This window comes from Fringilla coelebs (genome assembly GCF_963513975.1).
Source record: "Fringilla coelebs genome assembly, chromosome: 5".
NCBI classification, from domain to species: domain Eukaryota; kingdom Metazoa; phylum Chordata; class Aves; order Passeriformes; family Fringillidae; genus Fringilla; species Fringilla coelebs.
In genome coordinates this window covers 61338042-61398764 of record NC_140033.1, presented here as the reverse complement: position 1 = coordinate 61398764, position 60723 = coordinate 61338042, and the positions used below count along the sequence as shown (strand labels likewise).

Below are 60723 nucleotides of genomic sequence, written 5' to 3'. Positions count from 1 at the left end.
CTAACAGTTTGACAGGCAATGTTTGACCTTGAGCAGGACAGGTGCTTAGGAAAAACAATCTTTCCTTTACATTGCTGTAGGATATTTAATGCATTATGATCACTCTTGCTTGCCTGTGAAAAACCCCTATGGTCATGACCCACCACTATAAAAAAGGAAACAAAAAGAAGGGGAGGCTACAGCTGGTTTACGTCATGTGAGGTGAGAGGTACTGGAGTGTTGCCAAACCTTGTATTAGAAAAGAAATTAAACGCTTAACCTTAAGCAAATGTTATTTTTACGAGTAATTTCGTAGAGTTTATTTGCTCTCTGTTTTGGAAAACTTTATTCCCCATCATGCAAGCCATCCACTTTTTTTAGTGACTATTACAATGCTCTTTCTACTGATGCCAAGAGCTGAGGCTCTAAGGAGAGCACGAAATATTACGCAGGAGTCAGCAACATTCTGTCGGGCTGCAGTTTTGCGAGCAAGCAGCTCAGTGATCCAGGGGAGAGTTGCTGCCAGGAGGCTGCCAGGTCCCTTCCTGGAGCTCTTGGGCTCACCCAGGAGCCAGCTCAGCCAGCTCAGCTCGCTCCCACTGCACAAACCCTGGTGTAAAAGCCGCGTCCGCTCGCCCGGGAGCTGTGCGGGCTTACCCTGACCTGGAGAGAAACCCAGCTGGGGTGGGTAAGGAGGGAGCAGTGGGAATTACAGGGATGGGGAGGGATGGTGAAGGATGGGACTTCTCATCCTGGTAGGGGCTGCTCACTCTGGGCTAGCTGCAGTTTGGGTGGGAATGGCCTTTTTAGGTCTGTCCTGGGGCCTTTGAACATTTGCGTTCTGAAACGTTTGCGAAGGGAAAGGTTGCACATCCTGGAGGTGTTTTGGACAAAACTTCAGCCTTTTCAAAATTATTTCTCTTCTTGAAGTCTAGTTGTGTTTAACGTATTTTTTACATTACATTACTTTTTTCTTTAAGTGCCATTTTCTATCCATTTGCACACTCAAAGATAAATATTCATAGGAATATTAAGCTTTTTGGAGCAGTATGATAAATTTTCAAGTTTGCATAGAAACAAGATATTTGAATTCTCCAGCTTTTTATAAGTTTTAAGAAATGACATTCAAAATTCATCATACAGTTGCTGTTTTTCTAATATTTTTTTAACATTTAAGATTTTAAATGGAGGTCTGGAAAAGAGAGGAGAGAGAACTAAGCAATAGATTACTTTTGAATTTTAATCTCTCAGCCTGCTCAGAGCATGAAGTGGAAGGCTGTTTCAGTCTGTGTAATGTTCAAGAGGCAAATGCATTCAAGTGCAGGTCTGTTAACCTGGAGTGAATTCTGTACAAAGAGTGGTCATCTCTGGCAATTAGGGGCTAAGGGATTTTTTTCCCCATTTGGATTTCAGGCAACTTGTATTTGGCTTCCTTACATAAGGATGATCATGAGCCAGTGGGTTGATGTGAAATGGTGATTGGTTTCTTGTTCCTTACGGAAAGGAGGCGATGTAAAAGCTGGCATAATTGTGATAGGCTTTCAAGAGACTGGACAAGGAAGGTCCTTCCTGAATGATTACACAGGAAGGCTCTAAATGCACTTAAACGAGGCTTTTTGTGGCTATTCTTCACTTTTTTTTCCTCAACCAGGTCAAAAGCAGGAAGCACTTGAATTCTTGTGAAGTGTCCAGCTTCGGGTTCTTTATGTTTCTGGTTTGGTGCAGCGAGCATTCCCTGGGAGCTGCTTGTTTGGAAGCTGATGGTTGCTAATGACTTGGCAGGGAGGCTGGAGCTCCTGGGAGCCTGGGAGAGCCGGGCTTGGGGGGAAGGCAGCGGCCCTGGTGCTGCACTGCTGGGGCCGCAGGGCTTCTCTGCATCCCCACCTCCCTCTTTATCATAAAGTTCACGGGTTTACATTGACTTGTAACCTTTCATGTAACAGGAAGCAGGGCCTGGTAGCCTGTTGTAATGCTATTGTGCAGTTAATACCCTGCTGCCTGTTCTATAATTAGAGCATATTTCAAGCCATCCGTTTTTAGATAATGTTTGTTTTTGTTATTTTTTCCCCCTTTCTGTCCTTAGTGTTTTCTCCAATCACAGTGAGATATGATTCAATAAAATCAACATTACCTATTGGCAACTTGCTTCTGGAAAGAGAGTCTTGTATTCCTTTCCCTATCAATAAATTTGCATCTTTGCCCAAGCCCCAGTGCATCTAAGGTGAATGAATGCATGGAACTGGCTGCTTTATTTTTTGGGCAGGGTTACATTTCTGATGGCTTAACTTTCCCAGACCACATCCTGAGGCTAGATGGGTGCCAGCACTGGTGCACACAGAGTGGTGGGAGCGGGCAGCCAGGAGGAGGGAGGGGAGTGGGTGGAAGGACTTGTGTCCGTGACAGCTGGCTGCTGGATGAGCCCGGGGTTGTCAGATGCTGCCAGGACACATGGACTGCCTCAGCAGCTGGATCAGGGAAACAGTTTCCATCTATCAGTGATAATTTTATTGACTTGTGTTGAGTAATTGACTTCTTTCTGGATCTTTGGCTCTTCTGCATTTTGGATGTACTGTATTATGTATTTATTTCTTTAAATTACTTGAATGTGCCGGTATTTTACAACTTCTGCCCAGATCTTCTGCAAGAATACATCAGTTACAGTTTCAACTTTCTGTAATTTGATACTTTATTTTTTTCCCCTTTGGGTCTGTGGGGGCTTTTTGCTTTGGGTTATTTAGCATCCTGTTTCTAAATATGCTTTCTTTTAGTCCTTTTATCTACAGAAATAGCTGATTTCATGTCTCAAAGCATATGGATAGTTTCCAAAACAGCTCTGAGTTGAGATGAAATAACTTCTCAGATAACTGGGCAGAGAACAAGATTGAAGTGGCAGTGGCTTTTAGAGAAGTTCAGAAGCAATGAATACTGTGCAAAATTATGAAATTTCTAGTTATCTCAAATTTCTCCAAGCACACTGATGTTTTATAATGGCTTATGAATTGTAGAAGGGTAGGTCTTTCTGTCATTGTCTGAGTAATCCCTGCACTTGCCTGGTAAGTATATTGTAATAAATCCTCTTCAGTTATTCCAGTCATTTGTATAAGATAGTCAGATGCATTTTCTTTTCAGCTGACCTCAGTATTGCAAGTGCTTTCCTTAATATGAAGTCAAATTGGGCTGCCCAACATGGTGTCATACTGTTTATCTGATATATAATAAAAGAAAGAAGAAAATAAATAATCCTAAAACTCGACAAATAAAGTGAAAAAATCCACCAGGCTCAATGTAACAACCCCTGCCCAGACAAGTGATTCTTCTGTGATCAGTAAATCTGTTTTTACAAATGGGGTGTCTTGTTTAGTAAATAGGAGCTTGGGGCACATAGTAAACAATGATTGCCATCTGTGCAGAGTATGCTGGTGACAATTAAAAGCTGAGTGAAAATTTTCATTGTTGCATAAAATAATAATTGAGGGGACATTGCTCACCTCATGCAGCTCTGTGGAGAAAACAAAAATGAAAAAATAAGTCTGGGAAAACGTGGAGGAAATGTATCCTGTCAATCTTTTCTTGTGGTAGGGTTCATAATCAAAATGAATATTAATGCAGTAGGAACTCCAGAAAGCCACACAAAACTTGCTCAAGCCCTTCCTCATCAAACACGAAGGAAGCTGTGAAGAGAGCACGGGATAGGGAAGAGAGCATGGGATAGGAAGGGGAGGAAGTGCCCCCCAGATACAGAACTCAGCCGTGCTCCCATTACCACCATGGGGAAGAGGGTGACAGATGTAGTCAGGATGCTGCTGCAACTTTGTGCAATGCAGTCATGTGAGAAGCAGCTCTCCAGCTGAAAGTTGCCATCCTGAGTTATGGCACTGGCAAAAGGCAGTGCTGGCAAGGAGGGAGGAATTACCTGAAGTTTCCTGGTGCAGAAATGAGACAGTAACAGCAGGGCAGCTGACTTAGGCTACACGGTCAACTTGCCCTGCCTGTTCCTGGAGTGATGGAGCTGATGCTTCTCATTGCACCCATTTTCTTTCTTGGTGTTTCTTATTTTGTACCTTTGGATCCTGTGGTTCTACATGAAGTTCATGGTACATGGCTGTAGGGTCAGGAGCTGTATTCACTTGTAAGTCTTGTAGTCGTAATAAAAGCAAAGAAAAAATATTGTCCAAATCTACTGAAAGATTTTGACATTATTTCATGAAACACAAACCATGGAAAGTCTCTACAAGTAAAAGAATACTATTGCATATTTTCTCTCTAGACTTTGTGCTTGATAATATGTGTTCAAAGGCTAAAGAGAAAACGAGGCTTTGAGGGAACATATTGTAATACAGGAACTAAGTATGTGGAAGAGGAGTAATTTATTCCTCTGAACAGAACTCCTTGCACTCGGAGCTCTCCCTTCAGTCATGTGCTTCTGGAGATGTGGTTTGAACACTTATTTTCTCTGTGTACTTAAGAAACCCCCATTATTCATTAAATAGCTGATGAACTATTCCACCATCAGCAAAACCATCGTCACAGTGTGTACAGGCGTAGGTGAATAATAAAAACCTCAGTGAAGAAATGGTGTGGTTTGGCAGAGGACCTCAGTCATATAAGCTTCTACTTTCAAACTACAATAATTTGAAGTTCTGTACAGTTCTTTTTTCTTTTATTGGAACAGCATCAGCAGTGCATGTTATATTATTGTGCTAATCAGAAATTGACACAAATGTTGAAAGATAATCCCATTAATTGTTGACTCATTTTAATAAGACTCCCAGCAGATGCGCAGGTTTGCCTGCAAGGAAATGATTATCAGAGCCAAAAGAACAAAGATTGCAGCCAGACAGGACAACAGGGTGAAGCACACTGAGTCTGCCTCCTGTAGCCAGCATTGGCAGGACATTTGTAGTGGCTGTGGAATTCACCCTTCAGTTCCTTGCTTTGTGTGATTCACTGTATGCTGAGGCTGAGATCAGGGGATTACTGATAAATCTGATTTAGTTAATATTTTGGTCCTTCATCTTAAAGCTTGGACTTTATAATCTTGAATTTGTTACTTTAAATATGTATTCTGCTTAAAGTGATGGCATCCATAGCAGCTCCACCTTTTTGGTAGAAATTACTGAAAGTTCTATTTCAGTCTACAAGTGAAAGTTACCATCAGAAAGATGCATGATTTCTTCCAACCAAAACAACTGCAATGCTTGGCAAAACATGGGAAAAGCAGCATGGAATGAGCAAGTCTCCTAAATACCTGCAAATCAAACCAATGCAGTAATGTCTCATCTTAGACCAAGCAGATATGGGAACAATTGGTGTTGGGTTCTGTCACTGATGCTCTGTATAACCCTCCTCAGTTTATTAAAAATGAAACTATTTCAGAAGTCATTTCTTCTTTTAAAATCATTAGGGTGTTGTGCACAGTTAAACTTGCTGAAGTTTCTTTCACTTTTCCTTCTGTATTGCTGCTCTGTGTGTTTGTTGCCAGTGGTTCACACACTGTTGTGCATACCACAGTCTGGAAACCTTTGCTCTCTGTTACTAAGTAAGGTACCATATCTACCAAGAAGTTAAATATTTTCTGGTTCTTGGCAAGTATCACATAGCAAGTATTTGATCTGACAGTTTGAAATTCAGTAAGGTTTCCTGTTTAACATCACTGTCACATGTTATGAGTGCATTCACAGGGGTCATTAAACCAAAAGAGCAGTATTTATAAACTTTTTGCAATCTACAATTTATATCTATCATATTCACTTGAAGATTTATTTACTCCATCCAGAAAATACTATGAGAGGCAGTTAATATTGGTTTGGTAGTTCTATTAATGTTTGTATGCAGTGAGAAATAATAGTTTTATATGGTTTAAATCTTTTTTACTCCCAGGAAATGGTCTACCTTCTTCTGTTGAATTTAGAATATTTTTGCCTGTGTCTGGGGAATTGCTCTGCAAGAAAAAAAGCCCTACATTTTTGTATTTTGTCAGCATAGGTATCTGAACTAATCCTTTAAAAGAACCTGATCTGCCCCCTATACTTTGCCAAGATTCCATTTTTCAAAGATAATTCTAAACCCTCTGTTATTTGCTATTTATTTTTTCTGGCCAGCACCTTCTTGCAGGAAGAAAACTAATTTATTTGGTGAGACAGCCCTCCTGACTTCAGCAAAAGCTATTTTTTTCTCTTTTTGCAGTGTTTAGTTGTCAGCTATTTACAGTGTTTCAGCAATGGCTTGCCACAGTAAAGCCTGGCCTGATGTTTAGCCTTTATAGCTCATCTGCACAGAACAGAATATCAGTGTGGAGTTTCTGCACTATTCTGCAGCTGAAAACATTCACAATTCTATCACCACTGCAGGGGGAGAGGTGAGGATGCCTCGAAGCACAAGTGTCATTAAGTTGGAATGGTAGCTTTTAATAGGAATTGGAGGAAGGAAGATTTTTTTTTTTATGAGAGAAATGTTGACTTCCAGACTTCCTACTCTCCTCCTTCCCACTCCTAATTCTCAGATAATTTCAGCTTAGTCCAGGTGTTATTGACATTGGGTATGCTTCAGCAGTATAAACCTCTCAGGAGCATGTCAGCTCCCCTCACAGAAAGGATAAATCTGTGAAGGGGAAGTAGCAGGTTACTTGAGACTTGGGTTTGAGGGCAGGTTTGGACACAGCTGTGTGCACAACCTGTGACCTCAGGTGCTGGATGTCCGCCTCAGCCTCAACATGTGGTGCTGTAAGCGAGAAGCTGCTGTGTGCCTTGCTCGTGACCAGGGAGCTGCTGCTCACTCCTGCTCTGCCTTGCCAGCTCCTGTAGTGTTTGGTGAGTAGTGGGTGGGTTGGAGTCGTCTCTGGTAGTGTCAGTGTCACTTAGCACCCTCTGAGCTGGTCAGGAGAATGCCTGGTTTGGTTGCTGTGCCTGAGCCAGTGCCTTGGCAGGGTCTGTTTGCTGAACACCCACTTCTGTCCAAGGCTGGCAGGAAGTGTGAGGCTCTGCATTGATGTTACATGAAAAGATCCAGCAGTAGAACAGCCACAGCCACTGGGGTAGGTGCTCTTGGGACTTAACACACAGGGCATGCATAGCTATATAATTTAACAGAAGTAATTTTGATCCTTTAATTTTCCCTCTTGTCATAAGAGATTAATACTTCCTCCACTGATTTTGTTTTTACATCCAGATCCACTGCATTTCTTTCATTCAGAATGCATGAACAAGAGTGGGATCACAGTGACAGTAAAAATTAGACAGTGCTGCAGCAGTAGAGAAGCACTATGTGCTTGTAGGTGGGAATGAAAATAAATACAACAGAGGAGTTAATGCTGTTGAGATTGGCTTATGGAACTGCTGATGGAGGACCCATCAAATACTAAGACATTAGTGTAATCTTCCTGAATATAAATAGGCCATTTTTTAATCTTACTGGCACTTCAAGCTGGCTGATTGTTTGTCTAAATGTTCATGGACCCCAGTTATTTCTAATTAAAATGCCCTGAAAAAAATATATAATGCATCACCTAGCTTCAAACATACTTGCAGATGCAAGCATGTTTGCAAGCATTCTAGCTTCTCATTTCCTTGCAGATGATAAGCAAAGTAATTAAGTGCTTATCAAATTTGCACTGTTTATTTCTCTTTTCTATTAGCTATTATTACCTTTTTCTCCCTTACACTTCTTAAATCTTTCCCCACCTTTCTCTCCTCTGCAGTGTGTTTAATTATTCCTGATTATGAGAGGGGGGGTTTAATCATGTACCAGTCAACGCAGCAAGTGGCTGGTAGTAATTTGGTGTGCATGGCATTTCTGGCTTCAGGTAAAATTTCTCAGTTTTTATAATTCATGAGAGCAGCAGAAGTGCACAAGTGTTTCTTTAATCAGGTCAGAAATAATCATGATGGGGTTCTACTTCAGCCCAGTAAAAGGTGCAGGCTTTTGCAGCATGTCTGCATTTTTGCATATCTAATGGGATTTTACCTTGTATTTACAGGGCAACAACTGTATTTTGAAAAGGCAAACTGTGCTACTGCTTACTTAAGCCTTGAGAATTGAGCAGCCCTACTGAAATGCATGCTCTTGATCGTGGAGCAAGTATTTGGGCTGAATATTGCATGTTTTGGGCTTTTGCTGGAACAAAATGTATTATTATATTACAATTCACTTGAATGCAATACACTAGATACAGGAATTTTCACCATGAGTTTGTGTTTCTGCCACAATTTTATTGTCTGCATCACCTGGAAGGTGATATTGTTCATTGCCTAGGAACTCAGGCTCAGATTTCCCTGGGTGTTAAAGAATGCACTTTGCCCAGAGAATTTTCAGTTTTGTACAGAAATATGCCGTGGCTAGATCTGTTACCTTTTACCATTCCAGCTTTACAAGGCTTGAGGATGTAACTCAATTAACAAAATCACTAGTTTGAAATTTGGGTTAAATGTCTGCAGCATGTCCATCTTGAGCAAACACGGCTCCCAGGGTGGAGGGAGGATTTGTTGAATGGCTTGTACAACAGTGACAAATTTGAAGTCGCTCTCTTTCCCCACAGCCCCTTGTGCTGAGTTGGTGGTGTGAAGCCAGAGCACATCTTGAATCAGAACACTTCTTGTAGCTTTTGTTTCCTGTAAGCAGTTGCAAAAATCCCATTCTAGAGAAGCACTCCTTTCTGTAGCTTGTGTTACCGTTTTGTCTTAGTGTGGACGAGCTTTACAAAATGGCTTTTGCCCACTGAATGCAACTAATGTTTGCCAGTCTAGTGGGGACCACGTGATGCTGACAACAAAATTGATTCTTAAGGCCACCTAATATTTTTTCATTAAAGATTTGTTTTCAGCTGTTGCTGGTTTTGCCGGACTTTGTATTAAGGCTGTGCGCGTGCATGTGTAAACCAAGTAGAATGAAATTCTGAACAGCTGCTTGAGGAACTGGGGTTGTGTTGAAAAGATCTTATCAGGCAGGTCTAAGGAAGGGCTGCTGCTGCTGAGAGGAGCTGTCCTGTCCCCTTCCAGCCATATTCCCAGCTGTTCCCTTGTGCAAGCAGCAGTGCTGGGGCGGCTGTGGGGTCAAACCCACCCAAAATGCACTCCAGCTTCCATCTGCCCCATTTCTGCTGCTCATCTCACTGTGCTGTGCAACAAGGGCTGGTGCTGGCCCAGGGGAAGGAGTAGCCAGAAGCAGAAGCTGGAGCAGAAGGTGACAAGGAGGGGGGACCGTGGCTGACCACAGAGCAGCTCTATTCTCAGCAGCAGCTCTGTTTGGCTGGGCGTTACGTGATTGTGAGTGATAACCTTCAACAGGTGTGAATGGCCTGATAAAGCTGTGCCTGCAAAATAAGTTCCTGCTCTGGCCACAGCAGAACCTCATTTTCTTAGGAAATCCTTACAATAAATCAGGTAGTATTTTGATGGAGATTTTTGGCCTGAGCAGTTGACACAGCAGCGCCCCTTACTGAGCTGCACTCTGGGAGCTGTGGATTTTGCAGCATGTTGGCTGACAAATCTGCAAACCAATTAGTTTTCAGTAAAGTCTAAGCCTTCACACTTTGACCCTCATTGCAAACTTATAAGTGATCTGAATATAGATTTATAAATTGTGTGCAATTGCCTATCCAATTTGTGCAACCTACTGATCCCACAGGAGTTACTCTTCTTAAATTTGTTTCTGAATTTAGAATTGCCCATTTAGAGTGCAAACTGCTTCATTTGCAGCAGTATTTGTATGGGATTCTGTAGGAGAGGGAAATCCAGCCTGTCAGCTCTTAGGTGGAGACAAGGAAAACTTGGTGGTCCAACTCCCTGTACCATCAGCTTGGTCCTTCTAAGAGCTTTCAGAACTCCCACCCCCAGGAGAGACAGATATGGCAAGATTACCTTGTTGGGATTTGAGGAATGCTGTGGGTCAGAACTCTCGCTGCTGTAGTACAACACAACTTTTTGTGGGTGGGAGTGATACCAAAGGAAACAGAGTCAAGGAATCTCTGCCTGCAGTTGCAGGCATCTGAGTGGGGGCCCTGCTAGATTACCATCATCCCTCTGGAACAGCCACCTTCATGTTCTGGGGAGATCCCTTGCTGCTTGGATGAACTAGAAGAGGGGAGGATGCTGTGCTGCTGCTGTGGGTGTTGTGCCTGCGTTGTCACCTGGGGCTTTGGTGGCACAGATTGTTGATCTCACCTTGGACCTCTGCAGGAATCTGTGTCGGTAGAGGCAGCCTCTGGGTGTGAGGCTCAGTGTTCAACAGGAAAAACAGGCTTCCAGGAAATAAAGAATAAATGCTTGAAAGTGTTGTTGGAATCCAGGAAATGCTGAGGGACCACTGAAGAGGTTGACCATGGAGCAGTAGTTGTAGCCTCCCCTTTCCATTGCAGTTCTAAGAGCAGGCTTGCCTGTAGCTAGGGGTGGGTGGGCTTTGCAGTGGGAGAGGGAGTTGGATGGGACCAGAGGGTCCAAACTCTGCAGACCACCTGTTGTTCAGAAGATATAGGAAGATCACCTTATGAAATGGTTGAGTGGGTTTTGGACTTGCTTTTCATGGAAACATGCAAAGAAAAACCCAGCAAAGGCAAGCAAATGGAAAAGGTGGTAAACAACAACAATAAACAGAGGTGCAGAAACTCTACCCTAATATTTTTTAATGAAAATAATTATGACAACACCACAATAAATTATAAATGGACTTTCCTCCTTTTCCTTGCTCCTCCCACAGAGTTCTTTTGATTCAGAGGTAAATTAATGTTGACCTAAGTGACATCTCAAAGTCCTTCATACTATTCTTTCATATTTTTCATGGTGTTCTGAGAACCAATTGCTTTTAAGCCCCAAAACTAGAGTGCATGGGTTTGGCTTCTGTTAATCACATTCTAAGAAGTGCTTTTATTACAGTTTCCATTGTTTGAATATGTTTTACTTTATATTTTCTTCCACACTTCTTATCAAAACCAGCATATTGATCCTGTGAATGAGAATAAATTCCATTCTGCTAAGAAAGAATGCTAAGAAAGAAGTTATTTCTGGCTTTGTGCTGTGCTGATTTTTTTTAATACTTATGATAGGGTGCTTTCCTACCAAAAAAGACACAATTAGTTTAGCTGACTTTTGGATCCTTCCATCAAGTAATTAAATAAGTGTTCTGAATATATAGCATTTTGTACACATTTTGAATACAAAAATAGAATAGATGAACAAAAATGCTGGTTCTGTTGAACTAGCTGGTCCGGTTCTGTTGAACAAGCAACAATTCAAATGTTAGAAATGTCTGTTGGATATTGTCATGTTCCTATAGAGGAACTTAGGCTAGTCATGGTGGAAGTATATTCTTCATATCCAACCTTTCAAGGTTTAAACAACATAACGTATTTCAGTGGAAGTCAAAGAGTGTTTTTAGGATGAGACACTCTTAAATATTTCCATATTCTCTGTAGGGAGTTGTTAGCACTTTAATGAATGTTCTTGTAGCCATTCTACCCTATACTCAATCCCGTTTCTTACTTTTGTGTCTATTTATACTTTTATTCATTTATACTTATTTTCTATATAAATACTTGTGCATATTTATTTTCCAGGCAGCAGCATCTGTCCAAAGCCCTTGATACTGTCTAGAGCTTGTGCAGCAGGTGCCCCAGCCAGGCTTGTGGAGCAGAATGTACGCTACGAAGCGGCTCAGGGAATAAATGGAAGTGTGCCACTCAAACAGTCCCCACGCTCAGCTGCAAGTCCAAAGCCACAAGGTAAGTGCTCTCCAGTAGTTTTGTTAGGGAAGTTGTTCTCTCAGACTTCTGAGAGCAGCAGAGAGAATTGTATTTGAATGAGAGAAAACCAAGGGGCATAAGCTTGCAAATGTTCTGTAAATGCCTTGTGACTCTGTAATTTCTGACTTATTTTTTAAAAGTATTGCTGTATTTGAGCTGGGAGGTTTGAACATTGTTTTTGAGCTGGGAGGTTTGGACATTATTTTTAAACTGGAGTGTTTGACAGTCTGGCTTCAAGGTAGGGGTGGTGGGAAGATATTCAGGGTCTTTGGAGTTCTAGCAGAGATTGAGAGGAGCCTTCCTGCAGGAGTACGTGGAAAAATGGGAACTTCATGTTTGTGCACCAAAAGCTGACAGTAATGTACACAGACTAGAATTAGATCTCCTTTGTCTCTGTTTCTGTCCATAAATATATTTACTTTTAAAAGTGAAATAGTAGATAGTAAATAGTGTGTATATCTATATCTATATATAGATATATATGGTATAATAGTGTATATATATACCTGTATATATAGATATATGTGTGTGTGTGTATATATACATACTTTATATATACACACTTTATGTGCATATATGTATAACCATACATACATAAAATCACTATTTATATTGACTCAAACATCTTTTTATGTGGTCTTCTCAGTAATATTGTTGATTCTGCTGTGGCTGATCACAGCTAAGAGTCACTAAGTCAGATTCCAGAAATCTTGAATTCAAATCAAAATGATATCTTTTAGAGGTGGCATGCAACAGGAACTTTGATTATTTTAAAAGTTTTTAAAAAGTGAGTTTTGAAGACATAAATCACAATGCTGCTCAGTGTATTGGATTTTGAGACAGTGCTGATAAGACAGAAATGAGAATTACATACAGAAAACTAGATGTGGAGGGCTGACCCTGGCTGAATGCCAGGTACCCACCAAAGCTGTTCTATCACTCCCTTCTTCAAATGTACAGGGGAGAGAAAATATAACAAAAGACTCCTGAGTTGAGGTAAGGACAGGGGGAGATCCCAAACTAATTAGTCATGGGAAAAGCATTGAATTTATTATTAACCAAAATCAGAACAGTAGAACAGTAAGTGAAACAAATCTTTAAAACATCTCCCCCCTGCCCATGCCAGCCTCATCACCAGGTTCTGTGTCCTTTCCCAGTGGCAGAGGGAGATGGGAATGGGGATTATGGCCAGCTCAGCACAGGTTGTTTCTGCCACTGCTCAGGCATAGGAGTCCTTACCCTGCTCCAGCTCAGGGAGCCCCCATGGGAGACAGCTCTCCATGAGCTTCTCCTGTGTGTCCTTCTGTGTGCTACAGTTCTTCATGAGCTGCTCCAGCATGAGTGGAGGGTGCTGGAGCAGCTCATGCTGGAGCACCTCCACTCATGGAGGGTGCTGGAGCACAGCCTGCTCCAGCACAGGCACCCCACTGGGTCACAAACCCAGGCAGGAAAACCTGCTCCAGAGTGGGCTTCTCTCTCTCTGAGTCTGCAGGTCCCTGCCTGGAGCCTGTTCCAGTGTGGGCTTCCCACGGGCTCACAGCCTCCTCTCAGGCATCCACATGCTCCTCCACGGGCTGCAGGTGGATCTCTGCAACCCATGGACCTCCATGGGCTGCAGGGGCACAGCTGCCTCACCGTGGGCTGGGGGGGAATCCCAGCTCCAGCACCTGGAGCACCTCCTGCCCCCCTTCTGCACTGACCTTGGTGTTTGCAAAGTTGTTCCTCTCACATATTGTCATTCCTCTCTTCTCTGAGCACAATCATATCTGTACAATAACTTTTTTCCCCTCTCAAAAGTGTTATCAGAGAGTTGTTACTCCCTTCTCTGATGGCTCAGCCTTGGCCAGTGGTGGGTCCATCCTGGAGCTGGCTGGCATTGGCTCTGTTGGCCAAGGAGGAAGCTTCTGGCAGCTTCTCACAGCAGCCACTCCTGTAGTCCCCCCAGCTACCAAAAGCTGGTCACACAAACCCAGTAGTAGAGCACGTCTAAATCAAGTACAGAAACCAGAGTCACACAGAGTCATCGTGTAGTGGAGTCAAAAATATCTGTATCACTCAATGGGAAAATGCACCTTGAAGAATTTTGCATCAGTCCTGAGTTTGTCTTAGACTTAAGGGCAGGAAGAAATTTTTTGAGGTGTCAAGAAAGTTTTGTTTACTTCAGGAGAATGAGAGCAAAATAAAGCTGGTTTTTTGTGTGTAATTTGTTTTTACAGAACATTTGCCAGTATTGTTAACTAAACTAAGATGTTTTTGCCAGTCATTACTTATCATACTTATCACCATTTCCTAGGTCGCTGGAATTAATTCTCTACAGCAAAGGGATCATGTGTTCTTCCTAAGAAAAATATTTTAGAAGTCATAAATGGGTAAATAGAAATGTGCTATCAATAAAAAGATTTAAGGCCTTTCAAAAACAAAGCCAACGCACTGTTATAAAATTTTAGCTATTAGATAAATTAGCAGTTGTATATTATTGGACCCCATTCATTCAAGTTACACAGCTGTTGTTGCTCTTTCCTAGCCATGTTTCCTTTTGTTTGTCAATATTTTGTACTCCAAAATGTGCCACAGCCAGGAATAGTGTTGTAGTCTAGGAAATGCAGCTGTGTAGATGAAATTCAATAATACTGTTGTAAATAGTATTTTGTGTCTCCTTTGTTCATGGCTCGCCCTCCATTTATTAATATTAAATATGTGCATCAGATGGAAATTTTATACTATATCTTTTGTTTGGCTTTTTATTGAATTGAAGCAAAAGAAACCAGAATTAATGAGAGAGGCATTTGGGAGACTAAATGTTCTAAGCAAACTAGGCTGCTCTGGTTTATTGGTTTAAAAGTGGCCACTATTTTTTTAAAGAGCTTTCATGCAGAAGTACAAAAATGTTTTTGGTTTATAGCAGCAGGAAACATTTTTCCATATGATTGTTCTAGTCATGCAAATACTAAGTGGCCTTTAATAGTGAAAGGAAACAAGATGACAGACCTGAATTGTAATGCCAATGTATTTGGTTGTGGAGGAGCTAACTGCAAAATGACCTTCATCTAACCTACCAAAATGATTATTAAAATGAAAGATATAAACATGACTTTGAGGTTGTGTTGTAAGTGTGGTACAGCCATTTTCAGTAAAATTTGCTTTATTAAGGGAAATAGAGCTTTAACATTGAGGAAAAATCTTGCACTTCAAGTGAACCTTGTACTTTCGTCTGTACTTGGTCTCAGAAGTAGTTAAAGTATTTGGAAACAGTTCACACAGGGCAGCTAGGTCAAGTGAATAAATTTTTGCATGCCATCCAAGATAAAATTCTTTATTTTCATTTTAATTTTTTCCCCCTGGCATTTCAAGGAGTAAATAACCTGTCTGATACACTGTCAGTAATAGCAGAAATTTTGTTCTCCAATAATTCCTTCCATCAATTTTTGTTCCCCAGTAATTCCTTCCATCAACAAGTCAGCAATTCATGTGTCAGATTTCTGTCTGGAGCAGAGTTTGATTCAGGAAAATCTATGGAACAAATTTGGAGCAAAGCCTGAAACTGGCTGAAAAGCCAATGAGGGAGTTGAGCAAAGGAGTTAGGGCTGCAGAGTCTGCATGTCTGTACCAGCTGTGAGATGTGCTGCTTTGCCTTTGCACCAGTGCAGTGCATTCCTGATAAAGGGGACTAATCCAGACTGGAGGCAGTCAGTGGAAATAGCAAAATGTGCTACCACCTGCTGTGGATATGAATCCACAAGAGAGGAAGCAAATTGTTAAATAATTTGAAATTTGCCTTTATTTACAAATGTTTGGGTAGTAGATCTGAACCTTGCGATAGCAGAGTTCATGTAGAGTGACATGTAAAAATTGACTTTTTTTCCCCTAATTCCTTCTATTCCTTGCCCTTTGATCCTCTTGCATGAGTTCTTTTATGATGTCAAATTGCTAAATACTGGGCACTGAAACTGCTGTCTGTATCAGGCAGTTTTATTGTAGGATGCAAAATATGTGGAAATGCCAACACTTCTTCAAAGCAGTGAAGTGCCTTGTCAGTTCAAGACTGTGCATCAGTTGCTCATTTAAATTTTCCTAATGAGAGCCTAGGAGTACTTATGAATCTCCTGCTGAGGCTGAAGAGGCATTTTTGTTTGGGTTGGAGGTAAATTTCCACTCCGAAAGTTGGCCTGGTTTGTGCTAATGTGAAATGATAAAGATGCAATAGATTCAACATTTAAACTTTGGCAGTCAATTTTAGTTGCCTATCTGCTGTGTGGTAGGAATCCTGCCTTCCTTTCTCAGCTATTATATAGTCTGTGGTAAAAAGTTGACTGTTGCCTGGGCTTAAAAAAGCTGAGAGACCTCTTAAAGGTCTGCCATGTAGACTGTACTTCCCTGGCAAATGAAACTTGTACAGCGAAAGGTGAATTGAACTAGAACGGACAGCTCTTCCTAGGTAGGCTTCTCCAGTCTTGGTGGTCCTTTCAGAAACCTGCTACAATGTCTCTTTTATCAACAAACCTAACAAATCCCCAAATTATCTCTGTGAAGAAGACTAATGAGAGAACAAAAGACATCTGGTTATTATTGGTCTTCTCTCTTGATATACTATTGAAAGATTCTTCTTGTGGCGTGAACTAAAAATGTGGAAACGCCCATCTCAAAGAGATGATTTTTTTTCTCTCTTTCTGCTGTGTTTAGGTTACTGGTTATTTCATGTTGTTCTCAAGAGTATAAGTCTATGGCATCTCTTCAGCAGTGCTCATTTGATATTCCTGAAGGTGATGGAGCATGCAGGGAGATGATGATGGATGACTCAGCCAGGAAAGCTGTAGTTGCTTACCACAGGAACTTTTAACATAATTTTCATTGAGTCAAGGCATAGCAGCCTTTTTAACCATTGAACACATTATACTTTCCAAGGCAAGAGATTAATTACCTTTGCTGATATGCTTTGGAGTCTGCAAAGGTGGTAGTACCTTTTTGAGCCATTTATATAGCAGTACCTGACGTTTCCTTATGAATACATGCAAAGTTAAATGCACAGCTAGGCACTGCAGCATAAATCTTGATTTTGCTTAGCAGTATACAGAATCTGCTACCTCAGTATATGGAAGGGTTTTCTTTGGGCAGAATAAGCAGTTCATATCACCTAATGAGCTCAAAATTCTGCAGCACAGAGGCAAGAGTATTTATAGACTCAAACAGAGCTGTGTATTATGCAGGTTACTACAATAGGGCAGTCTTTTCTCTTGTTTTCCCCTTAATATCCTTGCTCTGCGCACACTGAAAAATAATCTGATTAAAACAAAACACTACAGAAGTACATTGAGGAGAGAATTAATAGAATTTGCTTTCCATAATCCCTGTTAACAAGGCTGACCTTACAGGAAGGTTTGAGGGTTATGGATTGCTTTTTTTTTTTACACTACTGATTCTTTTCTTTCCATTGATCTTGTGACTATTCTTTCTCTGCAGCACTATTTCTGAACCATACAGTAGCTGCAGCAGGAACTGGTAGGGGAAATGCTGTCTGCTAGGTGCTGATAGGGAGTAAGGAATAAAATATTTTGCCTAAGTGAAATAGCTGCTTGGTTTGTGGTTGTCTTCTGGAGACATTAAAGGGATTTTCAGTATATGGGAATTGTTCAGTTTGACAAGAGGTTCCTCATTGCTTGCCATATGTAAATGCTGCTTAGCTGTGGTTTTTCAGCTGCAAAAGTTTGTGACACTTCCACAAAATGTCCTACAATTTGATTTTTGTCTCTGTGGATCCAGTATAAAAATAGCTACCAACTAATTCCTTCTGCTTTATCAGTAGACGTTAATTCCCTCAAGTTTAGTAGTTTTAATATATCCTTGTGAGGATATTAACATTTCACGAGATGTACAGAAGAATTGAAGAGCTCTATGAATTCATTGCACGAGAGAACTCCCAGCACTGGGGGTTATACAGAGTCCAAGAGCAAGAAGTGTTCCTACAAATTGCTGTGGTGCTGGTCAGCAAACCCACTGCGTGTCCCCTTTGCTGTCCCTCCAGGGGATGGCAGTGCGGGTGATCGATGCCGCGTCCCACTTTCCCCCAGCCTGCTCCTGTCTCCTTTCCTCAGCTGTCCCGTGGCTTTGTCAGCACAGGAGCTATTCAGTGCTCGGGCAATTATGGGATGCTCGCTGGCCTCATTCTGCCAGGCCTTGCCCGAGCTCCCTGGGAAGAGGGAATTTGGGGAAAGCTGTTCCACTGCATGGCAGCTGCAGCCCAGCAGCCGCATGGGGCTTCTCAGGAGGGACTGCAGTCACTGCAGACACTGAAGCAGTTGCACAATTTAATATCTGCTTGTTTCAGGCTTGCAAATAATTATTTCAAAAGAGCAGCATTCTGAGTCAACTTCTATAATACTGTATTCTTCCCCAAACTTGCTTTTTTTTAACATGTGTTAATAAATATAAAGCTTTTGAGGACTGAGGGTGCACCTCTGCACAGTAAAAGCATCTTACCTACAGTAACTGTCTTCCTTCTCCCTCTGATTATTTCATCTATCAGCCTTTGTAGTGATATGATTGAAGTCCAAAGCTTTTTATGGCAAATTTATTTCTGCACAGTCTCTCATGGTACTTTTCAGACTGTAGTGATCACTGCAATCCCATTAAACTGCAATTAGGTTGTTGGAAACACAGCAAATATTACCTCCTGTATTACCTACAAATTGAATGAAGGGAAGAAATGAAAAATTGCCCTTAATTGCATGTTTCTTCAAGTTTATCACCATTTATGATTAGTATATTTGAAAGAATTTTTTCAGCATCCCTTTCAAATGTCAGGTGATGGGATTTAAGATCATTCCTGTGGTGCATGGGTTTTCCAGGTCAAGTTAGAAAGATATTCTAACATCAGCAATGCAAGGAACGTGGCTTTTCCACATCCATCTATTGTGTATCCTTTACTGGAGCTTTTGTCCCTACCACAAGAGTGGTAAAAAAAGCCAGTTCAAGTCCTCCTTCCCTTCCCTTGCTCACTGGCAGGTTTTGTAGTTGCTGGAGGGCCAGTGTCCCACTGGAATGGGTGCTGTGGAGCAGTGCATGGTTCCATTGGCAGGATATTGCAATTTATGCCTGCCTTTCAGTAATTTTTTCCCAATTTCATATCAAATGCTTTCACTGCTCCCACATTACGTTTTGGGGATGTATGTGGGAATGAACAAGTGTTCTCAGGAATTAAGGTCCTCTTCCATCAAGTGTCTCCTTTTGATGGAGCTGACATTCATTGCTCCAGTGTGGAATGCATTTGGGCCCAGACTGTGATGTGCTTTTGTTGACCACAAATGCTGCATGGTTGCTTAAAGTTAAAGATTTTAGTGCTGTGACTTCAGTTGCTTTATGTTCTTTTGTGTTCTAGACACTGCTGTATTAAGCAGTGGCTGATCATCAACAATCTAATTAGAAGGACTTATGGTAAGGATGGGAAAAAAGCAAGAATAAAAAAATGTTTTTGAGGGGAAGGTTTTCAGCAGTATAATGAGACAAAGGTTCAGTGAGTAAGGGAATTTTAAAGCTGAAGGCAAATACCTTTTCTACTGATAATTATTACTGGGGTCACAAGGGATAAGGTAAAGAATGAGAGCACCAGAGTTTTGGGGCAGCAATTTCCTTTCTCTTTGTGCTTAATTCGTTTTTATTACAAAACCTGCAACTATCAACTTCTCATAAGTATTTCCTACAGTACACTATGAAAACAAACACACTGAAAGAAAACAAGAAAACTCCCTAATTTTCTAGCTTGTTAAAGTAGCATATGGTTCAACTTTTAGTCGAGAAATATAACAAGATCCCTATTACCAAACCGTGCATGAAGAACTATATGAAGTCCCTGTATTTTTAAAGCAGCTTTAAGGTTAAATAAAGCCAAGAGTATCTCCTTTTCATTGCTGCAATGAGTTCTTAATGCAAAAATCTCTTTTGTGAGAGTAACCTGGTCTTGCAGAAAGTGTCCCTGCCCATGGCAGGGGGTTTGGAACTAGATGATCTTTAAGGTCCCTTCCAACATAAACCATTCTATGATTCTGTATTCTAGAAACTCAAAGAAATACGAGTTATTGATTTTTGTTGTTGTTGTTCTTTGCAGTGCCTCCAAAGCCAATTCATCTGCAGAAGGCAACATACCAAACCCCTAGGCATAAAGCTTTAACAAATCAGAAACCAAGAATGGAGGAAGAGACGCCTGCCGCTGTTTCCAGTGTCACAAAGGAAAAGTCCAGTAAAGTGTCAGATCTCATCAACCGCTTTGAGGGAGGCAGGTATGTGACAGAATTTGTTTTGGTTTGTAACTCTGTTTGTTGTGTGGGGATTGTTGGGACTTGAAGCTGTTGGTGCCTCGTGAAGGCTGACCTAGCACAGAGGCGAGGCAGAGCTAAAGAATAAAGTAGTGATTTATTAGAAGGCTCAGTGGATCCACCTTGGGCAGCACAAGAGCCCAGCCAGGGCTACACCCAAGATGAACCAAAATGGTCACAAAATGCATGACCAGTCACAGGGTCTCACACTTGTATCAGTTCTGGTCCATTTGCATTTTGGAGTTAATTGTCCAATTACAGCTTCAGCTTATGAAGTCCCATCCTTCTTGTTTTTCTCTCTTCAGTCCACCATTGTTTCTGCTCTTGGGCCTGAGATTTGGATCATTTGTCCTTGGTCCCCATCTAGAGAAGGAATTTTTTTGTCTACCTACCCTGTGAAGATAGCTCACCATCCCCCAATATGAAGCCCAGAACTGCACACCAAAGCAGCACAGAATCTGAAAAATATAAAAGCTAAAACCCAAGGCATCACTGTGAGGAAAAATGTTGGTACTGTGGTAGGGCTCACTCCTACCCCTTCTAAAGGACTTCATGGCAAAACTGCATGTGCTTTGAAATAGTGGGAGCCAGTTGTATATTTGGCTTAAGAAGGTGTGCTTTTTCATAAGGTGTTAGTCCTAATTTTCCTTTAAAAGAAAGAAGGAAACTTGCAGCATTTTGAAAACAACCTGGAAAATGTCAGCAATTTGAAATAAGTTTAATATTGAAGCTAATCTGAAATACTTTTTTTCTTGAATAAGAAAAAATACTTTTATGAGCAAATAGAAAAACCTGAAATACTGGTTTAAATTTCATAATGTCTTAACTTCTTCAGTCGTTCATGTGAAGAGGGTGAACTCTACAAATGATTTGTAGGGGTATGACATACATTCCCTAAATGGCTTGCTTTGTAGTACTTGGGGATTTTGGTGGAAAAGCTCATTGTTATTGAGTTTCAGTTCTGTGGTTTATAGGAAACATTTGGAACTTTAGGAAAAAAAGAACCATGGTCAACATTGCTTTCATAAAATGGTGTTTCTTGGGTGACTTTAATTAGATGCACATGATGCATCCCTAAGTAGAGGCATTATAAGCTCTGAAACAGAAGTTTCAGATATATCTGCTGTGTACAAAGAGAGCGACTTTCCAGAAAGCCCATGACAGAGGAACAGCCCAAGAAACTGTCCAGGGACAGTTGTGCATTGTAAATTTTGGATGTGGTTTTTTCATGTTCCCTTGGGACACGAAATCACTTGGATCTCAGAAGGGATGCCCCCCGTGGGGGTGAATGAATGGAGTACAACAGAGTACATGAATGCATGACCTGCTGTGGATCCAGAGTAAAAAGGCTTTCATTGAAAGAATTTCCCCTCAAGATGGGTGAAATTTAATCCTTTATGTGGAAGCAGCTGAGCATTGCAAAAGTATGTTTGTCCATTGGAATAGAAATAATTTCAGAGCTTCATCTGCAAGAAACTTCTGTCATTAGGCAGAGACTTAATTGCACTTGGTGATGACAGGTTCTCAGAGATGGGAAAAAGAGATTACTGCAGCACTGGAGGTCTTGTGAATTCTTTTACCACCAGTCTCTAATCCTGCTATCACTCTGTTTTTCAGTCTTCCTCCAAAGCATCACCCAGCTTTTAAACAGTGCAGTGTCCTAAAAAAAAAAAAAATTATCTTTTCTGAAAGAAAACTCTTCAGGTTTGTTGTGCCCTGCAGCACTGAGCCCTACATTTCTTCCTCCTAGACCTGCCTGCTGTGCTGTGCAGGAACTTCTTCCATATTATGCAATCAAAGGAAACTACAAATAAAGAAATAAAACTTTCTTGTTGATAGACCTTTACAAGTAGGGACATTCTGTGGACTATGGGAAGCTGAGTTGTTTTTGGGCAGCATCATTTATTAGGTGCACCAGTACTATCTGTCCAATGACTAAATTCTACTCAAGTCTATGATCTCTGCGTATGAGAAACTTTCATGATTAGCATGCTGGGTTCTGGATTATCCTGCTTTGGCAGTGGAGGTAATTCCTGGTGTTTTGAATGAGCTCAACCCACAAAATATGTCTTCTGTGAAGCTGAACTGCAATTTAATTAAGGATCTTGAAATGGCTAGGTAGCATGTTCATGAACTGAAAACTGTGATTGTCAACTATAATAACTTATTTTCATTAGTCTGTACAGCCCACAAGCATGTAGGCATGTCAGAAAGTTAATTAAACCTCTTCGTGTAGGCAATTGAAAAACATATATTAATTTTATCCTGGAGTTAAGTTTATTTAATAAAAAAAGCATAGTCTTTACATGACTAAAGAAAAAGTGATTTAAACGTTTTTTTTGTTCTATGATGGAAGAAGATAAAGCTAGTCTAAGTTATTTTTGATCTGTGTGCACAAAAGGGCAGGATGTGTTTGCAACATATCCTATAAATAAGGAATAAAAGTACAGTTTGTAAGCAGTTTTCATCCTTCCAGAAGATGGAAGTCCATACCAGGAATAGTTAGGGGACAGTCAGGAACAAGAGATAATATGTTTAAAGCAGAGACAAATTTTGGGGGAAAAAGATTTTTAGAAAAGATGCAGCATGAAAAAGGACTTTGCTAACTAAGGAAACTGGAAAAGAAATGAGATAAAAATGTAAAGGTCCTCATGTAATATTCTGATCGAAGGAAAGGGATGCTACATGTTCTTGATTGATTTTGTTTGATTAATTTTTGTAATAAAAGAGCTGTTAGGGAATCGGCTACTTGTTAGTTTAAGCAGTGGACTAGGACTTGGGAAACCAGAAGCCTTGCTCCATTTCTGCCAATAACCTTCTGGGACACTTTGGGCAAGTTGCTTCATCTATCAGTTTCTTGGTTTCCTGCTCTGTTTCATGGAGCTAAGAACAGAAGAATTTAGGTTGCAAAAGATGATTGAATCCAACTGTTAACCCAGCACTGCCAAGCCACTAAACCACGTCCTCAAGTGCCACATCTTCACATCTTTTAAATATCTTCAGGGATGGTGGCTCAAAGTCTTCCCTGGGCACCCTGTTCCAATGCCTGATGACCCTTTCAGTGGAGAGTTTTTTCCTAATATCCAGTAAATCTCCCATACACATGGGGTTCAAGATGCATAGGGATGCAGTTGCTCAAAATGGGCAGAGGTATGGGTTTCTGGTAAGAGAAGTTTGTTTGTAAGTGTTTTATTGCATTCCAGGTCTCAGAACTCCCTAATATTAACACAGGAGAAAGAAGATTTTTTGTGGGGGAAGTTGGTTATATAGTGCAACTCTCCCATTTCCCATACCAGGATTTTTTATGAGTCCATGTTTAACTCTTCTCTCATCAATGCTTTGTTTGCTTGCTCTTTTTAGCCCGCTGAATCCTAGCGATTTCAAGAAAGATTCCTCCGTTCTCCACATCACTAAATCTCAAGGAAGATATGGGTCCGCACCATCACCTCAGCCAAAACTCCCCTCCCAGCACTCACTACAGACACAGGGAAACAGTCACACTGACAGAACTCAGGTTGCACAGCTGCCCACGGCCAACGGCGTGGTGGCTCAGGAGCGGCCGGAGGAAGAGGAGCGGCGATCGCCGGAGCGCGGCTCGGCCGCGTCCACCCCGCTCCCGGAGGGCGCCGTGGACGGCAGCTTGACCAACGGGGAAGGAGAAAGCACTGGCACAGAGTCCCTGCCAGGCGTGGCTGCCTGTGAGGAGCAGATGCTCAACAGCTGCCACAGGACTCCCAGCAGTGACACGCTGCTCCCGCCCGAAAACGAAACTCTAGGAATGGATACGGATGTCAAGGAAGAGCCAGCTGAGGAAAGCAGTAAACAGGATCAACCTGTAGAAATAAAGGTAAAGAGAGAAATGGTTTCATTCCTGATATAGCACTACTTTTTGTATTTTCTTTAGGTTTTTGTTTAAAAAAAATAGGCTTCCAGGAGCGGGTCAGAAATTGAAAATATTTTGGTTTTTTTCCCTATGAAAAAAAAAGAAAAAAATCTTGCTTGCCTTTTCCCGCACTCTTCTTCCCCTCCTTTACCCTTCTCCTCATCCCCTTGGCTCTTTCCCCATTAGTTATCTGAGGTTTAAAAAAAAGTGAAACTCAAACATGTGTGCCTGTTTAGCACCATGCTTTAGCTGTGCTGGCCTACAAGGGACACATGTTAGTGGTGTATACAAAATAAAATGCCATGTGCAGTAAACTGTCATGACAGAGCTTCAGGCAGAAGAGTTGTGTGAATCCCTAACTTGGATTAACTCAAAGCTGGAAAGGCAGTGTCAGTCTGCTAGTGATCAGATAGATATGCAGTGTTCAGGGTTTACTAAATACATGACTTTTTAGCAAGGAGAATCTATAATGAATTTGAGTTCCCTTGTGAGGAAGATTTTAAATGCTTAAGTGAAGTAAGTGAGTGGAAGGAAATCTGTCTTGGGAAATTAATTGCTGAAAAACGGTGCATATTTTTCACTTGTGAAAGTTTACTTGTGAGTTTGCCTCTTTCTACCAAAGCAGTAAACCTGATTAGAGTTTGCCTCTTTCTACCAAGCAGTAAACCTGATTAACAGTTCTGGTCCAGCCATCCCCTGTTTGGCAGGGGGTGCTTGCCCAGCCTTCCTCTTCACCATAGAACCAAACAGCTGATGCTGGAAAAGCTCCTCACTGCTGGTCAGGTGTGCACCTGCAGCAGGTCGCTGCAGCCCTTGAGTTTGATTAGCTGAGGGTCACATACATACATGCCTGGAGGTAAATTCTGTGAGTGGGAAAGGTGGATGAAATATCCTGGGTAATGATAAAAGAGTGATGGGTTGTGTGGTTTTCTTCTTTCTTTTGGGGGTTGTTTTTTTCCATAATGTTTTTTTTTTTCCAGTAATGAATGAATGCTATGATCCTCACCTAAGCGTGAGCCTGGGTGCAGTCCAAGGCACTTCTGGCCTCCCACACCTGTGATAATGTTTCTGTCTCCTGTTGGGTAATGCCTGTTTCCCCTCTCTGTGCCTATAAAGTGCTGAATTCTCAGTGGGCAATGACGTTAAGCTTGAATCCAAGTCACGCAGGAAGGTGCTGGGAGCATTTTCAAGAAAAAAGCTGAAAAGGGAAGCAGTTCTGTTTTAAAGTTCAGGAAGGAACTGGGCAAATGCTAATGGCAGCAATCTCATTAAAATCTGTCTTTGAGCTGCTGGGGCCAGCACATGTGATCTGTCTTATATTGACACTGAGTCAGCTTGTGAGGTGTAATGTGACTGTAACTAGATGTATATTGTTCACTGGTGCTTGAAGGGTACAAAACCAAGACATAGCCATGGCAGGATGATTTTTAAGCTTGCACTGGTGCAGAACTGAGTCTGTAAAGCTGAGCTGGGTCACAGCAACCCTTCCCGAGATACATTGTGCAGCAAGGACTTCCCCTTTAGTCTGGTGGGGGTTAGGAGTGTGTCTGCCACCCTTTACAGAATCAAACACTGATTGAGTTTGGATTAATGAACCTGGAGATGGAAATCAGCCCTCTGGTGGTCTCAGCAGTTGTTGCCATGCTCTCTGGATTAGGAGAAGGATGATGAGCAACAGGAGAGTTCTGGTGGAGCTTTAAGCTGTTTCTGTGTTCAAGCACACACTGGTAAGAAGTAGGAGCGTTAGACAATGTGTGATTTTGCTAAATGCCTACTTAGTCATTATAGAATATTAAAACTGGGATGCAGTCCAGTTGAAGCTGCTCCACACAGGATAACAGCACTCTCCTGCCCTTTTGATTAGAAATGCAAGTACAGTTGAATAAAAGCAAAAGGAGCAGATGCATGTGAGTCATAGTCAAACTTTGAGTCTGATATATGTATTTTGATGCTGATGCAAAGTATCTTGTCTCTTGCATGTCATGTTTCTTAGCTCAGGAGAGAGCAGAAAGTGGTGCCCTCTCTCTTTGTAAATGTGTACATGTACAGTAGAAGTAATCCTAATTCCACAGCTGGAAGGGATGAATTAAATTGGTAGCTGGTGCAGAAATTACTTTTTGGACCTGGAAAAGAAGGCTTGTTTTGAAATAGTGTTGCTCTTACAATTATTCCCCTCCCTCTCCCCCCAGTCACTGTAGATCAGAATAAAGATAGATTATTGCAGGTTCTGGAAAAAGTTGAGCAAAACTTATTAAATTTGGCAGTGATCTGAAACAATTTCCCCAAACAACCAGAGTATCCTTTATTTCTCTTATTCACTGAATTAGTTTGAAGGCAACGAAACACAATCATAACAAGCAAAAAGACAATTAAAAGTTAAAACTTTCATGCCTTGCAGCAGAAACACCTCCTGTCATAAAAATTGGTCTGTGTAAACTGCGGAGGCTGAATAGTACAAGAACATCTCAATCAATTAACTTCCTGAATAACATCTTGTGGGGAATCTGCTGCTGCAGCTAACTGAGGACGAGAGGACAAATGTGTCAGTGTGTGCTGTGAGACTGGAAATAGGGATATAGACTGCCTGCATGCCACAGATGGGGAAGAATCCACTGAACATCTTTTAATCAAGTCCTTACATGATGTCTTCTTTTAATGATAGTGTTGGGGGCTCTGATGCTTCAGATGCAAAAACCTGGTGTAGATACTGGATTTCTAAATGGGAGGTGATGTTTCAGTTTAACCAGGGTAAAATTTTTGGTTTTGCAAAGTTAATTCTCTGCCAATAAATGTTTTAGTGTTGAAAGACTTGAGAGGTTCTACCAGCTTCTTGATTCTACAGGTTTTGGTCTTCTTTAGGAATAGTACAGGGAACAAAGCTGTGTATCTTAAGCAACCAATATAAATGCATAAATCTTCTTGTGAACAGTCACTACTTTAGGGATACCAGAATCTTCCTGCTTTCTTGGTTGCTGTGCATGAAACAAGCACAGTGTAATTTAAATTTTATTTGTTCATACTCTACTTCTCTCACCCTGTCTCTGTTGTTTAATAGATTCCTTCAAAGCCCTTGGGGCCAGGACTATGCATGAGTAAGAGTGAATCATATACATCACTGTCAGGTTGGCAGGTACAGTTTTCTTGACAGGAGATGGTTCCTGTTTGGCTTGGATAATAAGAAAGTTCATACTTTCACCAGCATTTTTCACACCTCTTCATAATTTCAGAGTTCAAAATCACTTATTTTAATTTCTGAAGCATGCGTAGTAATGCAATTATTCCAAGGATGAGCAGCTTTGTACTAAAGAACTAGATCCAGCTGACAAATTTACTGTAAGCATTGGAGCAGAGATTCAGGTTTGCAGTCCCTGCTGATGCAACTCTTGGTCTCTCACACTACTGATATCTTGCTCCAGGTATGAAATAATGTATGTGTGTAGTGTAAATGTTCTCTGTATAGCCCATTTCTGCTCGGTTTATATTTTGAGTTGCCGTGTGTTATGGATTGTTGCAGAAGTTAAAAACGTTCCTTGAAATAATTGTTCCCTGAAGTTCCCCTCAACAACACCCCCTACTTCCCCACTGAGGACACGTGCTGAAAGAAAAGCAGTAGTAGAGTTCTCTGTTATTTTGCACTGCTCTGACCCTGTGGGTGGGTGTTCTTGTGCTGGAATAGGAACACACCACAGTAATTAAAATATAACTCCTCCGTGATGTGCGTTTTTCCCCCACACAGAAGATCCCTCTGTCAGGTCGTGCAGTTGATGTAGAAAGGAGGTGCAGGTTCAAGAATTAAGATGATGTCAAAGGTTGATGCTGAGAGGATTGGAAATCTGGGCTCAGCTCGTTTTATGTCGTTTTTTTGCGTTTGTTATGCATGATTTTCCCTCTCTTAATTAGTTCAAGTAATCTTCTAAAAACTATAGATTGCTTTTATAGCACTGCTTCAGGGAGAAAGTGTGGTTCTGGGGTGAGGAAAAAAACAAAAGATTACTGAGGAGCCAGTAACCTCCATGGTTTTGTGCCTCAAGTCCACATGTGAGATCTTTTGTAAACGGCTGCACTGAGCAGCAAGCTGCAGCTGTAATAGCTAATCCTCCAGCTCCCTGCAATGTCTCTTGACAGCACTTAAAACACTGTTCTGCAGGTTACCGTGGTTGCTATGCTGATTTAAACACATTTAATGAACAGCTTTGAAGTCACTATTGAAAGCCTGTTTTCAGGGAGGAGGTTCGCCATGTAGCAGTGCAACTGTGAACACTACGGATTAGAACTGAAATACGTTGAAATTTGGAATACTTATCGAATACCAAAATGGGGAAAAAATGCACTGAACTGCTTTAAATATAAGACTGTACCTTAATATTCAATATTCTTCACACAATTTTTGTAAAAGTACTTGCAAATGTTTATCATAGCCTTGTGGGAAGCAGTGTGCAGCTTGAAATCAGAAACCACTCAAGCTCTCCTCTTTATTTTTTTTTAATGAAGAATTTTTATGGTTTGTCTAGCAATTACCAGTTTCCCATAAGCACTGTGGTAATGCTGACGTTTATTTCAGGAGGACTCTGATGTTGTTAGATGTGAACAGACTATCACTAGATCTGGAGACAGAATCTTGTAATGGAAGTGTCAGTTTGTTGAGCCTGACACTTGCAAGCCTGAGGCATTTCCCTAATGTTTTGACATTGTAGAAGGCTGTCCTTTCATTGTTTGTTTTGGAGTAATTTTGCCCAGCAACTTACAATTACGTATTCTAACATATTTAGTTTAATATTGAAAATTGAGTGCTTGTTTTAAGTTTCTGTTCAGCAGAAGAATCAGAATAAAACATTTTAAAATCTTTTATTTTGCAGAATAAAAGATTTTGAAATGAAAACTTCCCTTAAAATGCAAAAATTACTTCCATAAAGACTTAATGAAGGAGTCCTGTAATTGCAGTCAATAATTATTCAGCAATGAGTGCATTGGTGAACATAAAACATTTTGTACCACATTTTTCAATAGTTTTGCTGTGCAAAGAACACACAGTTCAAATAGCTCCTGAAATGGGGCGGGGGTGAGCACGGAGAGCTCCCATCTGTTCCCTCTTACTCTGTAAATCAGCTCCTCCAGCTCTGAAAGGTCAGTGGTACTCAGTTACCAGGATGTGAGCTGATCTGTTGAGTAGGGAGTAGGTGCTTTGGCAGAGATCCCTATGCAAACTGGAAAATACTACATCTTTTAGGCTTTGAATTTTGCTTCACAATTTGACTGATTTTTAACGTTCTCTGACTTTTGTATGTGTTGGTTAAACTGCATTTTATTTTAAAATGATGCATTTTTCAAAGCTGGTGCTTATTACTAAATTTTAAACTTGTATTTTGGTTTTTGAACTATAAGGTGGTCATAAGTATTTTTAAAATTTTTTATTATTATGAAATTATGTTTTCTTCAGTTTCCTAATAGTTGCTCTTCTTTTCCTCCAGGAGACAGATGAGCAGAAACGTCACAAAATTGCCAATGAGCTGCTGCAAACAGAAAAGGCCTATGTCAGCCGGCTGGACCTCCTCGATGGGGTACGTTTTTCTCAAGTTTGCTTTTATTGTGTTGCCTTCAATTCACTCAAATGCCTATGCATAAGTGTGGGTATAAATTACATGAGATGTGGAATATTTTTCACAATTTGCTGATTTTCCAGTGCGTCATTTTCTGTTGCCTCATGGTTTTGGCTTTGCTTCTATTTTAAGAGCGCTATATTTTTAATAAGTATTAGACTTTTGTGGCTATTAAAGCAATATCTTCTGTGTGTGGGGATGTCACTACAAGCAGTCATGCTGGTAGCCAACAAGGAGGATGGATAACCATGTTTTGGCTTCCAGTGAATTGGACTGAATGTTGCAATCACCCACTCATAAGGAAATTACTAAATCCTCCTAATTTGAACCACCCAATCAGAATTTTTCTCTAGTCCCAAAAGACCTAGAAATTGCCCATTCCAAAAAGAATATACTCTATTTTCCCATTGTATATTTAGAAACAGAAAGTACTGCTCCTGCAAGGAAAGGGTTGGGCTCTCATGCTTTGTACAATCTAGCTGATATTTCTTAAACCTTAAAGTCTGTACTTGAGAATTTTCCTTCCCAAGTCTTGTTTACTTTCCACATAACACATTTACACTTTACTTGGATGCCTCTAGCTTTGTATTGCCTTACTACAGGATATTTTTCTCAGACTCTACAGTTTAAATTTCTCAGGTCCAGTGCAGAAGTTTTGTACAAACTCTTTTTGTATAAGTTGGTAAGTTTGATAAGTTGACTTTTGTAAAAAGTCTCAACTGATACAATAATTCTTCAGTCTGCTTGGGGATCTAAGTAATTGTCCTCAAGAAAGTGGATTTACACAGCAGACCCACATTGTGATGGATGTATGGTAACTTTTAAAAGCCAAAATATTGCAGGAAAAAAAAGTGATTTAGAGAAATTTAAAAATAAAAAAGCATATTTACTTCCTGCATAGATTTTTCTGATGGGTAACGTACAATTTTTTGCCTTGATGGCTTTGTAAGTACATTACTGCTATGTCTGTTTTCCAAATATTAACTGGAGAGGATTCTGAAAAACGAATTTCAAACACAGCTGCTCAACTGCTGCTAATGAGAGAAAAGCAGGAGACTAGGAAGAGACTGTTATATTTCTTAACTTGGTTAAAAAGTTGTGTAATCTTTATGGTCTTCAAAGTGACTAACTGCCCTGTTGGCAGTGCAGCAAACTGGGCATGTTTTAGAGTGTATGTGGCAGAAAAATGGCTTTTTTCCTTTTAAGACACTTTGGCTGTCTCAGTTGGGGTGATCAAAGTTCCTGTCTTCAGACTCTTTTCTTCTTTTGCAAGTGCTTACCCAGACTTTTGAAGCCTTTTCTAGGGATATAAAATCTGTCCAAACATGGGAGAGGGTGGCAGAGGGAGACCAGCTCTCCAAAAGCTCGGGGTTTTTGTGATGTGCATATTAACTGATGCACATTTTGTAGCTGCACCTAGTCAGGTTGAGCCTACTGAAGGAGAAAGAATATGTTTATTTTTAAAAGAGACTATAATATATTTATTTTTAAAAGAGTCCACCCAGAACTGGGTCTCTTCTGTACTTTAACATGGGGACCACTCTTAGTCTGCCAACTACTTGGATTTCAAAAGGAGAAGGGGATACAGCATTCAAGGAAGGTGCTGGGGCTGATGGTGATCAGACATCATGCTAATTGCAAAGGACAGAATAGAGGAAAATACTGCTGGAAGACTGGGAAAGCTGAGATGGTCTAGCTGTTAAACAGACAGGATGAAATGTCTGGAGCTCCTCCCAAATGGCACTGCTTCAGCTTGGCTCTCCTTGTGCCAGCCCTGCCTGCAGTGCCCTCCTGGCTTACAAGAACAGAAGTGGGGTGTAAGGGGAAGAGAAGCTTTTCACTTCCAGTGAGGGAAAGGCAATGAATGAGTTCATCACTACCCATCTGTATTATTGAAATATTAATCTTGCCTCAGCTGGAGCAGGAGGGGTGGATAGGTGATCTTCCATTGGTTAAATATAATAGGCTGATAGGCGTGTGGCTCTTTTTCTGTATTGCAGGTATTCTATTCCAGACTCCTGGAGGAAGCCAACAGAGGTTCATTTCCACCTGAAGTGATTAATAAAATATTTTCCAACATTTCATCAATAAATGCCTTCCACAGTAAATTCTTACTTCCAGAACTTGAAAAAAGAATGCAAGAATGGTAAGAGGCAATTCCCTGGTTAACACACTTCTAAAACCATGTCTGTAGAAACTCTCTTGCAGGGTTGAGGTAGGGAAAGTATCTTCAAATTAAGCTCTGCAGGAGCTGCTGTGAGTAAGAGAACATCTGCTCTTCCACTCTTCCTCAGGATCTGACTCAGCAGAGGACTGGCATCATTTGCTCAAAATAAAGGACATGGATCATGAGTAATCTCACTGAAGCCAGTGAGATTCCTCATGATCTTGCTAAATTAGGGGTTCAGACTCAAATTATGTGCTACCTGGTGAATTTATTGTACAGAGTACAAAGCTGAGGTAAATATGTGGTTTATGATAATGTTGAAGTACAGTAACCTCTGTTGTTACTGCCTTTTGTAATGAGGTGGGACAGAATCTTCTTCTTCCTCTATGTTTTAGTTTTCTGTTTGAAATTAAAATCCATGCCAGATATATTTCAGGGCCATTTCCCCCTCAGCTTTTCTTGATCTCTGTTTAGAGCCAGCAAGGATAGAACAGGTGTAAATATCCTGTGTAATACTCATGTACAGATGTAGTATCTTTATCCTGCCTTGGTTGGTGTGTGTGATTCTGGGCATATTAAAACATAGCCATACATTCTTGGTCTCTTCTATGTAATTGAAAAAAAAAAAAGGTCTCAAACCATTGCTGCTTCCCTCCTTCTTCAGGAAAAAGGATAACCTCATTTAAAAAGAAATTGTAAATACAGTTTCATCCAGTCATTTCACCTCAGCACTTGTTTGGCTTCTGTATTCTATGTTATCTAAAATTTATTATGAGGAATTCAAGAATTTGTTCATACATGATTTCCAGCTACACTATCATATAGCTCCTTTATTGTCAGAAACCACACCAAAAATGAGGGGGAAAAAAAGCTTTTTTGTGATAGATAAGAAAGTCTTAGACCATACAGTGGTGCCTTAGACAGCAGCTGTACATCTTCTGACTCTGTAAGATGATTCCCCTTTAAATGATGATTCCTTAAAATAGAATACTTCACATGCACAAACACATGGTACCTCTATAATGGTGTAGTCTATAATGCAAGGAAGTAAGAAAATGTAAGCATTGTGAAATATAAGAAGTTCCCCACAGAATGACTTCAGTAAGTAAAAACTACCCATTTCTTTTAACAGAAGTTGAAAAAATCTGATGGGAAATACAAATGCCTGGATTGCACTAGAGTGCATGTTCATGACAAGTGGAGTTTAGATGTTTAAAAAACAGCTCACACCACATTATGGCAGTGCTGTTTAATTTGAAATGAGATTCACAGAGTAAGCTTAAAATTCTGCTCTAGACACTTTATGGAGCACAGAATGTGGGTTGCCTTACTTTCCATATTTGCAAAATGCTAAACTGCTCACTACTATTGCGTGTGTAATTAGATAGCTTCAAAGGTTGAAATTTGCTTTTGAAGATAAGCTTTGACTCTTGGTGCAGAGCTAATAAATTGCATCACAAGGATATTATCTTTCCCAAATTGTGTGAAAACAACCTTTGTGCTGTACCTGAGACAGCCTGTTCAAATGTCCTTGAAACACTGTGCTTTTGGGAGGAGTTGGACTAAAGGTGCAGTTGAAGACAGCTTTTTCTGATCATTGCTGAAAGTAAAATCTGGGCTAATTTTCTCTCCCCATCACTGGTCTCTGAAATTGTCTGGAATAATAGCTTCTGCCAGATACAGTCTTCTCAGAAGTTCCTCTCATAAGACACAAGAAATTAAGTATGTTCTATGGGTAGCTTTGTGTGCTTTTATTATTCTTTAAATTCCAGCAGAAAAAGCTGGATAAAAATTTCTGACCTTTTCTTGAGTTGTGGTTTAAATTGAAAACTTAGAGTAAAAATATGTAAAAACATGTAAAGCAGATCAAAAGCAAATTCTTTTTTGGAAGAAAAGGCAGTGTGAATCTAAACTTACCAAGTGAAAGTGAAATTGTCTGGTAGCTGAATTTTGAATGAGTTGAGCAACAGCTGGAGCTGAATATCTCTTATAAAATATGGCTTGAAAACACCAGAACCAGCATTGTTGCAATATATTTCTTTTGAAAAGTGTGTAACAGCACAACAGTGATCCCATGCCATAGAATCATCAAATGGTTGGGCTTGGAACAGACCTGAAAGATCATCTAATTCCAACTCTCCCCCTCCATGGGCAGGGAGACCTTTCACTAGACTGTCAAAGAAGATAATTAGATACAATACCCTGAGTCTTCTGGACCCAAGGATGACCAGTAGCAGATACTTGGGAATAACATCAGAACCCTGCATGACTTCAGAGACCAACTTCCCACCCTGACTTGTCCCTCAGTGCCAGCCCCAGCAGCAGCCCAGCCCTCTGCCTGGTGTTACACAGGAGCTCTCTGTCCTGCAGAGGCAGCTGGAGCTGGACCAGTCCTTGACAGTCCTGCAATATTCACTGTTCAAGTATGACTTTTCTGTTCTGCACAGCTTTTCTCTCAGAGAAGTGGTGTGTTGGAGTGGGCTGTAGAATTTTTCATTTTAGACGGCTATGAGAACATTGATTTCAGACTTTTAGAAATCCATACTGAGATACTGAAGGTCTGTCCCTGTAAATAAGACATGAAATATGCTTCCTATTGTGGCTCTTGGAGGTGTCTGTGTGCTGCTCCACATTTTTTGTGTGCCCTGGGAGTGCAGGTTCTCTCAGCCTCTCCTCTGCTACTTTACTATTCTGTTTTATCTGAAGACGCCATCAAGAGCTGGGAAAAACGTGGGAAAGTTCTCACAAAAGACTGGAATCCAAGGGATTATCTTTCCTTCATATGTTTCCTTAGATAATTAGTAATTAAAACCAAAATGTTAATACATGTGTTTATACAAGGCACAGAGTGGAAGCTGTGCAGAATGGGTTTAGCCCTCAAACCAAACCACAGATTAGATATTTTAAGGATCAAATTATGGTCAAAAGAAGATAATGTAATTTTAAGGAACTGCAGATAAAATAAATAAGGCCATGTTTTGTAAATAAAATCTGTCATGTCTTCAATTTCTAGATATTCTTGTTTGAGTCCTCTGCATTACCTGTGGTGCTTATACATAATTAAAGGAAGATACAAACACTCTAGATTTTCTTATTTTAGTCCTCTACATGACCTGTGGTGCTTATATATCATCAAAACGGGTACAAAGATTCCTTCTAGATTTTCTCACTTTAGTCCTCTGCATGACCTGTGGTGCTTATATATCATTAAAGGGGGATGCAAACACTCTTTCCTTGTGAATTCAGATTTAATGCTCATGTTGGAACTCCATATGAGGCGATCCCAAACGCAAGGATTCTCTCTTAAACGCTTGAAACCTTTTATAACCTCGAGTGACTTTTTTTCTTTCCATTTTGCTCTGAGATTCCACCCTCTTACTTTGCAGGACCACCACTCCTAGGATTGGAGATATTCTGCAGAAGCTGGCTCCTTTCCTCAAGATGTACGGCGAGTACGTGAAGAATTTTGACAACGCAATGGAACTGGTGAAAACGTGGACTGAACGGTCACCTCAGTTCAAATTCATTATCCAAGACATTCAGGTAATGGGGAGAACAATGCAGATCCTCAAGTAATATATAAAAATACAAGTTTGTGGATGAAAAAAGGATTAAAGAGGAAATTATATACCAAATCCCTTAGAATTAAGGTAATTTTTTTAATCCACTTCGCACTGCGTTTTCCCCTACTCCTTCCTGTATATGTGCACAACCACTCCCAAAAATCCAGATTTTTCTCCTGCAAAATAGAGGAGCAAATTGTAAAGGCTGAAACATCTAAAGATTATAAAAATAGTGCATTTTGTTGTAAATACCAAAGTAAATACCACTGTAGGATAAAGTGAAAAGGCAGTGCAACCCTAGATCCCTGCACTGCATCCAATAATATTGTGTTTGTTCACAGAAAGGCTGAGCACAGGCAGCTGAAGAGCCCAGGGATGTCAGTCGTTCCCAAAGGCTCGTTTCACACCCTCTGGTGCTCCCTGGGGGTGTCCCTGGGAATTGGCAGGTGTGTGTCCTGCAGTTTGAGCACTTAGAAACAGAATGGAATATTTCTACTTAAATTTTACTGCTCCGTGGGGTCTTTTGGTTGTAAGCCAGGGAAGAAAACAATGTAGGTTTTAATGTAATTTTTTTAAAAATAATCTAATTGCAGCTAAGGTTATGGAAATGAACATACACCTTAAGATATGAGGGAGGGACACTGCTGGGGGAGTTGACATTGTAAACGAAACTCAAAGAAAGCGTTCCCTCCTCAGATAGGTAAAACATACCTTTGTAGCCCATTAGAGTGATTGATTATATATGTGGTTATGGACTGTTCTTATTAGTTTAGAAGTATTTCTCTTGTGTGCTATTACAAACCTATTTTGAAATACACTGGAGTTTAAAAGATTTTTTGGTAAGACTTTTTGGTAAGACTGTCAAATACTTAGAAAAGTTTTTACAGTTATTTTTTGTGAAGATTTTCTTATTATCTGGTTTGGTAAAAGAGTTCTGTATTCTTTCAGAAGATCTATCATGCATGTCTCAAAATACATTGTTTATGTTTCATCAACCATAACTTTTATTTTACGGTATTGTAATGACATTTTTGCCTGCTTCATTGAAATGTGTTTACAATTTTTTAGAAGGAAAAAGTGTGTGGAAATTTGACATTGCAACATCACATGCTAGAACCAGTCCAACGCATTCCACGCTACGAGATGCTTCTAAAGGACTACCTAAGGAAATTGCCTCAGGATTCCCTAGACTGGAAAGATGCTGAAAGTAAATATCTTCAGGCCATTAAAGGAGCTATAATAAGATATTAGTAAGAGGATACTGTAAATTAAAGCTATTTTCAGGAAAGATCAAGTGAAGACTTACTCATGGAAAGAATGATAAAATTTCTTCAGTGGAATCATAGCATTCCTTGAAAAAAAAAATCTGTTTGAATTGAAGTTAATTTTAAAGCCATAAAGCCTTTAGCATTCTCCTGGAGCACAGAAGTTTTACTTTGGTTTTGGAATAGCGCACAGGTTTTGATTTGTTTGCTTTGCAGATGATCAGGGCTTGTGGTGGCTTCTTAATTTATTTTTGTTGGCATTTTGGTTTGCTTTATGCACATTTGGAATGTTTGACTGCTATTTGTAAAAAAGTGAAGTTAGGCTCATTGTATTTTTAAGCTTCTGCAGGGAAAAAGCACAGCCCACTTTTAAATTTCTTCCTCTCTGTATTTACACGAGAACAGTTCAAGGTATTTGCACGGAGTGTTCGAATTCACTTGCCAGACAATTCTTTTAAATATTTCATTTTTAGTACTATTATAGTAAACACTTGTAAGATAAGTTGTTGCAACTGAAAAAATATAGTTTGACTTTCTGAACTACTTTGAGGAAAAGGAGGGAGAGAGCCATGACTGTTCTTGTCACAGAAAAATGTGATTGTAATACTGAAGTGCTACAGTAAACTGCAATAATTCTCTTCTTCTTTCCATATTATTGTTTCTATTTGGTACCTGACTTTTTTATGCCTCCCACTTTACCTTGTTTTCTTTTTATTGCAAACTGAAGAAATTTTTTGTACTTTGTAACTGACATAAAAACAACAAACATTTTTGTAGAATTACCATAGTGCCCCCCTCTTCCCCCCCCCGCCATGTAGTACATAAATAAGTAAAAGTACAGCTTTTTGATTTTACTTATTTTCTTTTTCTTCTGTCTAGAATCCCTGGAAATTATATCCACTGCAGCAAGTCATTCAAATAGTGCAATAAGAAAGATGGTAAATGATCCTTGTTTTCCTGATCACTTTTCAATATATTATATTTCAATATTTGGTCAAGCTAGGAGAGTGAATTGCAAATCTTCCCTAAAATGGCAATAATTGGTTTCTGGGGTCAAAGTGATTGTTCCTACTTTATGTATTTATACAGCTCCTGGAAATGATAGACAAAATCTGTCATTGCATCAAATTCTCTCAAGTGGAAAATGGAACATACTTGGTTCTTTTCCTGGCTCAAATCACTGATACTGCACTGAACTCTTAACCCTGTTTCATCTGTTTCTGTGAGTGCAGGACAATGTTTGTAGAGAGCAGTTACTGTTTCTCTGCCTGATTGGGCTGGGATGACAGGATCTTAATTGAAATATGAGATCTTTTGGGCAGGAAATAATGCAGACTGTATAAACAACTGCATTTTAAAAATTACCAAGGATATAACATTTCTAAAAGTACTTCTAGTTCTATCAACTAAATTAATCAGTCAGACCATACATGCTGGGTATAAATATGTTTTCCAAAGTTTAACAGTCCCCAGATTTATGCCAGCTCCCATCATTTAGTTTAAACTGCATCAAGATCTGTGCTTTCAATTAATAAGCTTTATAACTGTATTTTCACCATAAAGGAGAATCTAAAGAAGTTGTTGGAGATCTATGAGATGCTGGGAGAAGAGGAAGACATTGTGAACCCTTCAAATGAGCTGATCAAAGAAGGGCAGATCCTTAAACTGGCTGCTCGCAACACCTCTGCCCAAGAGCGCTACCTTTTCCTGGTGAGTGTGGCGGCTGCTGCTGCTGCTGAGAACTTTGAAATCCTCATTAAACTGAAATGTAAAAGCTTAGGATTTTTGCCCTGGTGGATTGTGTGTTGAGGTCCCAGTAAGTAATTCTGTGGGAGCTTTATATTGTGGCAGATCATCCTCTCTGGAGAGCGGGAGTTTGAAAAGTGCAGCCATAGTCCCTAACAACTCCCATGGAAGAGGTTTGGTGGAGTTTGTTGCTTCCCATGCAGTGAGAATTGCTGGTATATTTTTGCTCAGGGGTCTCTGGATGGCCCCTCTTCTGGTTAATAAAGGATGTTGAGGCACAGCTCCTTCTTATCTGTGCTTGAAACAAAAGGAGAAATCATAGAATAGAAAGGCTTCAGCTGGGGCCAGACAGCTGACTTAAATGTTGCTCCCTTCATATGAGAGGTGACAATCTCAAATGTGCTGTGTCTGTGATACAGACTAGGCAATAGTCTAGTCAGGATTTCCATGAAATAGGATTCAACTGAAGTGAGTTTTTCTTTTTAATAATTAATTTTGAGAAAAATGAGAGGGGAAAAAGGTGAGAAAATTAAACACTTTGTATCTGATTTAATAACTGTTCTTCTAGGCTGCGGCTGTAGACATTTAAACATTATTTAAAGTTCTGCTTTAATAAAGGAATATATCTTTGTCCTTCTTTCTGTACTATTTTTGCCCCCTGTTATATGGAGGATTTCAGGGAATAAAAACTTTAAGAAATGTTCTTTTGTCTTGGAGAAAAGACAAATAATGTCTTCGAATAACATTAGTTACAATGTGTACAAAACAAAATTATTTTGGTACAGGATAAATATAAATGTATGCACTGAAGGGAAAAGTCCTTATTCTACAGTTTACAGTAGGCTTTGCAGAATTGGGGCATAAGAAGAGGTTTGGTTAGAAAAGCTTTACATTGGCATAGAATATCTGGTCTGAGTATAGTTTGATAATAAATACTATGAAGACTGCTGCATGTGCAGAACAATTCTTCTTACGTTCACTGAAGCTGTCCTTGAATCCTATTCCTAAAGAAATAAGAAAGAGAAGTTGTTTTGCATTAGAGCTTTGGTCTTCTCATGTGCCAGCTGATCAGGAAAGAACCTGCTTTCTCACCCACCAAGTCTAGCTTTGTGATGTTGTCCAGCTCTCAGTGGACAAACTGTGGTTTTATCTGTGTTTTTCTTAGTGCAAAACCACGTGTTTATTTTCTCCCCCAGTTTAACAATATGTTGCTCTACTGCGTCCCCAAATTCAGCCTGGTAGGATCCAAGTTCTCGGTTCGAACCAGAGTTGGCATAGATGGCATGAAGATTATAGAAACCCATAATGAAGAATATCCACACACTTTCCAAGTGTCTGGAAAAGAGAGGACACTGGAGTTGCAGGCCAGGTAAGCAGTGTTTTTAGCCCATTCCTTGAGATCAAATATATACACACAGAAGAGTGGATTAACAGATTTGAAGAACAAGGCGGTGGATTTCATGTTAACATTGGTGTTTTGAAAATAGCCTAGGCTGCCAAAAAATCATGAATTTTTAGTCCAAGAATCTCTCTGAGTAGAAGATGCATCTAGGATGCATAGAACATGGGCTAACTTTGCAGAAATGCCCAAGACAGCCATGAATGGGCTGGCTGGGAATTCGAGAGCAGTGCCAAGGCAGCCTGTCTGACTGAGGTGTTTTAGGACACTGGGTGGGTTAATCACTGGTGCCTCTGGGATCTGAGCTGCCTCGGTACCAAGGAGTCTGTTCACCTCAGAGCAGGCCCAACAAACAGAGCTCTCCCTCCCAGTGGGTTTACCTCCACAGAACAGAGTTTTATGCAGCAGTAGTTGAGCATCAGCTTTCCTCTGTTCCTCAGGCCCATTTCCCATCTAGTTGTTTTCTCCCAGTCCCAAATATCAACCTCCTCCTGAGAGGCAAGCTCTCCTCTTAGTTCTTGGGTCCTTTCCCTCCAGGTGCACTCTTCTAACTGGCACTTTTTCTGCTCTCCAATTTATTAGTCCTTGTATCCTCCTTTTGCTGAGTTACCTTCCCCTGACCTTATTGCATTGCCTAGGCTAAGTTGCCCCTGTCTAGACTCACATAGAGTGAGATGCTACTTCTCTCCTGCTTAAAAATCCTATTCTTAGCAGTCAGGGTTTCATTGCAGAGAGGCAAGGATGAAATAAGCAGGAAAATGTCCATGGTGGATATAGTTGTGTGTTGGCACCATATATTTGGGGACAAACCTAGCCAATGAACTTGCAAGCTACTTTTCTTTATGGAAAACCTGTAATATTTAATGAGAGTTACAGCAGAGAATGTGCAAAGGTAACAGCGTATAGCTATTTACCTTAACTTTCATTCAATTTCAAATTAAATATATACTAAGAAAAATGACACAAAAAACCCCTTTCCACTAAGATCTGCAAGATTTCTGGGACAGATTTTTGGCTATCAGTCATATCTGCTCTAAATTACTGTCTGATATCTTGCTAAATATTTTGTAAATTGTTATGTCATATACCTGTTTCAATGGTGAAAGATGGGATCTTGCTATACCATTTCTGAAGCATGTTTTCATTGCAAGAAAATTGATACAGCAAAGTTTATTTTGTTAGCTTTTCTACATTACCTATAGGAGAAAGTTTATTGCATTAGTTTATTTTTTTTTAAGTTTGACAGTTAACAGTTAGTATTGTTTAAATTCTTGAGAATTACTGGAGAGTTATTTGGCTTTTGCAAGGAGTTGTTGATAGTGGGATAATGTCTCCTAAACTAGTCTCAAACTAATGTGTCAAATATTTCTTTTAGTTCTGAACAGGATAAAGAAGAATGGATAAAGGTAAATTCATCTACATTCTTTATTTTCTAAACATTTTGTCACTGAAGCAATCAGAAAAGTAATATTCCTGTTTTCTGTCTCTACCTTCTCTCTGCTGATCAATAACTGGTCAGAATGCAGAGTCTGTTTTGAATTTTACCATGTCTGAGGAATTTCTCCGCTCTTTCCTTAGGCACTTCAAAGTACTATTGAAGCTTTTCAGCAGAGGAATGAAACCTTCAGAAATGCTATTGCTAAAGAATATGAAGACATGCCTGTTGAAGTCTCTGTAAGCTGCTCTTATTCCTTTGTAACCTTCTTAATACCCATTGTGTTCTTCAATAAGTGGAAAATGTTTGGGAGAAACTTTGTTTTCAAGCTCATCATTCTTAAAGCAGAGTAATCACAAAGCAGTCATCTTGTTGGTAATTGTTTTACTTCAAAATGCCAAATCTTGTAAACCAGCCTCTTCCTTTCTTGAAACACGTAACAGAGCACCCTTTCAGTGGGGTGCTCTGCGTCATGATTTTTGACTGGGTTCTTTGTTATTTCTTTTGTAGATTTCAAAAAGCATCTTGAGCTATGTTTTGTTATTTCCTTTCCAGAGGACGAGAATAACTATTTTCCCTATTTCAAGTATAGTTTTTTACTAGCTTTTTAAATTCTTTTCTCCTCCTCCTGGCCCACCTTTAGAACGCTGAGCTTGGGAAGAGAGCACCGAGGTGGATCCGGGACAACGAGGTCACCATGTGCATGAAATGCAAGGAGCCCTTCAACGCGCTGACGAGGAGGAGGCACCACTGCCGAGCCTGCGGACACGTGAGTGCAAACCCCATCTGCAGCTGCTCAGCAGCCCTGCCAGGGTCCCCAGGCACCTGCCTGGCTTCTCGTGGCTCCTTCTTGTCAGCACAGAATCTGAGAACGCCTTGGGCTGGAAGGTGTCGCGGCTCTGTCCCGGCTGGGCGATAACGGGCGCGACAGGTTCTCCCTTCTGAGCTCCGCAGAATCCCAGCTGCCAGTGGAGGTGCAGAGCAGAAACAAAAGGCTGCAGCACAGGCCTGGGTGGAACTGGGGTGTCACCAACGTGTTTTATGAAAAATCCTTTCCTTAGGATTTTTTACTCCTGAGAAGCTGAGAGGCCTCAGGAGCAAAATGTAAACAATGATTATCTGCTGCTGTGGAATGCAGCAGGTGGATCTGGGATTGGTCTCATGTGGTTGTTTCTAATTAATGGCCAATCACAGTCCACCTGCCTCAGACTGTTTTGGGCAGTCTGAGCTTTGTTATTCATTCCTTTTCTATTCTTAGCCAGCCTTCTGATGAAATCCTTTCTTCTATTCTTTTAGTATAGTTTTTGATATAATATATATCATAAAATAATAAATCATCAAGCCTTCTGAACATGGAGTCAAGATTCTCGTTTCTTCCCTCATCCTAAGACCCCTGCAATCACTGTCACACTGGGGTAACTTTATTCTGTGGTAGAACTCCCCAAGTCCAGGACCCCAGACTGAGGGCAGACAATAGTTTATGAATGGGGGAGGTCTCAGGGGAAAATACAATCTTAGCTAATCAGAGAACTGGGGGTGGAACACAAGGCAGGGAATACAATGTGTAAACCAATGAAGGGTTTCAAGGGAGGAGAACAGCTTAAGTAAACTAATGGGGTTTTGAAGGATACAAAGCTGACAGGGAAGTTTTTAAAGGGAAGGACAGGTTCAGGAGGAATTGACATTTAATGGAAGGAGGAGTAAGGAAGGTTCTGGGGAAAAGGGTTGGGACAGGAGGGGTTACCAGCTGGGAAGGGGAGGGTTTAAAACTTGCTAGGGAGTAGCCAGGTAACAAACAAAAAAACCTTAACTAAACTGAATAACAGGGGGAGGACAATACAGAGGGGTTGCAAAACCACAGATTAAACAGTGAACATGCCAAATAAAGAAAACACACTACAACAGGAAGGGATTTTAAACATCACCCAGTCCCTGTGGTCACCAATTGTTGCAGTGTTGGGGGGGTCCCCAAGACGAGGTGAGAGATGAGAATTGACTCCAAGTTTTCAGAAGGCTGATATGATATGATATGAAAATGATATACTAAAACTATACTATAGAAAGAGAAAGGAGACATCAGAAGGCTAGACAAGAATGAATAATAAAAACCTGTGACTGACCAGAGTCCTGACACAGCTGGACTGGGATTGGTCATTAAGTCAGAACAATTCACATGCTGGGTAAACAATTCTCCAAATCACATTCCAAAGCAGCAAAACAGGGAGAAGCTGAGGCTTCTCATCTTGCCAGGAGAAGAAATCCTGGCAAAGGGATTTTTCATAAAAAGTCCCTACTCCACTGCTGTGGGCAGGGATGCCTTCCAGCAGACCAGGCTGCTCAGAGTCACATCCAGCCTGGCCTTGAACCCCTCCAGGGGTAGGGCATCCATCCACAGCTTCCCTGGCAGCCTGTGCCAGTGCTGTGGAGTCTGCTGCTGCACTTGTAGCTGAAGGAAGCAGCTCTGCACACTGCCAAGGACCCTCTGCCTGCTCTAGTCATTAGAAGCTTGTGCACTTGTGTATGATGTCCCAAGGCCCTGCACAGAGTATATTGTTAATTTTGAGAGAACTCTACTAATATGAAGAGTTTTTTATATAATGCTGCATAATGCAGCATTATTTCAGTATATTGTTAGTTTTGAGAGACCTCTCCTAACATGAATAATCTCAAAACCATATTAAGATGGCATAACCCAGCATTATTTCAGGCAGCACTGGCTGGCTCCACCAAAACACCATAAAACCCTGCAGTTTTTCCTTAGGTTAACTTGGAGCTGCTCCCAGCTGGGTTCAGTGTGTGACTGTGAACATGTGCAAAGCATCAGGGAAGGAGGGAATGTGAGGGTGGGGAGAGAGTATCGCTGCAGCTTTCTGTGTGGGATGCTACAGTAACATGCCCAGCTTGAAAGCAGCCATCCGGCAGTGGCAGTATGACTTGTGAGCTTTCAGAAGGTAACAAAAGAGCAGCAAACATTCTGTGCTTTCTGCTCTTGCCACCCCGCAGCTCTGCCTGTCTCCACCAGATGGTAGTACAAGCTCAGGATTAATATTCGTGCTACCGGGTGTCTTGCCTGATTCCTTTCTAATGTTTTTAAGTGGTATGAGGGTTTGCTGCATCCATAATGCTGCTTTTGTGCTTTGCAGGACACTAGAGACTTTTTCAGAAGCTCTAAATTATTGGTTTTACAGTTGTCATAGAGGGACAAAGATCCCCCAGATCTTTTGGTCTTAAAATTCTGTTAATGTTAAAAGCACATTATGTTAAAAGCAAATAATGTTTATTTCCCTTTTTGTTTAGACTCCTAACTACTTCTCTCTATTATAGTTCTATCACATCTCCTTGTGCTTTAATTTCAAAACACTTTTTTCTTGGGATTTAATTTGGGCTAGCAATGACGGCTTTCCAGAGGTGACTAATTTGGAATACTTAACTAGGATTGTCTAGGGCTACAAACTGAAGGTGGTGATCTATATGAGCATTGCAGAGCCTTGGTCCACAATAAAGTTTTGTTCAGATGTGTTAATGGTTCAAGTCCATTTATCTACCTTTCTTTCTTGAAAAAGTCATATTTTTTATTCAGGACATCTTTTTTTCACATGAAAGAAAAATTATATGGAAAAACACTTCTAATGAAACAACCTTGATATCTCTCTTGCATTTCACTTACATATATACTGAAAAGAAAAATCAGTGGATATTGACTTATTTAATCTATTTATTTATGATTTGATTTTAAAATTGTAAATTTTATATGTATAGGTGTGTATATATATATATATATATACACACATTTAAACCAGCTAATATTTCTTGACAAGTTAAAAAAGTTGCCATTTTTATCAGACTTTTATCATTAAAAGGTCATCTCAATTGTAGATTTTTTTCATCTCATAACCTCATTCTGGTTACATACAAAACCAGGTGGTAAATGTACCTTTTCAGATTGGCATATAAAGAAACTGCCAGCATGGCTTGGGCTATAGTCTTATTCTATACCTAACTTGAAACTACAGGTATAATTAAAAGCTGAGTGTGGTTTTATGCAAAGTACAAAATTTCCACCAGGTAAATAGGAAGAAGCACTTCTAGTTAAGAAGTAGTGGCACAAATTTGGGAAATCTCAAATTTCAAATAAGTTATTGCTGACATATAATAAAGACATCTTTCTTGTTCTGTATAATTAAAAATAGACTACAAAAAGCTTAATACTGATTTTTATTTATATTTTAATAAACTTTTATAAATACTTAAATATTATATGTTTTTTTTTCCTAAGGTGGTTTGCTGGAAATGTTCTGATTACAAAGCACATCTTGAATATGATGGCAATAAATTGAACAAAGTCTGTAAGGATTGCTATCATGTTATAATTGGTTGTACAGACAGTGAAGAAAAGAAGAGGAAGGGCATCTTGGAGGTATGTAATTCAAAAATACTCTATATGTATAGCTGCAATCCTTTTGGCTCATCAGTAGGTGAAAAATGGTAGCATTCTTGCAGAGTTTATTTTCTCTTTGAGAAATAAAAATTATGGACATAAATTTCATATCATTCCACAGATTTTGGTTTCCAGTACTCACTTTTGCAAAATTGCTTTGTTCCTTGCAACTTTACATTTTTAAGGGAATTATAAACCTAAGAACTTGTTTGCTTCTCTCAGTTACATCAGCTCCTGTGACAAAATGTAACCTTCCCTTATAAATTTTCAGTTTTCTTCTGCTGCACTTAAGTTTTCATTGCACCAAACCCCACTGCCACCTGTTGGTTTTTAAAAATAAATACCCAGACTGAGAACTGGGGGTGGAAATGAGGAGAATGAGGGAGAATTTTGTTATTCCATCAGAGTCTGAATAGTAAGATACTGTTTTGATCAGTGTATAAAATGGGCATTTTAGTTGTCAGGTTGTTCTCAGCTTTTGACATCTGAAAAGTCAAGGTCAATGGAAACTTTAATACATAATAATTTTGTGTTCTTTCTTATCATCTCAAGTTCACTATTTGATTTGAGTAGCATTTTACTCGGTCTACAGATTTTATGCAATTAATCTAATCTTTTCTCCAGGATTACTGCTTGAATGCTTATGTTATTCTTAAAAATGTGTTTGAACTTGATTCTGTCGTAATATTTTGACTGCCAAAGTAGATAAGTTGTCATGTGGGACAGTTAGTGGCACTTCAGTGCCTCACATGGTGCTGTTTTGGAAATCAGACATTGTTGTAGATGCTCAGATACAGAGAAAGGCTGGCTGTGGTGGCAAAATGAAAATTGGAGTGATATAGGAGTGTATAATCCAAAGTTACTATTGGAAAAAGGAACACATTACACATGCTAAGGGAATGTGTGTTGTGATTGCATATGTTTAAAATATATATATATATATATATATATATATATATATATATATATATATTCTCCATAAATCCAGTCCTTCATGATCTTTCTTGGGTATTTCCTGAAGCCTTTTTGCAGATACTATCCAAGAGCTGATGTGAATGGCAATATATTTCCTGCTTTTATGTTCTTTCTGTTTTTAGTCTTTTTTGAAGGAAAGTTTAGTTTCCTTTTTATGCTTTCTACTGTCTTCTAGATTGAATCTGCAGAAGTCTCTGGAAACAGTGTAATATGTAGCTTTCTTCAGTACATGGAGAAGTCCAAGCCCTGGCAGAAGGCATGGTGTGTCATACCCAAACAGGAGGCTCTCGTGCTCTACATGTATGGTGCTCCACAGGTATGTACAGGGAAAATGGGGAAGATTTTAGTCATTATTGTCACTGGCATTTGAGGAAGAGACAGCAAACAGCTTGGGAGTGGAGGAAAAACCCAAGGGTTTTCACCAAACTGTACAGCAAATGAGAAGTAATGGGTAGATTAGCTGTCTGTTTTTAATAAAGAACTTTTTCTTCTTAGGATGTGAAAGCTCTGGCTACAATTCCTCTTCTGGGCTACACAGTGGATGACACTCCAAAAAGTGCTGACCTCCCCCACAGCTTCAAACTGACCCAGTCCAAGTCTGTGCACAGCTTTGCTGCAGACAATGAGGAACTGAAGCAGAAGTGGCTAAAAGTTATCCATTTAGCTGTCAAAGGTGAGACACCAGAATGTCAAAATGAACTGCAAGTGAATTTAGAAGAGCAGCCTGAATCTTCTAAAAGATCTGAATGCTGAAGCACAGGAACACATGGCATTTTTTAAAAATTTTAGTTGAAATTGTGGTTAACCTTTGTGTCAACCTTTCTTTGCTCAATCAAGGAAAGAAAAAAAAAAGAAAAAAAAAAAGAAAAACTTCTTACTACCATACACATCTTGGCACTTTATGTTTGGGAAAGAATTCTGGTCTTTTTAGGGATCTTTTTTCTTATATTTATGTTCTGTCAATAAAAGTGATGTACAGGTCCATTTCAGAGACTTTTTAAAAAAATGTGAATGCTATTAAAAATACTTACTAACATTACTGTACTACTTGTTCATTGTAATGCAATTTTTTTTAAATCCAGTTGCTCTTCAGTTAACATGTGCTACTTTCATTAAGAATGCAAATATTTGAAGCTTCCTACTTACATGTTAGGACTTGCAACAGGATAAAAGATATACCTCCACATTGCCAAAATAGATCTGTACTTAAATATGCAGGGACAGTTTGGTTCAATGTATGTAGTTTATAGATTGATTTCCACAGTTCTGTACATATGTTGTATTCACGTGTATCTTTTTAATTAAAGTAATGCAAATTGCTTTCACAGGTATCTTGGCTTTTAAGGTTTCAATTTATCAAGGAAACAATCTAATGATTTTCAATGTAGAAATAAATACCTAAAATATGAGAAAACGATATATAATATATGTACAGTATTAAAAATGTACAATATTTGATTATTGCTTTGATTTCATGATACTGGGTTCTTATTAGTGAATAATTTATTTTTTAAAAAGCATGTTTTCTATTTGAAATTAAACACAGTCCTAAATTGAAAAATACTGTTCAGTGACTTGTTTCAATAGCTGACACTTAATGATCTTGATATTTTTATGCATCAAAAAATTAGCAGTAATGTAAGTGGCATGCAATGGGCAAATGAGTTCCAGTTGTGTTTAAACAAGTAGTCGCTTTTCTTCAGTGTCCTATCACTGTTAGCTTTTAAGAGTGCAGTAGTTTGTTGCTCAATGCAGTATGTGGTTTGAGAAAAGCAACAGATTCTAGTAACCTTCTGGGAATGTGTATTTTTGCTATTATGGTTATTGGAGCAAAAGAACAATTTGAATTTAAGTATTTTAATTTTTGTAGAAGATTAGATATTGTAATGCTTATTTATGAGAACAATCTTCAAGGATTCTTGTTTTAAAGTGGAACCTGGTTTGTAAAAATTGAGTATGAAATCTGAGCTTGCAAATCTGAAATTTTATGAACTAACGTTATTTGTTTTCTGTTCCTGGGTATAAGGACTCTCTGGCTTTACAATATTAAGTTCCTTATGAACTTCCATTCCTATTAGAGTTTTTATACATAGAGGCAAATGACTTCCATAAAATTTTTACTGTAATATCCCTGAGTGAAATATGGCAAACTCAGAAGTAGTGATTGACTATCAGTTAAAGTCATTGCTGTCTTTCCTTTTTGAAACCCTTTAAGGAAGGAAAATACGTAACTTCTACGATCAGCTTGTCATATGAACATTCAGAGATCTTGCTTCTCAATAAATCTGCAATCTGTATTTTAAATCATGTCAAGCTGAAGAGCTCAGGTTCAATTTTGTTAATAACATGACAGATCTAAATTGTTGGGTTTTTATAGTGAGTTTGCCAAGCAAACTATCCACTGAACTCCTACTCCTGCTTTACTCTTTCTACAACATTATAGGGAAAAAAAAACCAACTCATTTTGCATTTAGCAAGGGATTCATATCTGTTTGTAATGTCAAGCACACATGGGCATGCAGTGTCATCATTCCTTCATAAGAATGTCATGTAAGTTAATGTTAGTGGGATGGATTTTGCTCTCACGTGCACAGATCCAGGATCTACCATATCCTTTAGATTCCAGAGCTTTACACCAGTGTTAATAATGATCAGGACACAGTATACAGTAGTAACTCTCCAGCTGACTTGGTGCATGTCAATTCTGAATTCTCTTCCTTGGGTGCTCTCTGGGTCCAGATTGTTCTGGATATAACCCTAGTATTGCTTTTATCTGATGTGCAAGCTCTTCTGTAATTCTCTTCGAGATTTGAAGTTACTTCTACTGGCAGCTGTGTTTACCTTTAGCAATGGGCAGCTCAAGCCTGGTTTGATTCATGTTGGTGAATCCCATCAGATTTTTGCCAAGGTAATATAAGATCTCCCTAGCTAATATATGTAATCTTACATATGCCTTGGCAAGGGATGGGGGAACATTCAGGTAAGCAAGCAGAACTCTTGGTGGCTGTCTTTCCTTCATGGCCATCTCCCAAGAGTGGGTATCTTCTACAAGAGCCTCAAGTGCAATTGTGGGACATGGAGAGTTGTCTTCCCACATCCCAGTGTATAAAAACAGTTTCCCATGGTCAAGGTGTGGAGTGTAAAGGAAGAAGTTGCTTTAAGGGAGTTCTCAGATAGGAAGGACTGAGCTACAGTGAAAAGATGATGCTATGACTGTAGAGTCAGTTCGGTTGGAAAAGCCCTCTAAGATCACCGAGCCAACAATTGCCCAGCACTGCCAAGTCCACCACTAAACCATGTCCCTAAGTGCCACTCCCATCTCCTCAGCCACCTCTCACAAGACCTGTGCTCCAGACCCTTCACCAGCTCTGTTGCCTTTCTCTGGGCCCACTGCAGCACTTCCATGTCCTTCTTATCCTCTCTTTCATGTCCCAGAACTGGACATAGCATTTGAAGCACAGCCTTGCCCGTGCCAAGTACAGGGGACAACCACTGCCCTGGTCCTGCTGGCCACACTGTTGGTGGCACGGGCCAGGACACCCTTGGCCTTCTTGCCCACGTGGGCACACTGCTGCCTCTTGTTCAGCTGCTGTCAGACCAGCACTCCCAGGTCCTTTTCCACCAGGCAGCTTTCCAGCCTTTCTTCCCCAAACCTCTAGTGCTGCAGGGGTTGTTGTGACCCAGGTGCAGGACCCAGCACTTGGCCTTGTTGAACCTCTGGGAGCTGGCTTGTCCTATTGATCCAGCCTGTCTGGATCTCAGTGCAGAGCCTCCCTGCCCTCCATCAGGTCAGCATCCTGCCCAGCTCGGTGCTGTGTAGTGCATTCTGTTTCCTCCTGCAAATCTCACTCTAAGCCAGGCAGGAAGCCCCATTCCAGTTAAGTGATTGGAAGCAGCAGTTGCTGTGCTGCCTTATTGTTCTAGTGGTACTGAGCAGGTGAAGCTACTTGAGTGGCAGCATCTCCCAGATGAAGCCCAGCATTTGGGCACGAGCAGTTTGAAATGGGAGTTGTTTGTTTGGATGTTAGCCTCACGTTTGCTCTCAGCCATTAAACTTTATACAGCAGAGGATATTTTATTTACCCTAGTGAAACCCATTTCATGTTCTCATAATCAATTGGTCAGAATTGTTCTCTTCTGAGTCAGAATGCCTTGGCACTCAAATACATGGTTCTGTGTGTATTTAATTACCAATATTAAAGGACATCAGAAAATGGAGAAATTCAAAAGTTAACCACCCTGCTGTCTTCATTCTCCACAGCAAACCCTCCTAACAACAGCATCCCAAACTTTTGCTTTAAATTGTAAATTATGACTGCAGAGGAGCAAATACAAAGTTGTAGCTGCTGTGGCTTAAGAATTATGATGAAAGCAGTGAAATTAAAACCATCATTCTAACAAGGTAGAAGCTGTTCCCATTTGAAATAAATTCTTAAATTCTTCAAGGAAAAGAAAAAAGGCATTGCATTTGGGAGCATAAAGCTCTGTGTGTAAGGAATAAACTGTAACTAAGCATTCATTCATAATACATGAATGCATGTGAATGGCTCTGCTGAATTATTTAAGTTTTGTGACTCTTGTGTTCAAGTAATGCTTGTTTCTCACTTTAAAAGTGATCACTGTTCTGTGCGTTTTAAAGCAGATCAAAAGTTATTTTAGTGGTTTTATCTGTGTTCAACCAGAACAAGACTTAAATTTATCATTCATATTTTTGGATCACAGCAATATATTTTTTGAAATTACTTATTTTTTCCCCCTACCATGGGAAAATAGTGTGTCATGGTATCGACATGTCTGCACCATTCCTCCAGACCCTCTAAAGATTCTTTTTTGGCATCAGGTACTCCTGCTTGGTTGAAGAGCTGCTATAAAACCTGTATTATGTAGTATTTCCAAATCCCTTTATGCCAAGTAGTTCTGTTTATTTCTAAGTATATTTAACTTATATGTGCAAAATAGATATTGAGAGTACAAAACATTCTCTTCTATTTGGAATAGAATATTAAACCACTTTAATTGCATGTATATATAGTAGCACCTTTTTATGCAAAACCATCTCAAAGTGCTTTATAAATCTCCTCAAAGATTCTAACTCTTTTTCATAGAAAAGAAGATTTTTATTGCTCATGTTTTTAAGTTATGGATGAAAGCAAGGCACTGATTAAATATAGAGTAAATACACTACCACCTAAGCAAAATTTAGGTGAGATTATAGAAGTATGCTCCACAGGCTTCCAAGTGGAGTCAGAAGGAAAAAGAATACATATATTAAAACAAATGGGAAAGATGTGGAAACACTTGACAGGTTGTTTGGGTTCCTCACCACATAGCTAGTATAAAAAATCATCAGCTTTTCATTTCAAGGAAAGATTAAATAAAATTAAGAGAGGGTAATTGTTTCTTATACTGAAGGAAAGACTTTCTGGAAAGAAATAAACATTCCATGTAGAAATAATCCTAAGCAATAACAAGAGGTCTTTCTCCATATAGCTGGTATAAACTAGCTTGGGCCTGCTGGAGCTATTATACCTTCAGTGATTGAAATTCACAGAGAATCTGCCTTACATTACATAAGGACACCTGTGGAAGATGAAACTTCCACCAGTTAGGGAGCTGCTGAGATACCAGGTCTCACCTGGACTCACAGAGCTCAGGTGAACTTCAGATGGAGGTAATGGAAGTAGGGGTGAATGTAAACAACTGGAAATATGTATCCAAAATAAATGACTGGAGAGAAGGAATTTTGTGGCAGAACTGACTACCCTTAAGGTAAATCCATTGGTGAAATGGGCATCACTCTTAGTCTCTGTGGTGTACTGTTATTTGAAATCTGAAATTAAATACATGGGGTTAATGCTTTTTGCTCTAGTCCATGGCCCTGTGGGTGTGAGGAATTTATCCAGCTGTTTCTGACCCATGGGACTGTAGTATGTTCCTCAGACAGGAGTTTTAATCTGCTAGTCAGATTGTTTCCTAAATCCTTTTCCTTTAACAGATGATAACATTAATTTAATGATTACATATGTGTGTGTATATACACATATGCATATGTATGTGTGTATATGTATATATGTGTATTTATATATTTGAGACTATTATTCAGCTGACTTGTTTTCAAGCAGTATTTTACAATCAAAAAAAAAATACACTGTGCTGCATTCAGAATAGAATGTATAATGATTGTGTTGAGTATGCTTTCCAGAAAAAGATGGAGGTAGATCTGCTATTGTAGCATGTTTACTATTTCAGCCTGTAAAAACAAACAGAGAAGCCCCCACAAACATGCTCATTCCAGTGAGGCATTTCAATCAGCTTCCTTTGAAACCTTGTGATTAGATTTCTTCCCAGAATAAACTATGGCATTTTGTTTCACCCCTTCCTCTTCCTAGCACAAGTGAATGTAGAATGTGTTTTTTTCTCAAAATCCTCAAGCAGATTTCTTTGAATAAAACATGTTTTCAGCCACTGCATAACACCAACCTACTTCTGTTTATAGTTCGTCCTCGTAGGTTCATTAAGTATTTATGGTGGAAACATTCAGAAAAGAGGGAACTATATCAAAGCATTTTTGCATCGATGTGCCCTGGTATTTTTAAGCCAAATTTGTTGCATGTAGAGAACAGTTTGCAATAGAAATATTATTTTTTCTATCATTGTTTTTTCTATTCTGCAGCTGTTGAGGCAGATTAATACAGTAATTTTAGTGCGAGCTGTATCAGCTGTAATGTTCGACATCAGAATTACAGGTTATACATGTTTATTTCCCTTCATTATGGAAGCATTTCTGATTTTAATTGCAAAAAGACTTTCTAAAAAAATAGTAATTGGAAAAATTGTAAATTTGTTTTGGTTTTGCAATAAAGTGAGTAATATTAAAAAGGTGAAATGCAAATGCCATTGTAAGTTGTGCAAATGTAAGTCGTCATTTTTATGGCTAAGAAATATATGAATGTAAAAATGTTGAAGATATTGTACATATTTTCTGTAATATATGTATATTTGATCTTAAGGTGGGTGGAGAATTGTAAAAAATAAGCACTTTAATTCATGTTGAGTACTTAAAAAGAACAGAAATTTGTATCCTGTAAAATAAAAGCATCATTAAATAAGTATTGCTGGTTGACTTTTTTTTTTGTCCGCCTACCCATTTTGCTGATAAAATCTTTAAGCTGTATTTCTTGTTGTGTGTGATGGTGAGGACCACTTTTGGAACACTGGTATCTCATTTGCTGAAGTGCTGGTTACTCACAAGTGTTGGTGAAAGATGTATTCCTAGTTTATAAAGGGTGTATTTAATGCTATGCTATCCTAGGTGGGAAAGGTAAATGACATCTGCACAGTTTGGTCCAGATTTCTGTAATGGGAATGTGACCAGGATGTTCTGTGAGTGCTTTGTGGGTATCTGTACCACCATCTCTACAGAAAAGTGCAAAAGTAAAGGAAATTGTTCAGCAGATCCCCAAATCTTTCTTAGTACTACTCAGTACTAAATGATCAGCAAGATCTCATGCACTGAACTGAAGTGGTGCTGCAAAGCAAAAAATGATCAGGTAATTAGCTGCATGTGCCCTTTAACAGACCAAAACTGGTTGCAGTTGCCTCTGATTTGCATCACCTGCACACATTAAACCTGTTTTGATTATATCTGATTTATTCTTGGTATTCTTCTGCAGGTGGGCACAGTGTTGCAGAAAACACAGAAACACAAAACAGAGGAAAAGTTACTGTAGTGCTTGGTAGTTCCTGATTGGAAAGAATTGCATACAAGAATTTTTGTTTCATTTCAACATCTTCTTCTCCTTCCATCACCATAAACAAATCAGTATTTGAAATATGCTCTGATTAGCCACAGAGACTAATGCTTCCCTCTCTGTTTATCTAACTTACTGATTTTTTTGTACTGTACTCTGTTTCAAACCTCATTTTCCCCATTAAGCACAATACAATGCCTGCTGCATGGAGACAAAAATAATAGCATTTACCCTAAAAATGTACTTTAATAAGAGAACACAATTATAAAAGTCAAATGACAGGAAATGGGGCACCACAGCTCCTACTTAATTCCTTTAAATCAGCAGAGTTAATAAGCACTGATATTTCTATGTGGCAGCAAATTGTCCAGAGCCCATCAAGGTGGTGAGGAAGTGGTAGGTGTTGCCTTCTCTGGCTTTCCTGAAGAGCCTGACGAACACTGCCTCATTACCACAGAATTGTTCTTGGCATTGCATGAACTTCCTGACATGAGAGAAGTGGCAGACCAGCCTTTGGTAAACACAGTATTTGGAGCTGGTTTGCTCTAAATAAATTGCTCTGGAGGGTCCTGTGGTGTCTCTAATGGACAAGCAGAGGGATCCTTATGATTGTGATCATTTTGCTTGGGAGCTGCTCACCCCCTGCCTTCTTGGCCCTGTGCACCAGGCAGCCATGGCAATATTTATCCTCACCAGACCCAGTTCTTGTGTTTTGTTCCTTGAGAAACACCACATCTGTGTTGTATGGTGCTGTTTCTGTCTCAAAAAGCACAAAGTTCTGGTGTCATGAGCAGGATGTGCTGCCTGCCCCAGTCAGAGTTGACATAGCCTCCAACCATCTGGATCTTACCAGAAAAATTAATTAATACTTTCTAACTGCCAAATCAGAATTTTTTTTTTTTTTGTTTGCTAAATGAAGGAAATTACTACTGTCAGAAGCATTTCCTTATGCAATAGATCCTTAACTGGGAATCTAGGGTAAGACGAATTTCCAGATCCCAAAACATCTTCATACTAATTCTACTGAATACTACCTTTTTTAACTTACAGATTCCAAAAGTTTCTGGATTTGATTTATGCATTTATAACATTAAAATAACATGTGGCTGAAGAAATGGAGATTGTCCTGGGAGCAGAATCTGGGATTACTCTCTTTTGGCCTCTAGTAGCCTCCTGTTCTCTTCTGCCCCTTCCTACTCCTGTCTGGGACCTAGGCAGTCCCAGCACTCTTGCTTGGAGAGTGTGGAAATGAACTTTCTCTTGGGTTCACTGGACAATGAACTTGTACCTCTGATTCTGTGAGCTTGTGTTTGGAAACAAGGCTGGAGGTTTGTAGTCTCTTTTTGACATTTTACCTTGTATGCACAACTCACTTTTCCAAACTCTAGTAAAGGGGAAATTCCTGCTTTGGGGAAGTGGGTTTTAGACTCTGACTGCTACTGAACAGGAGAGCCTTCTCTCAGTGTGAAATTAAATTAATGAGCCTGTGATGGAAGAAGAAAGGATTTTATTGTAGTTTTGTTTCCATGTACTGCCTAGCATGGAGAACCACCTGTATTACCTCTTTTGTCTTGAATATTTCTTGCAAAGTAAATCCAAATACCACAGCCCGAGGTTCTGGGACACAGCATTTGCAAAAGGCCTGCCACCTTATCTATGTTGTATTTTGGAAGTTGATCTCAGGCTAGCACTAAGTTGGTCCTTTGAACTGAATGCCCTTTAGCTCCTGAAGTGCAATTGTGTTTCACATGGAAAGACCTGCATCCCTCTGCCTCAAGGTGAATCTGCAGCGCAAAGCAAAGCATGGCAGGTGAGACATGAAGTGTCTGCTATCATTACTCTTGTAAGCAGGGTGGGATGTTGTAGATCCCATATGCTCAATTGTTACCTTGACTACTTAAAATTGTGCCAGTCATAAGCAGTGTGCACAAGAAAATGTGTATCACAGGAATAAAAAATGCTCCTCTTGGCATACTATTTTACCTTAAAAAGACTACAGATGGTCTTCTTTAACTACTAGATCCAGAAGTAGAAGATAAAAGCTCAATTTCTCCTGAATACCTGTAAGTTTTGGTTGAGGTGAGGTTTGGTTGGGATAAGATTTTTACTTTTCTGTTTGTCTTGCCTCAGCTGAATGCTAAGTGTGCATTTTGTTTAACAATAAATGTTACTCACTTGATAGCAGCCAGGAGGTTATTGCTTTTATTCCCAAAACCTTGGTTCTTTAACATAAAGAGTCTTCACCTGAAAGAAGCAACTGTTTCAGCATTGTGTTTGTTATTTCAAGTGACCACCCCAGTTGAAGGGAGAACTGCTGTACAGGAATCCACAAGGATACAGATTTTACTTTCATGTCCCACCTGAGTTTTTATGTCTATTGGCCCTGTGAGAAAAGCTGATGTCTTCCAAATAGCAAAGTGCTTGGGCTTTGTTACTGATTTATGAGGTTTGACTGCTGTGCTTGCCTTGTGGCTCTTGATCTCTGCTCTCCCCTCCCTTAACTTGAAACCTGCTTTCAGTTTCACAAGCAAGTTTTACCAGAAGTTGTCTGACACCCGAAATAGCCAGTGAATTTTCATAAATAACTTCCCAGTGTTCAGATTAAGAAAATATAAGGAACTCTCAGTTTTTTAGCTCATATTGTCCAGCAAAGTTGCGTCCCTCAGGATAAGTTCGTTTTGCCAGAGACTGGGTGTCAGCACAGGTAATGAGTTCCTCATACTCAGGAATTCCTCTCAGCACTGGGATTTCTTATAGCCAGCCAAAGCATGTAGGAGAGCTTGCTTTGCCAACTCAGCAGAATTCCTGAAATATGGATTTCAAACCTCTGACTTCTGTTGGTTTTGGGAAAAAAAACTAAAAGAGCAAGATTTAGAATCTCTCAGCCTGGGAAATCTGTGTAGAGCAGCCAAACAAAGGGTCATTCTGTCAAGGGATTTCAGGAATTTATTTATCTCATCTTCTAATGGTGTCGGGTGTAAGAAACTGTTACAGTTACATCTGTGACAAGGTTGCTCTGGAGAATACAGAAACACCATTCAATTTGACTTCACATGAAATCTAATCTCTGCCAGACCCATATAATTGCTGTACTGCATGGTTCCAAAAGGTGACATTAGTATGGAATAATTTATAGAAGTATTTTGCTAATGGTGTTTTTGCAGCATAAAGCAGTATGAATGTATGAGGCACAAATGCTACGTTACATACTTGATATATTTCAGTAATAATTCTCTAGACAAAAGAGGATGTCAGGAAAAATGCTTTGCTGAGGTGCTAGTTTGTGGTTTCCTTGTCTGGCAAAAATGAACTAAATAGCAAATGACTTGTCCATTACTGTCACTATGCCAATAAAAAAGACTCAGCTGTCTAAGAAAAATTGAAGCAAATGATGATGCAAAACTAAAAAGAAATTCATATCCTGGAGAAGTCTGGAAATGTTCTCCTAATGTCAAATATAAAACCAAGGAAGCTTATATGGAAATTAGAAGATGACAAATACAAAACTCATATCAAATTGAATTTTTGCATTATACATACTTAGATAATGAAATTTACCATCAGAGGTTGTCATTGGAGCCAAGAATTTAGTGTGATGGGACAAAACCCTATTATATGTTAGATAAAGCAATGTAGTTTGCAGTAACATGAAAGAAATATTGAACTGTCTACTTCAGATCTTACAGCAACATCAAAATAATTTAACATACAGTTTTGGAATGATCTTATTATTGCATTTTTATATTTTCCCCAGAGGGCTGATGCTGGAAGGTCTTAGATGAGGTCCTGAAGTAGATTGATATCAGGTCACATTTGGTGTGGCAGTTCCTGTGTTCTCATGTCAATTAACTTAAATAACCAGTCTGACTACTATTTTCTTTATCAGATCTTTGAGTTTCTTGCTTAGTAAGTCAGCCATGGAAATTTAGAGTTAAAGCAACAGACGATCTTTGCTTGTTAAAATATTTATTGCTTTGGCACAGTCCTCAACAGGGCTGAGGTAACTGTTGGTGCAGGCCATGAAACTTCATGGCAGAGGTATTTCTGGTTCTCACTTATTAGCCAGAAATGTAAAATGTGTTAAAAGCAGCATTCTGATGCTTCTTAGCTTTATATCTTCTTTAGTACTTTCCTTCATTCCTTCCTTAATTCACTTCCTCCATCTCCACTGTGCTTCTCCATTGGTGCATCCAGCCCTTGACAGGCCTTTCAAAATCTCTGCTGGGCAAGCTGGCTTGTCTCAGCTTAGTTCAGCAACTGATATTTCCTCGGTGTGCTCCTTGAAATATTACACTGATAAAGTTCTAAGAATAGCTGTAGTGGGACAGGCTAATGGGCGAGCACACGCTGCTTCTGCCTGCTGCTCCCCCAGCTCCCAGACCCTGCCAGCTCAGAAACAGCCCCAGCTAGATCTGATCCCTACAGGGCTGCTTTTACACATGCAATGCATTTCTCCTTCTTAAACTAATCCATGCAGCATCTGAACCAATTTAAAGTCTTACTGTCTACAGCATCCTTTGGCAAGGGGCTCAAAAGGTCACCAAAGCACCTGTACGGGGCTACTGTGTTTTGTTCTGAGCTGGCTCTTATTTTCATTAGGTGTTCCCAAAATCTCCCTACTGGAAGGGAGAGTAAAGAAACCTGATTCTCTTTCACCCACTCCAGGTTGCTAATGATTACACAGACCTCTGGTCCTTGATACCTTGTGCCACTTTTTTCGTAGGGTGAAGGCTCCTGTCTTTCTTAGTTGGTCTTGATATAGAAGCTGTTCCACACTTTTCATCATACTTGCTGTTCCTCTATGACTCTCTTTCAGTTTTACACTCTTGCTGAGATGTCCCACTTCTGGTCTAAATTAAGACATAAACCAGGTTTCACTTTCTCCATTTCACAGGGGTGTCCATGAGGTCATATGGCAAAATAAAAGTGGTAGGAGAAAGGTGATTTGCATGGAGAAATATGCTGGTGTTGCCAGCAGCTTCTTGTCCTGTGCAAATGGGATGCTTTTTTTACTTTTATTTCCTTTCTTCTTTTCTTTTCTCTTCCTTTCCTTCCTTCTTTTCCTTCCAGAGACTCAAGGAAGGAGAGGAGATCAGCCTTGACAGGGAACAGCTAATCTTTTAAAAAGATTATTTGCTGTGTCAGAAAAACACTTCCTTTTGTCCTGGAAGCTGGAGAGGTGGATGCCAAATGACTTTTTGGTATTAATGATCTCTGGGAGCCATTGGCTGTGGGATGCTGTTAGCTAATGAGTGAAATCACTGGATCATGTTTGTGTGACAGGAAGCCCTCACCAGTTTTTCAGGACCTTCTTCCCAAAATTTTACACGCATTCTTCTTTTACACACTACTTCTCTCTGTGCTGAATACACTGAATTTTGGAATGTTTAAATTGCTTAGCCATCTTTATGCTTTTCTCACAAAATATTATCCCTCTGACAGTGTGAAATTCCTCGACCAAGAATGAGAAACTTTGTACAGATGTACAAATAAGATGTACAAATAAGAACACATATCCTTGTTCTTTCCATTGACATTTGAGAGTTTCAAGATGTGAAGACTGCAAATTACTAATTTGTATAGAACAAGAATAAGAATTCTTATGCCATCCAAATCTTGAAACTTTCAGAAGCCTTTTTACTCTGTTGCTTACAAGAAACGACAAAGTCCAAATTAACTCAGTGCCAGGATATTCATAATTTATCTTTCAGAAAATGCACTCAAAGGAAAGACATTTGAAGATGAGAGGGCTTATTTGTTGTGATCTCACATCACAAGTCATCCTCTGGTTTCATTCCATCTCTTTTTATAACACAGCTGAGTATTAGATCTCACACAGTTTCCTACTTCCTGAGACACCTCAACCTAACCTATTATTATACATCTAAGTTACCGAATTTCAGATGATTATCCAAGAGCCTCACAGCAAAACAAAGCACATCCCCAAGAAAGCAAACAAAATAAATATAGCTGTTCCACATGTTTCCATTGTAATCCTCAGTATGTGAACAGAAATGGAAGAATATTCCTTTCACTGTGCAGTTTGTAGGAGCAGATCTCCAGTTCTGTTCTTCCCCAGAAATTACCTCCATTATGCCTTGTGAAAAACGCCAATCACTTGTTTTTAAAATTTTAAAAGTTTAATAGTAATAGAATGGTTATAAAAATAGCAATATAATTAGAGTAATAATAATTTGGACAATTTGGGTTAGGATAATATGAGACAATAGAAACAAAGAGTTACAGATGGTCCGGGTACCTTTTCTGGGCAAAATAAGCCTGAAAAAGGGCATTAACAGAGGGTTAACCCTTAAAAGCACTAGCCTGTTGCATATTCAAACACCTCATACACGATGCATAAATTCCATTCAAACAAAGGATTCTGTCTGGTCAGTGTCAGCTTCTTCCTCTTAATCCTGACAGTGTCTTCAGGGCTGAGCAAGGTGGGGTAAACTAGTTTCGTCTGGTAAGGGAGCAATAAATTCTCT

The 60723-nt window shown here is 39.7% G+C and overlaps 1 protein-coding gene across 1 annotated transcript; it reads left to right on the top strand.

Moving 5' to 3' along the window:
- Positions 1–11614: 11614 nt before the first annotated feature.
- Positions 11615–47762, top strand: FGD4 (FYVE, RhoGEF and PH domain containing 4). The gene is made up of 16 exons (XM_084206084.1): positions 11615–11689; positions 19809–19980; positions 23377–23863; positions 29368–29457; positions 31497–31642; positions 35050–35206; positions 36295–36433; positions 37371–37429; positions 38055–38201; positions 39434–39606; positions 41012–41042; positions 41215–41310; positions 41715–41840; positions 45348–45488; positions 46660–46800; positions 46980–47762. The coding sequence occupies exons 2-16, from the start codon at positions 19889–19891 to the stop codon at positions 47235–47237; spliced, it is 2283 nt and encodes a 760-aa protein (XP_084062210.1). The 5' UTR covers positions 11615–11689; positions 19809–19888; the 3' UTR covers positions 47238–47762.
- The last annotated feature ends 12961 nt before the right edge of the window (positions 47763–60723 follow it).

What these genes read in the sequence shown, in the direction of transcription:
- FGD4 (XM_084206084.1), top strand. Translation starts at nt 19,889, where the DNA reads ATGGAGGAAGAGACGCCTGCCGCTGTTTCCAGTGTCACAAAGGAAAAG. An exon ending in ACACTGGAGTTGCAGGCCAG is followed by an intron (nt 39,607 to 41,011) that starts GTAAGCAGTGTT and finishes TATTTCTTTTAG; the next exon opens with TTCTGAACAGGATAAAGAAG. An exon ending in AGAGGAAGGGCATCTTGGAG is followed by an intron (nt 45,489 to 46,659) that starts GTATGTAATTCA and finishes ACTGTCTTCTAG; the next exon opens with ATTGAATCTGCAGAAGTCTC.